General features: G+C 33.1%; 1 long non-coding RNA gene, 4 other non-coding genes and 2 pseudogenes across 5 annotated transcripts; 5 read left to right on the forward strand and 2 right to left on the reverse strand.

Moving 5' to 3' along the window:
* Window positions 1-11,633: 11,633 nt before the first annotated feature.
* LOC129239944 (U5 spliceosomal RNA) lies at window positions 11,634-11,747 on the reverse strand (annotated as a pseudogene).
* Window positions 11,748-16,341: 4,594 nt separating this feature from the next.
* On the forward strand, window positions 16,342-16,539 carry LOC129239821 (U2 spliceosomal RNA). The gene has a single exon (XR_008581948.1). It is a non-coding gene; the product is annotated as a U2 spliceosomal RNA (small nuclear RNA).
* Window positions 16,540-25,981: 9,442 nt separating this feature from the next.
* LOC129239820 (U2 spliceosomal RNA) lies at window positions 25,982-26,179 on the forward strand. The gene has a single exon (XR_008581947.1). It is a non-coding gene; the product is annotated as a U2 spliceosomal RNA (small nuclear RNA).
* Window positions 26,180-27,106: 927 nt separating this feature from the next.
* On the forward strand, window positions 27,107-27,335 carry LOC129239960 (U11 spliceosomal RNA). The gene has a single exon (XR_008581997.1). It is a non-coding gene; the product is annotated as a U11 spliceosomal RNA (small nuclear RNA).
* A 6,302-nt stretch (window positions 27,336-33,637) lies between these two features.
* Window positions 33,638-33,824, forward strand: LOC129239925 (U2 spliceosomal RNA; annotated as a pseudogene).
* Window positions 33,825-34,725: 901 nt separating this feature from the next.
* LOC129239961 (U11 spliceosomal RNA) lies at window positions 34,726-34,954 on the forward strand. Its single transcript, XR_008581998.1, has one exon. It is a non-coding gene; the product is annotated as a U11 spliceosomal RNA (small nuclear RNA).
* Window positions 34,955-46,104: 11,150 nt separating this feature from the next.
* LOC129239338 (uncharacterized) lies at window positions 46,105-47,059 on the reverse strand. Its single transcript, XR_008581833.1, has 3 exons — window positions 47,016-47,059; window positions 46,439-46,512; window positions 46,105-46,324 (listed from the first exon to the last, which is right to left on the reverse strand). It is a non-coding gene; the product is annotated as an uncharacterized LOC129239338 (long non-coding RNA).
* Between the last annotated feature and the right edge of the window lie 12,965 nt (window positions 47,060-60,024).

Consider the following 60,024-nt stretch of genomic DNA (forward strand, 5'->3'; position numbering starts at 1 on the left):
TTCAGGAGAGACGAGAAACGTTTTATGTAAAAATTATTGTAAATGAAAATATACAACATTGAAGATGGTTCTACTATATTTTTTTCAATTTTATATTATGTTTGCGAAAATAAAACAAAATTTTGATTTATGACTCTTTAACTGAAATTTTTTCGATTAACTAGTGATATCTTAAGTTGTGCCTTTTTAACTGATAAAATGTTTTAATTTTATAAGTTTCCTAACCGCCGACTGAATAGAAGAATAAGAATAATAAGTAAATTCAAAGGAGTGATGAAATGTATGATTTTATTTAAATATTTCTATTTTAAAATAAAGCTTTATTCATTTCATTAACACATAATATGTATCAAAGTAGCACAAAGTAGAAATCAAAATAGTTCACTATATTTAAAAAGAATATCTTCAAAAGTTTACGTTTTTAAATGCCATTGAAACTATTTAATAAATAAATATTTGTAATACTCGTATGACTCATAAAAGTTTTTTGGAATATGATTTTTATCCACCTTTATGTCCTTTCGCTTTATTTGTGGAAGCGATAGCCTTTCCGAATAAATGGCACATAAGCTAAAAATATTATTGGAAAAAAAATGTTTAATGTTTTTAAAAACAGCAAAATAAAGTAAAGCAATTTGTATTATGCTTTTCAATTCTTAAATTCTTACTTGATGCAACTCCAAGGCTTTAAGTTGTTTCTTAAACACACTTCCTGAAAGTCGATATCTTTATAAGATGTTTTATAAAAAAATGAATGTGGGTTTTCTTTATTGACTTGGAGAACTTTAATATCACGCCATATCACTTTCTGATTGTCTTTATTTGTAGAAAAATTGTGACCCCACTCTTCTTGCAGATCCTTTAAATCATAAAACGCTTCATATGACATTTCTCGAACTTTATATGGGGGGCCAGTCTTTTTTGCAGTTGCTATTAGACTTGTCTATTGGTCTGGCGTATAAATGGGATTACTACTTAAATGCCTTTTACTTGCTTCTCAATAACGCTGTGCACATTGTCTCCTTCATTTTGTGACCTTTAATAAGGTATTTATGCGTAATACTTTTCAGATTATACTTATGTACAGCATATGCATACATTGAAAGAATGTATTTATTTTTTTGCTGTCCACAGCAGTTATCAGAATAAAAAATTAGATCTAAGTCTTGAGAACTTTTTGCCTTTTGTACCAGATTTTCGATATATAAAAGCACACAGGTGCCGATCTCATTACTCCCACGTTTTCCTTGTACTTCAGTCCAAAAAAACATTCTACATATTTGGCACTGAGGTCACTTACAGTAAAATTGTAACAGTTAATTTTACTTTTGTAGTAAAAACAGGAGGTAAAGCCTTTTGGCAATGGTAAAACAGCCTGTAAGTCATACACAGCTACATTGCTTTTTTTCTTATCTATATCTTTTTCGGTTCTGCATAGCTCCTTTTCCTCGAGGTGTGTGTTGTAAGCTTGCACCAAATCTCTTTTTCCATTTTTATTAGCATTTAGGAAAGAGTCGCAGAGATCGCATTGATCTTTGTTAGGTTTGAAAAAAGCAATGTTGAATTCTGTGTTGAATATTCGATAAAACATAATTTTACTCCCAAACTCCAAATTTTCAGCTTCACGAGATTCTTTGTAGTCGTGGTATAGATCTGCTATACTTTTACTGCTTTCAATGAACTCGCGAGAAGTTTTAGCACGTAAATAATGCGACTCGATTCTTGGAATATTTTGAATAAATTCTCTCATACTGTTTTTGATTTCTGGGCCTACTGTAATATGATTATCATGCTTTCCACGAAGATCCAGCTCAATGACACCACGTTCGTCCTTATTTTTTATAACTGTTCGTATAACTTTTTCATTTACGTCAAGGGTTGCTATAAAAAAGGCTTACACCCTCTAATAGGCTTTGAGTTGAGCTCAAAGAAAAAAGCATTATTAAGTTTGCGAAGCCCATCTGTACAGGTGTATCTGTATTTTGGTTTAATTTCTTTCATATGCCTGGCTATAAACTCTCTCTGTCTCTGCAAGTCACTGCAACCCCTATATTTTTTAAATATTTCAAGGCGCCTCGATTCGGAAATTAGTTCATTGCATCGAAGTCGGCACTTTGCTCCGCAGGGTGGCCTTATACATCTGGCATTTACTTCTTTTTTCGACTTGGAAAGTGATGTATAAGAGACTCCAGAGTTTCTTAAAGATTTTTGTTTCTGTTGTTTCTTGTTTTGATATGTATATCTAGAACGTGTTCTCTTCCTACTTAATCTTTTTCTTCTTCTTCTTCTGAGTACTCTTCCGAGGTGCTGCTTTTTCCGGACGCACAAAATTCACTCCCTGAGTCACTAAATGCATTAGTACTACTATCATCGTCACAATGAGGCACACTACAATCAGTTTCCATTGTGCTTGTGTAATGTTCAAGATTTGGGCAAGACATTTTCATCAAAGGGATCACAACTAAAATTCAATTTTGTATTGCAAATTATTTAAGATTTTACAAAAGGCATGCAAAATAAGTAAACAAACAAAAGACTAATACCAATATCATTAACATTTAATTCTTTTTTCTACTTTAAAATAAAAAAAATTATATAATTTACGACGCTCACGATTATTTAATCAAAGAAGGCACATAAATAAATAATACAATTGAACTCACAACTAAAGAGGCACAATGCAAAATAATATACCACGAAATTTATCACTTTTTACAGTTATATAATAGGCAGAACTCAAAATCAAACTCTTTATGTGTAATAAAAGTAATCAGCTGTTCTTAAGCCCATTAACGCAACTAAAAATATTTCTCTTTAGTTGATCGTGCAAAAGCAACACACTTGACATAAAAATAGACATAACTGTATTTTTCCAGTTGAAGAAGATAGTTATGTAAACGAAATATTTGCAGCAGTTAGAAATGTGTACTCTGAATTAATTTATGCAAAAAACTCAGTTTTGGAAAATTTTGAGTTGTGACCCTTTTGTATTTAGGGTGCGATATACTTGCATGTTCTGGAGAGGCAATGTTAAGAGGCAAAATAGTTAATGTAAAACTCATTGTAATATCATACTAAAATTGAGTTTATGGAAAAAAATGGATTCAGAAAAAATTTCAGTTGTGACTCTTTTGTATTTATTGTGCGATATGGAGTTTTTTTCTATTGCTTTTACCGAGCATTCACGCTCGAGTGGAATCAAGTAGTTGGTCAGGTGTCAATCGAACTTTAAATATGGATTTGATTTTAAAAAGAAACTACATAGTTTTTGAGGCAACGTATTGATCTTTAAGATATTAGCTCTACAAAGGACCAACTGCAATGAAAAATTTACAACTCGGAAAAATTTGTTTCGTGTTTGTCACTGCTTTTTTTCAATATCTGATACGTTTTTAATATACATAAATTAAAATTTCCATACTTCATCCTAACTCTTTCAAAAGAGACGTTCTGTGAAAAATAAATTTTGAAATGTTTCAAAATTGTATCGAGCAAATTACATGGTAGCGATATTTCTTAATTAAAAAAATATTAACAAATAAAAAATTTAAAAATTTGCATGAAAAAGAAATAAACTTGAAATTCTCATATTATTAAAAAAATAAATATAAAAACAGCTTGAATAATTAAAAAAAAAAAATTAATAAATAAAAAAAAACGAAATAGATAAAAAAAAAATTTAATAAATAAAAACAAATTATTCTGGATGCTTTTTAATTCACTGAAAGATTTCTCAAAGCTACACAAAGAGATCCTAACATGTAAAACATTTCATTACCAAACCAAACAACCACCCAGCCCAATATTTTGATATTTTACAGAATAACCAAAACTCCTTATAAAACTTAAAAAATACAATTTTCAATAATTTTTTTTTACTATCTCCATATAAAGTCGCAATTTTTGACTGTAACACACACCATAATTGCTTTGGGCAGATGTAAGTGCGTATAGGCTACCTTATGTTAAAAAAGCACTGTTTCGAAAAAATATTCCAGTTTAAAGCTTTGTGCATTTTGGTAACAATATTATTTCCGCAGAAAAAACAATAAACGCCTTACATCAACGAATATATAGAATATGAATATTTTTCATATTTTACGTGGTCGGATGAACGAGTACACACGGAAATACATATATTAATAAATAACGGTAGCATTCATCCAATTTCGTATGAGAATGCAAATTGAGTATTAAATGTGTACGTACGTATGTATGTGTGTATGTATGTATGTATGTACGTATGTAGGTACATATGTCTTATATGGTATAGCTTTAACCCAGCAAACAGACCTGTCATACTTTTGAGAAAATATGATTTCCCAATTTCACGCCAAAATTTTGACCGCTAATGTTTCGCAAATTTAAAATGAGATTTAAATTCCACTTTTTAAATTTGTTTGCGATTCTCTCGAAAAAATTTTGCCTAGCATCACCCATCTCCGATAAACTCGGAGTTAGCCAATCATTTCGTCTACCTGATCAGTTCAGTGTATTTCAGGCGGAAGTCACTACCATAAAAGAGGGACTTACGGTAATAAAAACGAGAGTATTATCCACAAATGAAGTCTTCATATACTCGGACAGTTAAGCAGCAATAAAAGCGCTAGAATCTAAAACACTATAATCAAAAATAGTCATAGAATGTTTTAAACTTCTAAATGACGTATCTAAATACTACAAAGGGCACCTTATTTGGGTGCCAGGCCACAGGAATATAGCAGGGAACTGCAAGGCAGATGAACTTGCTCGAACCGGTACAACGCTTGATCTCCAACTGGATAAGACGGTGATACGAGTCTCTATCCATCAACAAGGTAAATACAAGTTGGCAAAACATCACAACATTCGAACTAAGCAGACCGACATGGCCGAAATGGAGCAGCGGTCGATCAAAAAGCGTGTTAAGAGTTAACAGAGAAGTTATAAGAAAAATGATAGGGGTATTAACTGGTAATTGCTTAATAGACAGCCACGCTAGAAGGTAAGGACTCCCGTACTTCGATTTCTGTAAAAGCTGTCTTAATACAGAAGAAGAGGAAACAGTCAGACACCTTTTATGTGAGTGTGAAAGCTTAGTCATGAGGAGGCTACGCACTCCTAATACGGCATTTTTAACTGATGTGGCGGACATAGCGCATCTAAAGCTAACGAAGCTTTGCTCGTTTATTAAAGCTACCGGATGGTTTGAAAAGGAACCCATAGGGTAAGGACCTCTCAATGGACCTAAGAAAGGTCAAAGTGTGTCGTTGCGACAGCCACCCTACCTACCTACCTACCCACCCACCCATGTCTTAAAATAAATTGAAGTGCTTTAAAAAATGTCAGCGTCCAGTAAAACTAAAAATTGGAATATAAGTAAATATTAAATTCAGCTAATTAGCGAAAAAACAAGATATAATTGAAAAACAAATAGCATACAAAATACATGCACGCCAACAAAAAAAAGAAAAAAATGCGAAAATTAGGGGCATTTTGTAGTCACTTGAAACTGACTTTTTTTTATACTAAAACTAAAATTCAATGGGCTATAAAATCGCATACCCACAAAAATTCTACAAATTCTGGCTAAAAAATTTTAAGTTTTGTTGAAATTTTGTGCTAATTTTCAAACTCGGCATTATATGATTTTTGTTGTAGTAGGAATTATATTTTCATAAAAAAATCTACAATGATGTACCCTTAGCTTTATCACTTTGAATATTTTGCAATGCCAGGTTATACTTGAATTCATTGAATTTTGTAGAAAATTTGCGCAAGTCATCCATAAAACCTTCGAATATTGCATTAAACAATTCAGAACTTTTCGCTTGCCCATTATATTGAACAGTTGGCAACAAAATGGCGACCCGATGTTTGCCCTCTAAGGTATCAACGCCTTGTATCATTGTTTTTGCGGCAAAATCTTTCGAATTACTCACACAAATACCGAACATGTTGACAATGCAGGCAAATAATATTGGTTTTTGTAGTTATATTGACTATAATTGAATCTCTGGATTAAGTTATTGTTCGTTCCCTCCCGATAGTCTGATCTACGTTACCCGAACGATCTGGACAACTAAAGGGTTTTCCAATAAGAGGTGTTATTCCCGTAAAAGATCAATGGTTTCGTTGTTTGTGTGGCACGTAGCGCCGTCTTGTTGAAAATAAACGTTGTCCAGATCAATACCATCCAATTCCGGCTATAAAAAATCGTTAATCATCTTTCGATAGCGCAATCCATTCACCGTAACTGTTGCTCCAGCTTCATTTTGCGAAAAAGTAAGGTCCAATGACTCCGCCGGACCGTTAAACGCTCCAAACAGTCACACGTTGAGGATAGAGAGGGTTTTCAACAATAACTCTTCGATTTTCTGAGCCCCAGATCCGACAATTTTGCTTGTTGACCAAGCCACCGAGGTGGAAATGGGCCTCATCACTTAAGATGATTTTTCGATGCAATTCCGGATCATTTTCATGCCTTTCAACGACTCAATCAGAAAAGACGCGACATTGTTTATGATCGGCCGGTTTGAGTTCTTGTGTTAACTGGACTTTATAAGCCTTAATACCCAAATCTTTATGCAAAATACTGTGTAATGACGTTTGTGGAATGTCTAATTCCGAAGAACAACGAGGAATTGACACACCTAAGTTTTCTTCAACACTTTCGGCTACAACAGCAATATTTCCGGCTGTTCTTGAGCGACGTGCACGAGTTTTATTCTTCACATCTCTAACTTGTCCCAACAGCTCGAATTTTTCCCCCAATTTCTTTAGGTGCTTCACGATGACCCAAAAATTTTCGAGTTTTACGAACCGTCTCTGCCAAATTTTCACCATTTTTATAGTACAATATAATAATTTCAATGCGTTGTTTAAGCGTGTATGTTTCCATTTTTATTAATGACGTAGTTTCTACTTGTCAAATATCAAAAAATGACAGCTTCACAAGTGACATCTACCGAAATAGCGGGCTATTCAAAATAACACCTATTATTGGAAAACCCTTTATATAACCGGCCAAGGACTCCAGCAGCACTCCCGTACATGTATGGGGAATGTTTTGCTGCTACAATAACAACAATACGTTCTTGTTAAATTTTCTGCTTTTATTGCCTTGTACAAAATCCGCTTTATCAATAATTTTTTCATAACTGCCAAAAAACCATTTATAATATCAAAATCTTCATTTGTTTATTATTAACTGGTAGCCGATAATATAAATAAAGAGGCCGCTAATATCAATAAAATTATTCTTCAAGCCGCACATGCTTCCATCCCCCAATCTAACCCAAATAAGTACACCCACAATGTCCCATGGTGGAACTCAAAGCTACAGGAGCTTCGCATTCAAAAAAATAAGTGCTGGAATTCCCTCAAACGAAACATTAACCAAGGCACTGTGATGAGGTACAAACGAGCTAATGCGATTTTTAAAAGGGAACTTAAACAATCCAAAAGAAAATCATTGGAAGAATTTACTTCCCAAATCAACCCCAACACTTCAACGGAAAAAATTTGGGCTAATATAAAACGACTTAGTGGTTATAAAACAAAACACGGAATTCACTGCCTGAAGAGTCTCAACGCACCCTTTTTCAACATTACGGATCGTAAACAAATATCAGATGAATTTGGCTTGCATTGGTCTAATTCATCTAGTGATAATAAATTCCCTCTTTTATTTCAAGATAAAAAGAATATATCTCTCAACATTACGTTTCCACAAACCTCCGACGCCAAAGCATTAGAAATTGAAAGAGAAATAAATTTACTCGAACTTAAATCCGCTCCGCAAAACCTCAAAGGTAAAACCCCTGGTAATGACCGAATAACGTACTCTATGATCTCTAAACTTCCTCTGTCAGTAACAAACAGATTGCTTAATTTCTACAATAGCATTCTCCAATCACATATCCCCCAATCATACAAACTTGCTATAATAACCCCTATATTAAAATCTAAATCAAACAAAATTGAAATCGATTCATACCGGCCAATTTCCTTAAATCCATGCTTATCTAAACTATTGGATAAAATTATATCAAACAGGTTATAGTGGTTTGTTCGAAGCAACAAACTTATCCATAACAATCAGGTTGGATTCAAGCGGGGAAAGTCAGTAACAGATGATCTATTATATGTAGACCATCATGTTGCAGAATCTTTATCCGCAAGAAAACATCTGTCAATAATATCACTCGACTTCGCAAAAGCATTTGATAAAATTGGAATCCACGCTATAATAGATCAACTGCTCGAGTGGAAACTCGGGCCGCGAATTTGCAACTATATAAGAAACTTTATGACCCATAGGAAAATTAAAGTCAGATTAGACAATACCCTTTCCGAAACTTACCCACTTCAAAACGGAATACCGCAAGGCTCACCCCTTTCAGTAATTATATTCCTAATAGCATACAACAAGCTTTGTACCACAATTTCCTTTTATAAAGAAGTCTCGTTCTGTGCTTACGCAGATGATTTCAATCTTTTAGTTAAACAAAAAAAGGATAAAAATGTTAGTATTAATCTAAACAATTTATTTGGAGACATTAACTCCTGGTGTAACTACTCTGGTGCTTCACTCTCGGTACAAAAATGCAAACACTTACACATATGCCGTAAAAAAACAACAACATCCAAATAAATAAGGTAGATACTCTAAGAATACTAGGAGTCACTTTTAACAACCACTATAATTGGAATTCACACATAGCACTTCTTCAACAAAACCTTTCACAGCGCCTTAATATCATCAAGTGCCTCTCTAGCTTCAAATTCAATTGCAACTCAGTAACACTTATACATGTAACGAAAGCGCTCTTGATATCAAGAATTGATTTCGGCCTCTTTCTATATGGTTTCGCACCTAAATCTGCTCTAAATAAGTTAAGAACTATTCTGAATGCGGCTATAAGAACCGCGCTAGGAGCATTTAGAACGTCCCCGATTAATAACATGCTTTTTGAAGCTAACATTCCCTCAATAGAAGCGAAAAGGGACTATATCACAAATAAATTAAATAAAGTGCTTATGAACAGCTATGATGCCCCTCTCTTCAAAATTGCTCAAACCTACAAAAAAAATAGGCCATCTAAAAGAGTCCCCTCAGCAGTTAGTAGAGCAGTCCTCAACAGCAAAAAACTTAACCTTCCGTATCTACCACTAAAACCTATTCTAACTCACATCCCCCCCTGGCGTTTACAGAAAGCAATAGTTAACACTGAGCTCCGAAAGTATAAAAAATTCGAAACACCAGCTAAAATATATCAACAAGCTTTTGCACACATACAAAATGAACTCAAGGATTACACCTTCATATACACAGACGGCTCCCAAAGCAATAATATGATCGGATTTGGCGTAACTACCGAAAATGAAAACTTAATAGTATCCAACCTAGCTGCATACAGTACAGTCTACTCTGCTGAATTAATTGCTATCATGTCGGCTGTTAGTATAATTAGAAATAAAAAAGGTAAATTTGCAATTTGCTCCGATTCACTTTCATCTCTCGATGTCATATCCAATATCGAAGACAATGATTACTATCCCAGTTCTATCCGTAGTATTTTACAAACAAAATACCCAAATATTTTACTGATATGGTCCCCGGGCCATGCCCTTATAAAGGGTAACGAATTTGCTCATAGCACAGCTAAATACGCCACCATAGCTCCTGTATTAACAACTACTAATCTAAATGTTAATGATATAGCTGAATTACTCAAGAAAAAATTCATAAAACAATATAAATCTGAGACTTGGCAAAAATGCTCAACTTGGTACAAAGCGCAAAATGTTAAAAAAGCTTGATTTAAGCAACCTCCTAAAACTCGCTAACCTTTCACTTTCTAGAATGGACCTTGTTAAACTCACGCGAGTACGTCTGGGCCATTCAAAATTAACCCATAATCACCTTATCGACAGCAATACCCCCAGAACATGTCAGTTTTGTAACTCCACCCCGATCTCCATTAATCACGTTATGTCCGAATGTTATCCCTTCAACTCACTAAGAAAAAATATATTCCATAACACCGATCCCATCCAATGCATTTCCAACCCCACAATCGACAATATTAAAAAAATTATAGCTTTCTTAAAAATATCAAAATTATATTACGAAATTTAAACAAGCATGTCGAAAAATTATATTGTATCTCCTAATTTATAATGAAATTCTAAACGACGCATAAGCACTTAGTATTAAGCATTAATTAAGCACTAATTTTACATCATAAGAAGAAGCTGAAGGCCTTAGCAGCCATAGCTTTCCTAACTAGGCTTATAATTTTAATTATAAGCTTCAGTTTGTAATAATAATAATAATAACTTATTATTATTATTAACTTCACTGGGTTCTCCATCTTAACTACTTGAAGAACTATCGACGCCTTTTTCAAAACTATCTTTTATGTCTCCCTTAACCATTGCGTACTATGCACGCGTTATTTTTCAATGGCTACAAATCTTTATATTCTTTTTTACAGTTTCCTGGTGCGGTTGGCGGTCAAAGAAGTAAAAAATCAAGTCCATACGCATTTGTTTTTACGAATCCATAAGGAGTTCGTGCCAATGGGCCAAACCGTCAATACAATTTTCTATCTTGGCGTTTGGAAGCGTTTGTTGCATCGCATTCTTCGAATTCACCCTGAATACCGCGAAGGAAAAGCTGGCGCTTATTGCATGATAATACACCATCTGATTGATCCACTCTTGTGACTGATTTTTCTCAATCACCGTATTCGCCTGATATGGCTCCCTGTGACTTCTTCCTATTCGGAAAATTTTATTTGGCCATGATTGGAAAACGTTTAGCGTCCGTTAAGGTCATCCAAAGCTGAGCAGTATTTGAAAAAAAAAATTAAAATGTTTGTTGGGATACCTTCTAGCACTGCCTTTGAGCTACATACATATGTTTATGTCATTTCATATCGCACCCTAAATACAAAAGGGTCACAACTCAAAATTTTCCAAAACTAAGTTTTTTGCATAAATTAATTCAGAGTACACATTTCTAACTGCTGCAAATATTTCGTTCACATAACTATCTTTTTTAACTGGAAAAATACAGTTATGTCTATTTTTATGTCAAGTGTGTTGCTTTTGCACGATCAACTAAAGAGAATTATTTTTAGTTGCGTTAATGGGCTCAAGAACAGCTGATTACTTTTATTACACATATAGAGTTATATTTTGAGTTCTGCCTGTATAACTGTAAAAAGTGATAAATTTCGTGATATATTATTTTGCATTGTGCCTCTTTAGTTGTGAAAAGTGAGTTCAACTAGGTTAGGAAACTTATAAAATTAAAACATTTTATCAGTTAAAAAGCCACAACTTAAGATAATATCACTAATTAATCGAAAAAATTTCAGTTAAAGAGTCATAAATCCAAATTTTGCTTTATTTTCGGAAACATAATATAAAATTGAAAAAAATATAGTAGAACCTTCTTCAATGTTGTATATTTTCATGATGGAACAATATTTTCTTTAAATATTACAATAATTTTTACATAAAACGTTTTTCCTCTCCGTATTAACACGTACATTCACCCACCAAAACAGATTCTGTTACCACAAACCAATCACTTTTACCTTAATTTTAATTTAATTTATCAATTATCGGTTCGCAACCAAAGGTCGCAAAACCCTTCAAAAATTCTTCATAGACTCATTAGAGTGCTCCTCTCCACGGAAATCTTTAGTAAAAGGCGAAAGATTTATTCGACAACTGAAGAGAAGCCAGAGTAATTTCCATAACCCAATACACAACTACTACTTTAAAACATTTTATAAACCATCTGCGAACTACAAATTTTGAATGAACACGAAAAAATAGTACTCACACTACATAATTCACATATTTTAACATGCAGATGTACATAAATAGGTGGATGAATCAGCAAACGTGAAGCATAAAACATACTCACAAGGGTGGGAATGTATGTCAAAGATGTAAAAATTGAAAACCAGGTAAAAGTCAACAAGCACTAAGGTGAAGAGCTGGCACAAGAGTTGCCGATAGCTCTCTGCCTGAGGTTTTGCTGTTGTTGTTGTCTTCTTAGCTCAATGTACTGTGAAGTGCCACTTATAAGTTAAATGAGGTTGCCAGACAATATACATAAATGCAAGAAATGCGTATTTAAGCACTTTTGCTTATGTAGCGAGATTTACTTAATATAAGGCCAAAATAAATGAAATGGGTTAAGTAAAAAGTCGCTTTATCGAATTTATATGATAACAAAATTTTTCAATAAAGTTTGAATTCTTTCCTGGATTTTCTGAAAACGTTTAATTTAACCCATTTACACCCAACTCTCTTTTTACACTATTGTTTTTCTACTCGATTTGGAAAGAACACATTTATTATACAAAATGTTCGTTCTTGCACGAATCTCAAAACAAAAAATGTTTTTCTAAACACAACATAATTTCAAAAATAATGCCATATGAAGTAAAATTTGTTGGGTAAGATTAAGTAAAGATGTATATGTATGTACATGTTTATGTACCTTCAAAAACGATGCAAAACGTGCATTTTAGAACTAACCGAGTCTATACATACATTAAAATTTCAACGTGATCCTTAGGTCGCGTGTAGCTGGCTAATAACTATTGTACAAGGTGGCACAAAATTAATCATCCAAGTTTGTTCTTAAATCATTTTTTAGTTTTGAGTAATAGTAGTTTTATTTCACCCTCCAATACTTGTCTATTTGTATACTGCACCTGCCTAGTGCACAAGTGTCAAATATGATTGGTATACGCCTTTATTTGCAACATTATAAGATTTGTATAGTGTGATTAATTTTACGCCACCTTGTATAAACAACTAGAGAAAGCAAAAAACAGTCGCTGATAACAAACTTGGTTGCAACGAAACAACGAACGGAAACTATTAATAAGTGTAATAAAACCTGGCAGATGGGCTGGACATATTTGACATATGATATCTACTCACGAAAGCATTTTGCGTTCAGTCTGTAATAAACGTGCATTTATGTTAACAAGTGGTCATGAGTAGTTGAGTATATTTTCTTTTTTCTAAATTCGATTTCAATTTTTATATATTTTGTATATTGCACTTTTTCAATTTGAATTTTTATGTGTTTTATCGATTGAAATTTCCCTGTACGCTAATTAAAATAAAATTAAAAATGAAACAAATTAACATAAAATAAATTAATTAATAAAATAACACATTTAATGTTTGAATAATAAAATAAATTTGAAAATAATATGTACTAAAAATTAATTATTTTTGTTTTATAAACACGCATGTAATATGGATTTCTTTATTACTTCTTTTGCACGGTTTTTTGGGAAAATATTTATAGTTTTTTCACCTTACAAGAAGTTGTGGAACCTATCCCCAACTTTACGATATGTCTCACATATTTTTTACACAATTTTTATTTGCCCATTTTTCTAAGGAACATATCACATAACCATGTGAAAGAAGAGTTGGGTGCATTAACATTATACTCGCTTGGGTATGCAAAAGTCATGCAATTTTTTCCATAAGTTCTAATACTTTCCAAGTTTTAGATCTTGTTTATTTTTCTAAGAGTTTTAAACTTTTATTGCTTTCCAACTTTTTTTTCTCGTAATAAAATCTTGTTTATTTTGGAAAATATTATGAAAATTAATAAATTGTGTCATACTACCCATTTAATTACTTAACTGAATCTCCATTCTTGAGTAATGGAAGAAAGCATTTTTGCATACTAACTATGCCTGTTTACATTAACCTTTTTTGGTTCATATACCTTAAGAAAACAATAAACCTAACACAACCCCTTAATTTTGTGTACAGATTAGGGTTTGCAATCCCGTGTTATATTTTCAATCCCGGGATTTCGGGATTACATTATCCAAATCCCGGGATCCCGGGATTGGTACCGGGATTAGGATTGGACTATTTATGAAAAATACTTACACATTATCATAGTTGAAAGTACAAAAAAACTGAAAACATAATTGAAAAATTGGTTTAATATTATTATTTATTGAAACAAAACAAAACAAAACTTAATTCATCATAAAAAACAAATAAATAATAGTATAATACATAATGAAATTAACATTTCTTGTGTTGTTGTAAATAAGCTTTTAGAAAACACAACTCGTCCAGCGTTTCATCGTTCAAACGGCTTCTTATTTTTGTTGCAAATTGTCCTGCCGAAGAAAATGCTCGTTCAGACTCTACACTAGTAGGTTTTATCGTCATTAAATAGGAGTATGTTCTTTCCAGGTAGTCACCACGTCTCCCTCCATTTTCAAAAAGAGACATTTCTTTTTGAATTTTTGATGACAGTGTCTCAAATCTAATAGGCTGCATTGGTGCATATCCCTCTTTAATAACTTTATCTAGTTCTTCTGCTACACTTAATGGTTTTTGTGTACAAATTGATTCAGTTATTGAATCAAATTCTCCCTCTCATTTCTCTCCGGCAGCCATATTAATTAATTTCCTAATGTTAACTTGTGCTGATTTCATTTTCCTACCCGTATTTTGTTAGGAGGAACGGGCCGGGACTGCGCCTTCTCTATGAATTTACGTTCTCTGTAATGCTGAAAACAGAATGATACCGCGCCGTGCCGTTCCTTTTTTTTTTACTGTATTTTTGTTGTGATCCAAAACAAAAAATTCTATATTACGTACATATTTCATAAAAAAAAAAATAAATTTTCTGAGAATTAAATTCTTAGAAAATTTTGATGAGAAAAAAATTTCAAAATATAATTCAGACAAAAATTATATCCCGGGATTAGTTATTTCAATCCCGGGATTTCGGGATTTGAAAAAACACCGGGATTCCGGGATTTCGGGATCCCGGGGCTGCAAACCCTAGTACAGATCTCCGTTGTTTGACACCCTCTTTTTAGTTCTCACAGGCATCTCATCTACACTCACCCCACGGCAAAGCTGCGCTGAATTTTTCATTTCGTAATCTTGTATTATTCATTCCTGATATATACTAAGATTAACATTAAAGTCGTAGTATTTACATATAATATAATATTAATTGGTACTGATGTATTATAGAAATTTGATCAAAAGCCAGTTTGGCTTCATGAGCGTGATATTGGCATTTATCTTGATTTCTTAAAGTATTCGTACCGAAAATTTAATTACATATGCAAATAAAAATAAACATATTTTCATGCCCGCTGATTCACACTCAAGTCTGGCAACGCCTTTGGCTCAATGTTGCCTATATCAGAACACTAGCGTGCTAGTAAAGTCACACCCAAGGCGAATTTATTAAGGTGACAGCATTCACCCAGCTGAATTTTTCACCGTAGGTATGGCTTATGTCAAAATGATATGCTTTGTTTGTATGTATTGGTATGTTTACATTCGTATTGGCCTCGGGTGCCGGTCAAGCATTGTTTGACAAGAACTTTATATGTGTGCGTGTCGGCTGATTGACGCTAATATCTAAAATTTTTGATTTTCATCATTCAAAAGCCGACAACAAGTATGTGTGACACGACGACACCCGACTGCACTAACACACACAAAGCTCAGTCAAGCATGCTGGATCGTCTCCCGAGGCCATATGTTTACATTTGCTTGCTGATTTTGACGTGATGGTTGCACCAAACGCAACAACGCATTTGGCCTCGGGAGACGGTCCAGCATGCTTGACTGAGCTTTGTGTGTGTTAGTGCAGTCGGGTGTCGTCGTGTCACACATACTTGTTGTCGGCTTTTGAATGATGAAAATCAAAAATTTTAGATATTAGCGTCAATCAGCCGACACGCACACATATAAAGTTCTTGTCAAACAATGTTTGACCATGCCCGAGGCCAATTCATTCATTCTGAGTTGACAGCCACATGGCCACGGCGAAAGAAGAAACAACTCAGCTAATTTACCAACACCACCTTTAATAAATTCGCCTTGGTCACACCTATGCTTACATATACGTTTGTACAACAATAGCAAGCAAATGCTTGTGTAACAGCAGGGGAAGGAGCCGGCAAACGAATACAACCGAAAAGGCAACCGCCAACAATCAACGGTTGCTATGAATGTTTTGATGTTAACATTTGGCAGCTTGTTAAACGTGCGTATGCACATAAATGTATGTATGTAGGATGTATATGTCTGATAAGTATAGAGGTAAAATGAGTCGTACGCTATGTTGCTGATATCGGGTAGTTGATTGTAAATTTATACATGCCTTCCTCCACTGTTCGCTGAATTTGAAATGCTATTGCGGTTGCTATTGACATATTCACATAATAAATTGCAGATTTTTACGCTGCTGTTGAAATTCTCACAGGGCTTATAGTTTTTTTAATTTAAGTGCTGTACCTTGAACTGTATTCAGTTATCGCTTCTCGGCCTTATGGCTAAGATCAAAGTGTAGTATCTGTTCTTATCAGCTTAACATCTGATAGATTCTCCATCGGAGAACAACAAATGTTAAACTGATTTTTGGAAATAGACGGAGTGTTTTAGGAGCTTGCTCCACCTCTCTCACGGGTTGGCCCGGTATTGCAGTACCGCCGGGATTTCGGCCCAAATAATTGAATGCATATACAGTATAATAAAGGAGAGGAACTATATAAATATACAGTAGAAGCCCTATAGTACACTTAGAAAATTTCAGCAACTTAGCGAAAAATTGCACCTTTGCGAATTTCTCCTGTAGATCGAGAGATACCTAGGGAAAAATATTTTAACAATATTCAATGCAATTAATGAGCTCAAAAGGTCGATATTCAAGAAAAATTATTAACACATATTTATTGAAGTTAATACAAAGAGATCAATGCGGAAAGACATATCGCACCCTAAATACAAAAGGGTCACAACTGAAATTTTTTCTGAATCCATTTTTTTCCATAAACTCAATTTTAGTATGATATTACAATGAGTTTTACATTAACTATTTTGCCTCTTAGCATTGGCTCTCTGAACATGCAAGTATTATATTATATATCGCACCCTAAATACAAAAGGGTCACAACTCAAAATTTTCCAAAACTGAGTTTTTGGCATAAATTCATTCAGAGTACACATTTCTAACTGCTGCAAATATTTCGTTCACAAACTATCTTCTTTAACTGAAAAAATACAGTTATGTCTATTTTTATGTCAAGTGTGTTGCTTTTGCACGATCAACTAAAGAGAATTATTTTTAGTTGCGTTAATGGGCTCAAGAACAGCTGATTACTTTTATTACACCTAAAGAGTTTTATTTTGAGTTCTGCCTCTATAACTGTAAAAAGTGATAAATCTCGTGGTATATTATTTTGCATTGTGCCTCTTTAGTTGTGAAAAGTGAGTTCAATTAGCTTAGGAAAGTTATAAAATTAAAACATTTTATCAGTTAAAAGGGCACAACTTAAGATAATATCACTAGTTAATCGAAAAAATTTCAGTTAAAGTCATAAATCAAAATTTTGTTTTATTTTCGCAAACATAATATAAAATTGAAAAAAATATAGTAGAACCTTCTTCAATGTTGTATATTTTCATGATGGAACAATATTTTCTTTAAATATTACAATAATTTTTACATAAAACGTTTTTCGTCTCTCCTGAAAATCTTAGTATTTTGAGTTGTGACCCTTTTGTATTTAGGGTGCGATATGTATACCTACATATGTATGTATGTATGATATGTAAATATGTAAAATTTATTTAAAAAAAAACCTTTCTTTGCGGTCAATAGTATTTTCTGCAGAATTTAAAAATTGCCTCTGAATGTAAAAATAACTTTATTTGCTTCTCAGTTCACTGAGCTATTGCATTAAAAAATTCACACGAGTGAAATTGCAACCGCGCTCAAAATTTATTTTATGTCGCGATGGTTATTGGATTAGAGTGTAACAGTATTATTCACGACGTTCTGGGTTCGCTTCCTAGTTAAGATGATTTATTTTTAATTTTTTCATTTATTTAAAATTTTTATTAACTTCCTTGCATTAAAAAGAAAATTTTAAATCTATAACAAAATAAAATTTATTAAAATTGAAAATTGTATAATATATTTTATTCATCTATAATTCGATACAGCAATAATTTTGCATCAGGGAATATTATTTTAAATATATATACACATATGTTTAAGTATACATATACTTATAAGGATTGTTTTTTGGTTGTGCACAAAATGTGCCCATCTCGAACTAGTCGGGGAACAGTGTGAATCGCTTATATATATGTATGTATGTATCTATCTGCCTATAAAACAATCTACCTGCTGCCTTGGCCTGTATAACTTTTTCAATTTTGCTAGAAGGGGAATTTCTTGATCATTATTTTTAGATATTTCTTGCTATAAGCAGAGAATGTTAATGCAATGAGAAGGTGCAAATGTTACTATGAGCTTTTTTTAGTACAATTGAGATTTGAAAGATTTGTAATAAGGTCATTTAGCACACTGAGTTTATAGACACCTCACTGACTTTTGCCCACACAAAAATTAGAAACACCACACATCTTTCACCTTAAACACACAACACATTTCTCACCTCGACATTAAACCAATTAAATTTTTGCTATTTTCGTATTTTTGAAATAATAAGCGAATACGTAAAATTTATTACATAATTTTTTTTTTCAATTACATTAAAAAAAACGATTTAAAAAAAAAATGTATAAAAAAAAGTTTGCGCCGGGAATTGAACTCGAGTCTAACATGTGGCGAGGAAAAATAGGCGGTGCGTTTATTTCTTCGACTGTTTACTTTCCTGCCTATAAAACAATCTACCTGCTGCCTTGGCCTGTATAACTTTTTCAATTTTGCTAGAAGGGGAATTTCTTGATCATTATTTTTAGATATTTCTTGCTATAAGCAGAGAATGTTAATGCAATGAGAAGGTGCAAATGTTACTATGAGCTTTTTTTAGTACAATTGAGATTTGAAAGATTTGTAATAAGGTCATTTAGCACACTGAGTTTATAGACACCTCACTGACTTTTGCCCACACAAAAATTAGAAACACCACACATCTTTCACCTTAAACACACAACACATTTCTCACCTCGACATTAAACCAATTAAATTTTTGCTATTTTCGTATTTTTGAAATAATAAGCGAATACGTAAAATTTATTACATAATTTTTTTTTTCAATTACATTAAAAAAAAACGATTTAAAAAAAAAATGTATAAAAAAAAGTTTGCGCCGGGAATTGAACTCGAGTCTAACATGTGGCGAGGAAAAATAGGCGGTGCGTTTATTTCTTCGACTGTTTACTTTCCTGCCTATAAAACAATCTACCTGCTGCCTTGGCCTGTAAAACTTTTTCAATTTTGCTAGAAGGGGAATTTCTTGGTCATTATTTTTAGATATTTCTTGCTATAAGATATCTAACAAGATAATATAGAATTATAGTGATTTTTAAAAATAAGTTTCAAATCTTCTCCAAAAATTCCAACTCAGAAAAAGTCTCCACCAAGGAGTTATTCATTGCATTCAATATTTTTGTATGTAATCACTAAAAAATTTAGCGCGCCAACTACGCACTACTTTTACGGGTTTTTCAAACTGTAAGTGGAAATAATTTTTGTCCCTACCTAACGTAAATCAGAATGGTCAAAGTAAATAATTGTTTAAAGAAAAAAAAACCCCTGAAATCATACTTACAACTCCGGTTTGTAAAAAAAATTCTCCTCAAGGAAAGAGTTAACTATTAACAATCACGCCTTATGATGTTAATAGTACCTCACCGAATTCCCGAATGACTTACACCAAGCAATTTTCATCCTTTTATACGAGCCACTTTGCTAACCATCCACGAAGTACAGGCACAAGAGAATTTACGCTGGCTGCATAGAAAACCAAAACCTTTGTGTGGAAAGGAAAACTGGTTTTATAAGAAATACAAGTTTGTATACATTAGATATATATGTATGTTAATCCCGAAATCCCGTCATCTCGGGATCAAAATATTATATATGGCTCATATGATTAAAAAATAAATAATTGGCGCGTACACTTCTGTTAGGTGTTTGGCCGAGCTCCTCCTCCTATTTGTGGTGTGCGTCTTGGTGTTGTTCCACAAATGGAGGGACCTACAGTTTCAAGCCGACTCCGAACGGCAGATATTTTTATGAAGAGCTTTTTCATGGCAGAAATACACTCGGAGGTTTGCCATTGCCTGCCGAGGGGCGACCGCTATTAGAAAAATGTTTTTTATTAATTTTGCTTTCGCCGAGATTCGAACCAACGACCTCTCAGTGAACTCCGAATGGTGATCACGCACCAACCCATTCGGCTACGGCGGCCGCCGTACTGAGGTGAATTAGGGTAAACTAATTATACAGTTACTTCTTTATAGCCTGTTGGAGGTCACATAATGGTGTCACAACGCCGTTTTAGAGCTACTTGGATAGTGCCAGAATGGTACTTCAACCATTTTCCCTACCTACTACTACTTTATGAGATTTTAAGGGGTGGTCAGAATTTTCAAAAAATTTGATGTTTTTTGAGTTTTTTTAAAGTATGATATCTTAAAAATATTGTGTGAAAATTTGAAGTGAATCCGACAAATACTTTTCGAGTTATTCAACAATTAACAGAGGGCGCACGGGCGCTCCGGAGCGTTCCAGCAAAATTTTAAATACGTTTTTCTCAAAACTATGTTTTTTGAACTGGTGATCATTGTAACTTAAAAAACGCTTGGTAGATTTCAATGAAATGTATACTGCTTTTAAAAACCTAAAAAACTTGTGCCTGATCGAAGGATTTTTTATCCAAAAATTTCAACTTTTTTTAAACAATTAATTGTCGATTTTTTCTCGAAAATCTGAAAAGTATTTCCTGAGGCCGCCATATTGTTAATTTTGAAAAAAAAAGCTCGATCAAGCACAGGATTATCTCTTAAGTAAACTAATTTCTCTTGTCCGATTGATTTTAGATGAATCTCCAAGGACTTGTGATGATCACTGCAAGGGACTTCTGGAGAAACGGGCTTCACACAAACAGCGTTAACTTTTACAATTATTAATTTTTTTTTTTAAAGTTTGCGTAAGTCAAGTCGAAAAATAATGTATTTATGCCATGTTTTTATATTTGGAAAATAAAGCAATTGCTAGCAAAAAAAAGTTAGAAAATCATAATTTTTTCGGGCCTCTGACTACCCCAACCCCTTAAACGATTCATCAAATAAAGTTAAGTCATTAAATTTTTAATCAGCTACTAAATATTACAATTTCCAACTGGACATTGGTAGGTCACGGTGGAAAGACTACGTTTTAAGACAGACGCAGTGCATAATAGAAACGGAAATGGAGTTTCATTAAACTTCAAATACTTTGAAAATAAATTATCTCAAATTAATTTCAATTTCACTTTTTATTGTAATTTTTAAAAATAAAAGAACTTGTTTTTGCTTACTATATTTCGTTTTCTGGTTAAAACAATAAAAATATATACAAATTTTTCTATGGGAACGGGGCCAGTTAGACGTACTTAGGTCGTAGATAAAGCAAAATCCCGAAATACTAACATGGCAATACTTGCAAATCTAATAACGAAAAACTACACCAAAAATCAAAACATTTGCAGCTGAAGTAAAAAGTAATAATAATTTCTAATTTCGAATCATGTTACTGTCCCATAAACAGCACCGAAAATTCGGGATCCCGAAATTTAGTTATTGGCACTGAACGCTAGTATTAACATTTCTAATATACTTGCATGCACAATGGGAACTCGCAGCTAAACGGAGGGTGAGAAATATATACAGTGAGTCAAAAAAGTCATGCGTGTAATCGAATTGAGTTACTTTTCAGAATTAATCGAGGCGTATATATGAAAGGTGGTGGCACTACACCATTTCCAAGAGTGCTTCAGTGACCGTCAAATGTAGTTCAGTATAGTCAATTGCTTACAGTTTTAAAAATTGTACAGTTTCTGAAATATATTTTCCGGTTTCTGCAGTTTAATTGACTATTCTGATATACATTTTACTGTGTTTGAATTACAATTGACTATTCTGAAGTGCTTTTTAAGGTGTTTGAAGTACAAATACCTATTCTGAAGTGTATTTTACAGTTTCTGAAGTAGAATTAACTATTCTCAAATGCATTTTACGATTTTTTAACTGTAATTAACTATTATGAAGTACGTTTTACGGTTTTTGCTGTACATTTGGAAAAGATGTAGAGCAACAAAAATTTTGACATACATTTCGTATTTGCACTTTGGTATTTTGAATGCCAAAATTTCACACAGAATGGGAACAAACAAACAAAGGAACAAAAAAATAAGCAGCTTGCTTTGACAATAAAAATATCAAATAGGAAGAAAAGAACAAATTAGCCGAAACATGAACACAAACTTATTGAGATTTTTTTATCAAATTTTTATTACAAAAAAAAAGGACTAAAACTTACTGTGTTAAATAAGTTGGAATGGTTAAGCGAGTATGACCTTTAATGAAAAAAATACCAATAATGGAAGAAAAAAAAAAGTAAATAGTGCAAGATTAAACGACTCAGGAGGCAATTTATGTTGCTTGGTTTTTCTGTAAGAACATGACAATGTGTATTTATTTGAACTCTTCTCAGTTCATGCATATCCTTCATTGTTATGAAACTCTATATGTTTTCTTTTATGTGAAGTTCAATTGTGCTGCTCTTCATAAAAGTCCCCCAAATTAAGTAATGTCACATCCTGTTACTATTTAAATATTTAATAATCATTTTATATGATTATTATTTTTATACCTCACTGTATGTATTTTTAAATCAGGTTGCTTAAGGTTACTTGCCACATAACGGGTATTCACGCAGTCAAAGTTGTTGGCACTGCGTAACAGCAGATACCAATCTGTTGGTACAAATTGCTTAGTCTACGTTACAAAAGGTTTGGTTTAAAAAGGACAGTTCAAACATAATGGAAAATACCTTTTCAACCACCATTGCTGCTCCTGCGATTAATGAACGTATTTCACTTTAAGGGGTCAGTCTACTTTGGAGACTCGAAAAAAAGGCTATATTCGTGATTTTTTTTTTGAGAAAACTATAAATGATAGTAATATAAAATTTGTTTGATTTATTAAATAAAGTCTTAAAATTCAGAAATAAATTTTTTTTTATTCAATTTTATAGTATTTTTAGTAAAAAAATAGCAGTGAAGCGTAACGTCTCAAACATGGGTTGGTGAGGCAGCTCCATCAGAACTCAAGAACGGCTTGTCTGAAACAAAAAAATCAAAATGTTTCAGATTCAGTAAGATACTGGCTACAAAATGACCCTCGGATATTAGGTTTTAATGAAGACAAAAAAAATGGCTGATAAAAATGGAAAATTTTTGATAGAACGGTTTTTTTTTTCGCATATTTAAAAAAAATATATAGTAAAAATTTAAAATTTCAAAACCCCCGAGCGTCAATTTGGTGCAAATTATGTCTAGAATAGGTGATCCAAATTTTATGAAAATCGGTTGATTAGTTTTTGAGATACAGTGGAGCTAGATTTTGAAAACGTTGTTTTGAGAAAAACGCGTTTAAAGTTTTTAATGCGCGCTATACGCGCAGGTAGACGAAATGATGTTCAGGTAAAAAAAAAATAGTTAGAGTGCTCGGATTTTCTTAAAATTTTTACACAATATTTCTGGATATATATACTTTCAAATTATGCAAAAAAAAAAAATTGAAAAATTTTAAAGTGACAAAGTAGACTAACCCCTTAAGGGTTGGCGTCAATTGAATTCAATTTAGGCTTCACTTGTATTTGTAGTGCTTGTAGAAGTAAAGTGTTTGAGATTAGTGGCTCACGAGTACAACACGAAATACTAACCCATATTAAGCGTGTTTTGGCATTTAGCTCATTTTAGGCCTTTATATTGCAATCTCGAAAAAGTGAACGATTAAATAATATTTAAGGATTCCTAAGTCACACTCTATATAATGACAGTATTGAACTGAATTTGTATGAATATGAAAGCCTCTTTTGTTGCTTAACTTTCTAACCGAATGCACGGAGAAGGGACTTTTGTAAAAACAATATACGAATGATTTATAAGTACTTGCTATGAAAATTATCAGAGAAAATTGAAGAGATCCGATATGATACTTGCTGGTGCTGACAGAGAATGAGTAGACATTTGCTGAATTGGAGCGACCGATTGGAGAAAAAATTGTGTTTTTAGTTTTTTTAATAAATCTATGCTCTCATTAGAATTTACAATGTATATTAGAGTGAAAAGTTGCTAAGTTCCGATTTTCAAATTTTCCAAAAAAAGAATAATTTTTCAAAGACATTATCTTCAAACATTTATTTGACAACATCTTTTATATGAAATTTCGCGTATTTTGAGATAAAACCATTCCAACGATTTCCCCAAAGTTGATGAAAGGTTTTTGTAAGCTTTATCAATTATGAGATTTTCTGAGAGTATTTTGGGCTTAGCGAAGTGACATATCAGCATCATAGCAATTACGGCTCGGAGGGAGCAAATGCTTCCTTAGTGGCATATCACTGAGTAGAAACGGCTAGAAATAAACAGATACATAGTTTGTTATTTTAGGAAACGTTCGATTTTTATTTTTCTTGCTTATTGAATTAAAATATATTATTTTTAGACAAAGTGGACTTTTCACTCTTATCTAGCGATATGGTGAAATTTTTATTGACAATCTTTGTCTTACATTAAATTACGGTTTGAAGCTTATAACGAACTTTCGATATGTTATATTTTGTCTGAGAAAAAACTCTCCACGTTCGGAATGTGAATATTAATATGTACGTATGTTTCAGATAATATTGTAAGTGGGAAAATAATTTAACATTTCATTGACATTTAGTAAAATTACACAGAAAGATGTATGTAAATCGTGCTTGTCAGGTCAAGTTAAAGTTTTTAAAGTCTATTACACTATCAGTGCCCCTCAATGAAAAGGTACGCAGATTCTGGAGCGGGAAATTCTTAGCCAATAATTTTTAATAATTTTGTGATTTCAAGTTGCGTAAGGTAAGCAAAGGGCAGACTTTTTGAAAGTCGCCAATAGTTGGTATGATATATAAGTATGTCCCAAACCTCGTATATTATGCAGAAAATATGTGACAAATATGAGAAATTTGCCTACAAAGTATTAGGGAAGCCTTTAAATGAACAATACACATAGAAAATTTAGTAATAGTAGAGCAAATATATTCCGTTTTTGTTTTTAGTGCCTAAAAACATATAAACAAATATTGACAATTTAGAGACCAAATAAATTTAAATAAATCAAATCAGTTACTCTACTGATACAAACTGCACAATATGCCTTAATTGTGACGCTTTTAGTTTTGTATAGTTTTAATTTTTTTTTAGCTTTTTAATTTTTTTTTTTTTGAAATTTGCATTTTAGGACATTTCTGATTATATGTATATTGAAAACAGTTTTTTATTAAAATTTATTATAGAAGAAAATTGAATTTTTTCCGAGGTGAATTCATACACTAAGCTAAGTAAAACGTTTCGTAATTCAATTTTGTGTTGACATCCAAATGTACACAGCGGAAGAAAAAAATAACAAATCAGCTGGGTTATTGCTACCACCTTCAATAGATTCGCCTTGATTTTTCATATAAAAATTATACATATCATCACTTGTGACAACTGTACCCAGTCGGTCGACAGTGTGTGAATCATCTTTACTTTCTGCAAGAATACCCCAACCTGCGCAGCGCACAGTAAAATCGACACAAAGCTGAGCGCAGAGCACAATCGTACAAACACACTAACATACATACATACATATATACGCTCGAATACATTTTCTTGCTGTGCTCAGCCAAGGCAGATAGTCGTTCATTGTGGCGATATGAACGCACTCATGCACACACACAGGCACGAACATGAAATCAAACAGCTTGCCGTTGCTTGATGACTTTTCTATTTTTGGTTTAGATACTGAAAGTCAGTTTAAGTGAATCGGTATAAATATTTCGTACATTCGTGTAATTCTCGAATGGCTTGTTAGAAAATATATTGACAAGGTAGTTTGTTGGCGTTGAATGGTTATCGCTTCTCGGCCTTATGGCTAAGATCAAAGTGTAGTATCTGTTCTTATCAGCTTAACATCTGATAGATCCTCCATCGGAGGACAACAAATGTTAAACTGATTTTTGGAAATGGGCGGAGTGTTTTAGGGGCTTGCTCCACCTCTGCCACGGGTTTGCCCGGTATTGCAGTACCGCCGGGATTTCGGCCCAAATTATTGAATAAATACCAGAAGAAATATGATAATACTGTTAGCTTTTTTGTATGAAGAGACAAGACAAATCTTCGTATGGATACAAGTAGGCGGAGATGGAAGAAATTTGTAGGTCTCTTTCTTGGGTCGGTTTCGGTATTTATTTTGCTTTTCATTTCTACAATATTCATTCAAGGAAGCAGGAGATAACGGCAGAAATGTGTTTGTTTTATAAATCAAAATTCTGCTAACTTTTGATGATAGCTTCTCGTCATCTGTTTTATTTATTTAATAGAATTAAGAGAGGATTTCTTGTGTGTGATTCATTGAGAAATTAACAAAAAAACATTTTGAGCGAATTGGAAAATTTCCGAGGCCGGAAAGCCTTGTTTTTTTGACATAATATTTAATATACATATATACATATTTATTTGATTTTAAATTTAAGCCAATATCTGAAAATGTGAGCCATAAATAAAAAATCGCTGGTATTTTTAACTATTCAGAAAAACTAAAATTAGCTCAATTTCATTACAAAAAGTACAAATCTTAAGTGGAATTTTAAAAAAATGGTTTTCGGTCGGCATTAATCGGCTTCAGAAAATCCAAAGTTGATTTAATTTGCTACATGATTTGATTAGATAGGCAAATATATTTCATTATATTTTAAAATTTCACAAGACAAAAAAGTCAAAAAAATAAATTTCACAAATAATAAACAATAATTTTAATATGGAAATGGTGTCAAAAAAACCGACTACTTTTTTATTGAATTTATCGTTCATTAAGGAAGAATTCTCCACACAAATAGTCAAAAATGTATAAAACTAGTAATTAATCTAATATTTTTTTAAATTCAAATTTATTTATTTACCGTTATGCCTCCGAAGCAATTCTCATCCACTTTACATATGCCGAGGTATTTCCGATTCATAGGCGTTCGCTCGTATTCAAAAAGGGTGCTCGTCTTGCACGTTAATTCCATTCAGGGTTGACAACCTTGCGTGCGGACGCATTGCAGTGTTCACGTTCAACTTCATATAAATTTTGAAGTGAGTGATTTTTGTCACTTGCCTCTGTTTTATACGAACGTATTGGGCACTCCAGTGGGGTATGGCTTTGCATATCCAGTGCATAATTTTTGTGATATGAGACATGAACTGTCAAAGTGCATTGCTTTTGCTTTCGGGCAAAATTGCGTGGCATGAGAGCGTTCAGTCTCGTCTAGGTGATAAATAAGATTTGAAAACATTCTAAATGTAATAATTAATTAATACATAATATTACGGTGTAAAATTAATTAAATCCAAGAATGATAGAAAGTCAGAGTGTGCGTGACGTCAAGTTTTCAAGACCATCATATTCGAGATCATCGAGTTCTGCTAGCTTTATATTGATCGGCCATTCCTCGGAAATTATTTTTTTCAGTATGACACCTGTAGAAGTAAAAATTACTAAGTGATGTGTAAAAAGCAATTATTACCTGTAAGCGATGGTTGCAACATTTCCAGATCTGGTGTATCATCTTCTTCAACATTTGCTGCGTTTGTTATCACACCTTCATTTCGTCCAAGTAAGTATCCCCGAAGTCGATACTTGAACTCTTGTTGGTCCGGGTGATCGTGCAAACCACCTTTGGCTCGAATGATTCCAAAGAAGTTTTCCAGCATATCCTGGTTCAAGCGGTATGACAAAACGTACTTAATATTGTAACGGCTTTGAACGCTTTCGTATAACAATTTCAGTGCATTGTTCGACCGTATGATACCTGCAAGTAAATATTCGTACGTTATTATTTCACAATATTTGTTTAGGTTGAAGTAACTATGTAAATTTTATTCATTTTAGGTATTGGCATAAATATATTAGTTTACCCCTTTGAAATGGCAGTAAAGTATCTCTTCCTATCACCCTCATGTTTTTCATCATTTTCGTCATGCCATCTAATGTCTGGACTTGCTCCTTAATTGCTAGACCGTAGGCGTAGCACCGTGTTCTTGAGTCAGCACGTGGTATCCTGACGTTCATCATATCAAACCAATCGTTAGTCTAAAAATGTTATATTTTAAATATAAAAACATGTATGTATGTAAAGCTTACAAATTTAAATAATTGAAAGCACTCATTCAAAATTGTGGCAACTTAAATGTCCCAGACTTACTGCTCTCGTAATTGCCATTGCCACGGTATGTGAAAATAATTTTGCTGCCAGTTTCACCTTTTGCCTCTGAGGTCCAATCCAGTTTAAGTGGATTGCTGAAATTTTATGAGTTATTGTCAAATCCTTGGAGGTGCATGACAATAAATCAAAAATTATTTCTCTCTTCACAGCTTTCCCTTTTAGCATGAACCCTTGGTCCAGAAAGTGGTTACGGAGTAGTTTCAGCATATGAGGAAGGTCAGCAAATACGAAGATTTGCTGGTCATCAAAAACCAACCTGCAAGAGCGTCATATGTTACAAAATGCGAAATAAACTACGCACGCTATATATTTCATTAAACTTACCACGGCTTGTATTCATTTATTCCGAGCTCGTTAAGGAGGGACCTGTTTGTGCCACCAAGATCGCACACAATCGCTGCAACGTTGTACCCGCAGTCTTTACATTTTTGCAAAATATTAAAAAGCACGTTCTTCGTCATTTTACAGTTGAAGTCGTAGAAAACCGGCTGCTTCCATTTACACATAAGTCCTAAAAAGACAATTAATATATGTATTATAATAATTTCCATATATCTTATTAAATGTTTATTGCAATATGTGTTCACCTCTAAGCATCGCTACTTGCACAAAATGGGCAGGTTTTAGTGTAGAGTCCGTAGAAGAGTCATAACAATAAGTATGCCTGACCTTAATTTCGTCGAAATTCAAAACACACACCTTTTGCACAATATCCATTTCCGTAGAGGCTTTTAATAATTTAAAAATAGGTTTAATCAAACCTCTGGATATATCAATTTTTTGTGCCCATTTCTGAAGCGTTCGAACTCCAGGTAGCGAAAAACCTTTTTTGTACAATAACCTATATGCTTTTGGACTTGCGGCATATAATGTAATGGAATTGGCGATATCTTCTTGAGCCCAGGTAGGTTTTTTGATACTAAATTTTAGATTTGCTACCTGGCCCTTCGTGAAAATGGTCTCTAACTTTTTCTCCATGTTTTTAGACACATTTTCGCATTCCTCCAAGCGCTTTTGCAGCTGCTCCATCTCGTAGATGTGCTTTTTGTTTTGCTTGTTGTAGTTTTGCTGAAGTGCTGCCAGTTTGAAGTCTTTCTTTTTGCTTTCCATCAGGAGGGATTTGTTTTCACGCTTTAATGCATCTCTACATGTAACAAAATTAAAAATTAAAACTTAGGAATATATTAATATGTTTATACCGCCCTATTGCTTTTAGAAACTTAAAAATCTGATTCCAGCTCCTCAACTTCCCGCAAACTGCTGTCGTAGTAGAAAAATTTGCTAGGTGTTGTAGCCACGGGCATTTTGGATAAATTTGCCTCCATAAGGCTATTTTCCTTATTCGCATTGTCTTAAAAAATATAGCTAGAAACATATTTCGAAACTCGTTTATAAATTTAAATTGATACCCTCGTTGGCTGCGACAGATGCACCCTGCTGAAGTAACTCGGTAACGATTTTATTATTTTCTTCACCTTTAACGTTTTCGGCATACTGGGGACCCACATCCTCTATGTAAATAGTGGGCACAGCACCACGCTTCAAAAGGCGATTTTTAGCAAATCCTAAGGCGTTTGAAAAAAACATATTGAACTCAATTATTTTAAAATCTACAGATTATATACATACATTACCCATTTCGAAATTTAGTTGGTTTTCAATGCTATCACTAGTAAAATGCTTCATACATATAAAGTTCGTTTTGGGATTGAAGGCATTTCCTCGCCGGCACTGTTTGCAGAGCGCCTCATCCTTTGGAAATATAAAAAAGCTTATATCACACGCTTTATTGAGGTTCTTACTATCACAATTTTTCACTGCACATTTAATTTTTCCTTATTTTTCACTTATACACTTTCACGAATTATCTTATTTTGGTTTGGTTAATTAACGCACATTTCAAAGAAGAAACGAATATTCATAAACATCAACAATAACCGCAATCATGGCAATGTGACCAGATCTTAAAAAAAAGTAAAGTTAACTAAAACTAAGTGAATTATTGAACTAATTTTTAAAAAATGTATATTTTACAAAATTATAAACATTACATTTTAATTAGAACATATTACAAAAATTTCATGAAGAAATAACTAAAACTCGGAGACTAAATAACAAAAAAATTCTAAAACAAGTTACGAAAATATTAATCTAGCCATATTGGTGCTAAAATCACGTCACTCATTGTCAAATTCGCTGAGAGCAAAGTAACGGAACCACGATAGGCGCCATCTCATTATTCTCTCCATCGTGAATTAAATCAATATTTTATACATCTTCTACTCAAATGACGTATGGCAAAAATAAATTTTTTGTTTTTTGGTAGGGCTGTTATAAGCTTACATGGCAAATTTCAGCGTGATATGTCACATAGTTTGTTTTCTGTGCTACTGTAAACAAGTCAAGCTCGAGTGTGTTCTTCGAATTTAACGATGGAAATTCAAGTTGAACAAAGAATTTGTTTGAAATTTTGTTATTCCAACAAAATTTCGGCTTCAGACGCCTTAAAAATGTTGCAGACAACCTATGAGGGCCGTACATCAACCCAAAAAACCACGCCAAAGTCGCTCAAAAATTAAGGTTATGCTGACTGTTTTTTTTCGATTACGAAGGTGTGGTGCACTCGAAGTTCTGTAATTCTCGAATGGCTTATTAGAAAATATATTGACAAGGTAGTTTGTTTGCGTTGAATGGTTATCGCTTCTCGGCCTTATGGCTAAGATCAAAGTGTATCAGCTTAACTCTGGTGGTGATAGTGCGGCCGGAGGGTCGAGAGATCGTGGCGCCAGTCTCATCACGCTGGGAACTAAGGGATGGATGTCTCCGAGTGACCCTTGGTGGGGGGTTTCCTGGTGATGGTCCGTTACTTCTGTCGGGAGTGACTCTACTGCTAATGAGGGAATTATCTGAGCTGACTCTGGCTCTCGCGCTAGATCTTAATGCGGTAATAGTGCTATTGCTACTACTATTGGCTGTCCTGTCAGATCCGGTACGACCACGTGCCCTCGTTTCTGTCGATAGAGCGGGCCGGTTAACGACATGATTTTTGGCATGATGAGTTCGCACATCATTGGCGGGATATGCTGTCCCCCCTCTGTAGCCAGAAACGCCACATTGGAAGACCAGTACATATTCACCCGGATGGTCAAACTTTATGTGTTTAGCAAGCCCTCCGTGCGAGGAGTAGATACAGGCCCCTCGTCCTTTCCGAGGACCCGCACACTTTGGGCATCGGAATTCTGAGGGAAGAGGAAATTCAATGACAATCTCTGTTGGTGACCCCGGCCGCTCGCCAGAATCCCCGCAGGTTCATCCGCCATTATAACTCTCAATAATACTGTTGAGTGAATTGACAAATAATTCCACAAATGGGTAAACAATCATTCAAGTGTCTAGTTGGACACTCGCAAAAAGAAAAAAAAAGAAAAGAAAAAAAAAAGACAAAAAACAAAGAAAAACAAAAGACAAAAAACACACTTTGATCACTTTGATCTTAGCAATGAGGCCGAGAAGCGAAGCCAAGAAGATCGGGCTCAGGTTTAATCCTGGAAAATGCGCCACCCTCCATCTTAGGGGCAAGGGCGGTAAGCAGCGCGCAGTACCCACTGAGTTTATCATGGACCATGAGCCAGTGAAGGCGCTCCAAGCGGGACAAGCCTACCAACATCTAGGAATACCAACTGGCTACCAAGTGAGACAAACACCCGTTGCCACCATTGAGCAGCTCATCACTGATGTTAGGACGGTGGATGACTCTCTGCTAACCCCATGGCAGAAGTTTGACGCCGTAGCCACTTTCATCTTACCAAGGCTAGATTTCGTGATGAGGGGAGCTCAGGTCCGGAAGGCGGGACTCACAGCGGCGGACAAAGCCATCAAGAGAGCAGGTAAACGCTGGCTGAACCTTCCGCAGCGCGCCAGTCCGGAGGTGGTCTTCATACCCCCGTATAGCGGTGGTGGAGGGTTGCTTCCGTTGGCGGACCTGGCAGACGTACTCACGGTAGCTCATGCGTTCAGGATATTAACCTGTGCGGATGGGTCCGTGAGCGCGTTGGCGAGGGAGACGCTGTCGGACACGGTTCAGCGGAAGCTGAAAAGACCACCAGTTCAGCAGGACATCGCTGAATACCTCTCTGGCTCATTGGAGGGGGAGTTCTTTGGGCCCAGCACCGACAATTCCTCATTTTGGTCACGTGTCAGAGTGGCAACGAGACGCCAAGCTGCGAAGCTGGAGCTGAAATGGAGACACGATGGCGGCCGGGACGAACTATCGCTGGAGTGTAAGAGCTCTAGAGGCAGAACAGTCATCATCCCCCCAGAGGCCAGGACCCAGGTGATCAACCGGCTGAGAACGGCCATACAGGAGCATTACCTCGCGACGCTCCTCGCGAAGCCAGACCAGGGAAAAGTCTACGAGTTTCATCTGGTGTAAGGGTCGCCAATCATTTTATGAGAAGCGGCAGTTACACCAGGTTTGCCGAGTGGCGTTTTGTCCACCGCGCCCGGCTCGACGTGTTCCCATTAAACGGGGCACGAAGATGGGATGAGGGGGACAAGCGCTGCCGTAGATGTAATCACGCCCTGGAATCCTTGCCGCACGTGCTGTGCCACTGCACACCTCACTCGGCAGCGAGACAACTGCGCCATGACGCTATTGTAGCAAGAGTGGCAAAAGCTGTCAAACTGCCTGGCACCATGACCATCAACCAGACAGTTGCGGGAGTCTCTGGTGGGAATCTCTCAGCACTAAGGCCGGACATTGTCATCAGGAACGAGACCACGAGGTCCGTCACCATAGTGGACATAACCATGCCATTCGAGAACCGACGGGAGAGTTTCGCAGAGGCGCGGGACGAGAAGATAAGGAAGTATACCCCGCTGGCTGTTGCGCTGCATTCACGAGGCTACAATGTGGAGGTAGAGGCGATCCTCGTTGGTGCCCTGGGCACCTGGCACCCATGCAACGAGCCGGTGCTGAGACTCTTGCGTGTTAACCAACGCTACGCGTCCATGATGCGCCGTCTAGTTGTATCTGACACCATCCACTGGTCACGGGACATATACGTGGAGCACGTCTCTGGGGTGAGACAATATTCTGCTCCTCCTGGGGAGCGCCCTGGCTAGGGTGTGCCCCTGGCGGACGGACTTCAAACCCTCCTGACCCTACGTGAATGCGATTGTAAGGATGGGCTATGGCCTCCGGTACCCCTTCTGGGTGAACGGGGGGGCAATAACGAGATTAATTCTTTCATATGAAACACCTGCAAAGAAAAAAGTCAACCTTAGCTAAGAAGCAGCATAATCTTTTATTTATATCTAGCGAACCGTCACTCTCGAAAAGAGTGCGAGAGAAGAGAGATCCTCCATCGGAGGACAACAAATGTTAAACTGATTTTTGGAAATGGGCGGAGTGTTTTAGGGGCTTGCTCCACCTCTGCCACGGGTTGGCCCGGTATTGCAGTACCGCCGGGATTTCGGCCCAAATTATTGAATAAATACCAGAAGAAATATGATAATACTCTTAGCTTTGGTATGAAGAGACAGGATAAATTTTTGTATTAGCACAAGTAGGCGAAAATGGGTGAAATTTGTGAGTTTATTTCTTCGGTCCGTTTGGGTATTTTTCTGCTTTTCATTTCTAATGCTTTTCATAAATCAAAACTCTGCTTACTTTTGATGATGATAGCTTCTCATCATCAGTTTTAGTTTTAATGTCTTTTTTATTTAATAGAATTAAGAGAATTTCTTGTGTGATTCAGCTTCTCATTAACAAAAAAAATTTTGAGCAAATTGGAAAATTTTAGAAGACGTTTCCGAGGCCGGAAAGCCTTGTTTTTTGACATATTTAATATATGTACATATATTATTTGATTTTAAATTTAAGCGAATATCTGAAAATGTGAGCCATAAATAAAAAATCGCTGGTACTTTTAACTATTCAGAAAACTTAGAATTAGCTCAATTTTATTACAAAAAGTACAAATCTTAAGTGGAATTTAAAAAAAATGGTTTTCGGTCGGCATTAATCGGCTTCAGAAAATCCAAAGTTGATTTAATTTGCTTCATGATTTGATTAGATAGGCAATTATATTTCATTATATTTTAAAATTTCACAAGACAAAAAAGTTAAAAAAATAAATTTCACAAATAATAAACAATAATTCTAATATGGAAATGGTGTCAAAAAAACCGACTATTTTTTTATTGAATTTATCGTTCATTAAGGGAGAATTCTCCACACAAATAGTTAAAAATGGATAAAACATAGTAATTAATCTAATATTTTTTTAAATTCAAATTTATTTATTTACCGTTACGCCTCCGAAGCAATTCTCATCCACTTTACATATGCCAAGGTATTTCCGATTCATAGGCGTTCGCTCGTATTCAAAAAGGGTGCTCGTCTTGCACGTTAATTCCATTCAGGGTTGACAACCTTGCGTGCGGACGCATTGCAGTGTTCACGTTCAACTTCATATAAATTTTGAAGTGAGTGATTTTTGTCACTTGCCTCTGTTTTATACGAACGTATTGGGCACTCCAGTGGGGTATGGCTTTGCATATCCAGTGCATAATTTTTGTGATATGAGACATGAACTGTCAAAGTGCATTGCTTTTGCTTTCGGGCAAAATTGCGTGGCATGAGAGCGTTCAGTCTCGTCTAGGTGATAAATAAGATTTGAAAACATTGTAAATGTAATAATTGATACATAAATATTACGTTATAAAATTAATTAAATCCAAGAATGATAGAAAGTCAGAGTGTGCGTGACGTCAAGTTTTCAAGACCATCATATTCGAGATCATCGAGTTCTGCTAGCTTTATATTGATCGGCCATTCCTCGGAAATTATTTTTTTCAGTATAACACCTGTAGAAGTAAAAATTAATAAGTGATGTGTAAAAAGCAATTATTACCTGTAAGCGATGGTTGCAACATTTCCAGATCTGGTGTATCATCTTCTTCAACATTTGCTGCGTTTGTTATCACACCTTCAATTCGTCCAAGTAAGTATCCCCGAAGTCGATACTTGAACTCTTGTTGGTCCGGGTGATCGTGCAAACCACCTTTGGCTCGAATGATTCCAAAGAAGTTTTCCAGCATATCCTGGTTCAAGCGGTATGACAAAACGTACTTAATATTGTAACGGCTTTGAACGCTTTCGTACAACAATTTCAGTGCATTGTTTGACCGTATGATACCTGCAAGTAAATATTCGTACGTTATTATTTCACAATATTTGTTTAGGTTGAAGTAACTATGTAAATTTTATTCATTTTAGGTATTGGCATAAATATATTAGTTTACCCCTTTGAAATGGCAGTAAAGTATCTCTTCCTATCACCCTCATGTTTTTCATCATTTTCGTCATGCCATCTAATGTCTGGACTTGCTCCTTAATTGCTAGACCGTAGGCGTAGCACCGTGTTCTTGAGTCAGCACGTGGTATCCTGACGTTCATCATATCAAACCAATCGTTAGTCTAAAAATGTTATATTTTAAATATAAAAACATGTATGTATGTAAAGCTTACTAATTTAAATAATTGAAAGCACTCATTCCAATTGTGGCCACTTAAATGTCCCAAACTTGCTGCTCTCGTAATTGGCATTGCCACGGTCTGTGAAAATAATTTTGCTGCCAGTTTCACCTTTTGTCTTTGAGGTCCAGATACGTTGAAGTGCTGAAATTTTATGAGTTATTGTCAAATCCTTGGAGGTGCATGACAATAAATCAAAAATTATTTCTCTCTTCACAGCTTTCCCTTTTAGCATGAACCCTTGGTCCAGAAAGTGGTTACGGAGTAGTTTCAGCATATGAGGAAGGTCAGCAAATACGAAGATTTGCTGGTCATCAAAAACCAACCTGCAAGAGCGTCATATGTTACAAAGTGTGAAATAAACTACGCAAGGTGTATATTTCATTAAACTTACCACGGCTTGTATTCATTTATTCCGAGCTCGTTAAGGAGGGACCTGCACAATCGCTGCAACGTTGTACCCGCAGTCTTTGCATTTTTGCAAAATATTAAAAAGCACGTTCTTCGTCATTTTACAGTTGAAGTCGTAGAAAACCGGCTGCTTCCATTTACACATAAGTCCTAAAAAGACAATTAATATGTATATGTATTATAATAATTTCCATATATCTTATTAAATGTTTATTGCAATATGTGTTCACCTCTAAGCATCGCTACTTGCACAAAATGGGCAGGTTCTAGTGAAGCGTCCATAGAAGAGTCATAACAATAAGTTTGCCTGACCTTCATTTCGTCGAAATTCAAAACACACACCTTTTGCACAATATCCATTTCCGTAGAGGCTTTTAATAATTTAAAAATAGGTTTAATCAAACCTCTGGATATATCAATTTTTTGTGCCCATTTCTGAAGCGTTCGAACTCCAGGTAGCGAAAAACCTTTTTTGTACAATAATCTATATGCTTTTGGACTTGCGGTATATAATGTAATGGAATTGGCGATATCTTCTTGAGCCCAGGTAAGTTTTTTGATACTAAATTTTAGATTTGCTACCTGACCCTTCGTGAAAATGGTCTCTAACTTTTTCTCCATGTTCTTAGACACATTTTCGCATTCCTCCAAGCGCTTTTGCAGCTGCTCCATATCCTAGATGTGCTTTTTGTTTTGCTTGTTGTAGTTTTGCTGAAGTGCTGCCAGTTTGAAGTCTTTCTTTTTGCTTTCCATCAGAAGGGATTTGTTTTCGCGCTTTAATGCATCTCTACATGTAACAAAATTAAAAATTAAAATTTAGGAATATATTAATATGTTTATACCGCCCTATTGCTTTTAAAAACTTACAAATCTGATTCCAGCTTCTCAACTTCCCGCAAACTGCTGTCGTAGTAGAAAAATTTGCTAGGTGTTAGCCACGGGCATTTTGGATAAAATTGTTTCCATAAAAATTCTATAAAAATATAGCTAGAAACATTTTTCGAAACTCGTTTGTAAATTTAAATTGGTACCTTCGTTGGCTGCGACAGATGCACTCTGCTGAAGTATCTCGCTAACGATTTTATTATTTTCTTCACCTTTAACGTTTTCTGTATACTGGGGACCCACATCCTCTATGTAAATAGTGGGCACAGCACCACGCTTCAAAAGGCGATTTTTAGCAAACCCTAAGGCGTTTGAAAAAACCATATTGAACTCAATTATTTTAAAATCTACACATTATATACATACATTGCCCATTTCGAAATTTAGTTGGTTTTCAATGCTATCACTAGTAAAATGCTTCATACATATAAAGCTCGTTTTGGGATTGAAGGCATTTCGTCGTCGGCAGAAATGCATCCACTGTTTGCAGAGCGCCTCATCCTTTGGAAATATAAAAAAGCTTACTTATTTCACACGCTTTATTGAGGTTCTTACTATCGCAATTTTTCACTGCACATTTCATTTTTCCTTATTTTTCACTTATACACTTTCACGAATTATCTTATTTTTGCGTAAATATTCACTAAAACGTTTGGTTAATAAACGCACATTTCAAAAAAGAAACGAATATTCATAAACATCAACAATAACCGCAATCATGGGTAATGTGAGCAGATCTTAAAAAAAAAGTAAAGTTAAATAAAACTAAGTGAATTATTGAACTAATTTTAAAAAAAATTATATTTTACAATAAACATTACATATTAATTAGAACATATTACAAAAATTTTATGAAGAAATAACTAAAACTCGGAGACTAAATAACAAAAAAATTCTAAATCAAGTTACGAAAATATTAATCTGGCCATATTGGTGCTAAAATTACGTCACTCATTGTCAAATTCGCTGAGAGCAAAGTAACGGAACTACGATAGACGCCATCTCATTATTCTATCCATCGTGAATTAAATCAATATTTTATACATACATTCTTATCTGGCGTATCAAAATTTTGTTCATCGTTAAGTATTTCTTCTGCCATCGCATAATCGATGGGACCTACATTTTAATCATTTATTTATACTTTTTTCTTTTTTCAACATTTTCACTTACGGTGTTTTTGTCAAAATACCGAAATCAGGTGACACTTCTTGCAAATTAAATTGTCCAAAATCAGCAATATGGCCTTCCACTGGAATCAGTGGCATATAATTCGTCTTACTTGTGCAAAGGTGTGCAGGTTTTGGGTTGACTTTTGCCAATAATCTTACGGTTTTGCCCGTATGGGCAGTATTCACCTGGGCAAAATGGTCTGCATATATCTAGTCTTTCCATCGTAGTCCCATTCGGCACGATTTTATCCACTGTTGCCGTTTCGGTTCCTCAGCAGGAACTGCAAAAAAGGTCCTTTACCCTTCTTAACTTGTTTTGCACATAATTTACATTTTTTAATTTTGATTTATACTATTTATACAAAATTTAGTTGAAATTTTAATTCAAATTTAAAACTGTTAACGCTCAATCACAAATGTAAACATACGAATACAAACAAAACATGTAATTTTGACGTTGTTCATATCTACGGCGAAAAATTCAGGTGGCTTCACAGTGTACGTGCATTAATTAATAATAAATATCGCGCATTTGTGATACAAAAGACTCACAACTCGAAAAATTCCAAATGTTCAGGAGAGGCGAAAAAATGCACAATTGATTGCAATTCATAGTCAAATTGAGTTCCCTATAAAGAAGCAGCGGACCTTCTTGAAGACGACTTTTTTTATATAATTTTTTATAATATAAAGGTACTTTTTTTAATGAAATACTTTTTTTAATATAACTTTTTATTATTATACATTATTATAATTTTTTTTAATTTAATATTTTGAAATTATTATCAATGTCAAATGTCATTATTATTTTTTTAATTAATATTTTTTTTAATACAATACTTTTTTTTAATATATTTTTTTATTATTATAATTTTTTTTTTAATATAATATTTTTTTTAAAGTAATATTTTTTTTTAATATAAATTTTTTTTTAATATAAAATGTTTATTAAACATGTTTGTTTTTTCTAATTTGGAAGAAATTTTTGTGGCGAGTATCATTACCTTGAACGTATATGGGGAAACTTTTGGGATGAATTTGTAAATCTCAGATTTATTTTTGTCTTTAAACTAGTAAAGTTCCTTTAAATAAATTTTTTCGTAAGGATTTTGTAGAAGAATGTTAGAATGGAACGCCTTCAACATTCCGCTATTTTTTTTGGTTGGAGTTTAGCAATCAGCTAATTGGATATGACACCAAAAATAAAAGGACGAAATATAAAATAATTTTGTTTTACTTAACTTGTTTTTAATATCTCTAACATTTTTAGATTTATAGGATTTATAGAAAAATAACGAAATAGAAAAATAAAAAAAGTATTTATTTTTAGAAAAATGTGCAAAAAATTCGCTTCTCCATTGTTTTTGGTTTTTGTTTTTAGGGATTACACACAGTTAGAATATTCAAAAAATCGATTTTTTTTTATTTAATTTGTTTTTTTCTTAATGTAGATATATTTGAGGATACACACAGAAAATTTAATATCGTTCCGATGAATATTTTCGAAGTTACACGCAAATTTGACAATGCGTTTCAGAGAGCTTGAAAGTGCTTTTCATACTTTAAACGCGTTTTCCTCAAAATGGTGACTAACATTACTCCAAAACGGTTAAGCTGATTAGTCTAAAATTTTAACACAAGCTTCTTAAATATATTTTTTAGAAGAAGATTTTTTCTCATAAATCCGATAAATATTTTTTTTACCAACAACTTAAGGTCGAAATTTGCGTCAAAAATCGATTTTTTTTTAGAAACCGCCATTTAGCGAGATCTGTTTGTTTTTTTAATTTCAGAAGATCCAGTTCAGAGATATAGTGAGCAAAGGAAACGTCTTTTTGAGAGGAGCTCCCGGGGATCAGCTGTAGCTCATTTCCAAATAAATAGTTTTACTAATGCTAAGTCTTAGAAAACAGTTAAAAGATAACATAATATGTGTACTAATTTTCAGATCAATAAATTGAAAAGTTTTCTCAGGAAAAATGTTGGAAAATGTGCTTTTTTCGGCCTTTTAACTGTATATAACCCCTTAAGAATTCTTTTTAAATCTTTCTGCGGAAAACTTTTTTTTTCTTAATTTCTTCTGAGTAACTTTAATATTCGGTTTTTTATTATAGTATGCTCCAAAATTGGAATTATTCTAAAAAAATTCTAAAATCTGAAAAAAATCATTTTTCAAGTAGATAGGGTTTTACATACTTATTTCAATTCAATAAATTGGGGATGAGTAAAAAATTTAATTGCCCTAAAAAAATAGGACAAGAAAACACAAAAAGTCAACAATTCAAATTAATTACACGAAAATGTTTGAAATTAACTAAATTAATATCACAGGCCTGCAAAATCTCGCTTTTTTACAGTTTCTAAAACCACTATGGGTGTTTCCTGAAGGTTTTTTTATCCTGAAAACAAATACGACCTTGAAAATGCTCCAGCACGTCAGGATTTTTGGCAATTTGAGGTTAAATAGTCAAAAAATGCAGATTTTGGCCATTTTTTTAATTTTTTTTTGAGCAAGGTAAAGTTTTTTTTTAATTTTCCACAACGGCATCGCAAAGTACTACTCTTCTGCTTTAAAATCAATTTTTAAAAATATTTTTGCGAATTCAATTCACATACATATGTATTTATATTTGCATATGCCATCTTCCTGTGTGCCTGGTAATGAAGCGTTTTGTATACAGAATTTTTTGATTTGTTTGTTGCTATTTACACTGCTAAATTGTGGGTATCGTTCACCTGTGATGTTGTGAGCTTTGTAGTAATTTTATATTCTACGCCGTGCACTTGCTACTTCCAGTCTATACGTGTGATGATTTTATTCGCTCGCACTAACAGAAACTTCTCATATACTGCTGTGCTGCTCTAATTGACATTCAAGTTGTGAATGATGTAGGTAACATGTAGTGAACCATGATTCAATTATTAAAGGTTTGCTCACTTGTGACATTAGAATTTTGACACTCCCTTACAAAAGGTCGCATTTAAGAAGGGCGAAGAAAGTGGAAAAATTAAATACCTTTTTTTAAAAATGGTAGCAAAAATGTTTTGCTTTACTTTACTTACTTTTTAATGGTACAAACGAAAATTGCCGGGAATGATATTAAAAAAAAAGGTTATTAAGTAAAACCCAGATTGATATTTTGTGAATTAATTTTTAAATTGAAAACCTCTCACGAAGTTGGGAAGTTTTGCCAATATGACGCTATTATATTACCTAAGCATTATGGCCCTTTCCTTTCATAGGAGAAGCAAACTCATCATAAATGTAGTTGACTAACAACAAGCAGTGAACATACTCACGTAAGTGTGGCGTTTTGACCCCCAAGTCGAGATTATTTTTACATTCCTAACTACTGAAAAACTATTCCGGGCATGAAACACCAAATGATAGAAAATGTTGTTTTTATTAGCGGAGGCTCCTCGACAGGCAATGGCACCCCTCCGAGTGCACTTCTGCAATGAAAAAAACTCCTCATAATCTCTCTTCATAACCACTCTCCATCTGCCATCAGGAGGCTGTGATTAATTACATATTGCTAAATGGACTCTTATTGGTAACTTATGTATCTTTAGTGTAACCTAGTACTCCCCCAACCTGTATTTGAAAGGCATCGGATTCAAATTGTCAAAACGTCCATCTTTCACGTTCATTGCCCCAAAAATATGCTCTAGGATATCCTGATTTAAGCTGTATGTTAGGATGTTTTCCATATCGTTTTGGTTACGGACATACCGAGCAAGTTCTTATACACCCTTTTGAAAACGAAATGTTTTTCCTACAAATTTTACTTTTCTTCCACTTTTGCTAAAAAATTCTAGAGTTAGTAACCCAGTATCTTGCTAAGGGAGCCGATTTGCCAAGAGGGAATGAGAAAGCTGCTTACTGAGCAAACCTTTTATTATTGAATCATAGTAGTGAACAAAACCTTCTGAACTCATGAATGTTATTGTTAACATGTAGTGAACAGAATTTCATGAACTAGTGAATTTCGTTGTTAACATGTAGTGAACAGAATCTTTTGGGCTGGTGAATGTTATTGTTAACATGTAGTGAACAGAATCTTTTGGGCTGGTGAATGTTATTGTGAACATGTAGTTAACAGAATTTCATAAACTAGTGAATTTCATTGTTAAAATGTAGTGAACAGAATCTTTTGGGCTGGTGAATGTTATTGCTAACATGTAGTTAACAGAATTTCATAAACTAGTGAATTTCGTTGTTAACATGTAGCTAACAGAATCTCATGAATAAGTGAATTTCGTTGTTAACACATAGTTAACAGAATCTCTTCAACAGGGTAATAATACAGGGTAGGTAATACTTACGGATCCTATATACAATAATCCTTCAAAATTACTGATACAAATGGTTATTTATTGAATATTATTTATTTAATGAATAATTTTAATATTTATTTAGTTAATTTTTAGTTTCTAAAGAAAATTAATACAATATATAATAATTTTTTTAGTATGTTCTATTTATGTACAGCTATTTATATTAATTTACTATTTACATTATAAAATTACGTTAAGTTTTAGTTATTTATTGTAATATTTACATTGTAAATTAGGTTTGGTGTTGGACAAATTTTAGTTTTAGTTATTTATATACATTAATTACTTTAGTTATTAGAAAAGTTTATGTTTTAGTTTTTATGTACATAAATTAGTATAATATTTACATTCTTAAATTAGGTTTTGGTGTTAGAAAATGAACATGAATTAAAGTAATTTGACATTATAAAATTAGGTTTGGTGTTAGACAAATTTTAGTTTTAGTTATTTATATACATTAATAAGTTAAGTTATTAGAAAAGTTTACGTTTTAGTTTTTATGTACATAAATTAGTATAATATTTACATTCTTAAATTAGGTTTTGGTGTTAGAAAATGAACATGAATTAAAGTAATTTGACATTATAAAATTAGGTTTGGTGTTAGTTAAATTAGCTTTAGAAATATTTTAGTTTTAGTTAATATTTTGAATATTAATTTTTTGTTTTTGCTTCCTAACGACTTGCTTATGTCGGTTGTGGCTCATTAAAACCGCTTTCCGAATTTCTGCGATGACTTCGCTTTTCGGGGTGCTATTAAATGTATCTGTTGGATATACATAAAAAACATGTTATATATATAAAAAAAAGTATAAACGAAAAAATGTAAATACCGAAAATAAGTTCCAGACTTTTGAGGCCCAAAAGCGCCGATTTATTGGCTTTCCCCTCAAAATTGTAATGGAACATCAGGGCATCGGAGTAAACGCGCTTCATCACCCCTTTGATGCATCCTTTTGCACCCCTCAGCTTCAGCAAAATATTTAGCTAGAAAAGATAAAATTAAGTTATTTATTTTATTAAACATTTTTTGAGCTTATTTGATATTGTATACATCCATATGTATGCTTCTGAAATAAATATTCTAAGTTAAAATACATTTTCCAGTTTCTACAAATAGCCATACTTTTGAACACCCTATTGTACGTAATTTTATGTAAATCATAGTTGTTTCAGTGGAAATAGGTATCTCAAAATTTGTGAAATCTCTTATTTTGGCAAATTTTAAAAACGCTATACGGAGAATTCTTAGATGTTACAATTTTAATTTTACAATTTAACTCAAGCAACCATGATCACATTTGTATATTGTATAGTAGAAATAATAGTTACCATTGCTTCGGAGTATGGCTTGGTATTCAAGAGCTCCTCCAGAGTAATAATCGCATCCTGCGATGTTATTGGGAGCATACTCTGAATCTTGATATACTCAGGACTCAGAGCATCTCCCGTGATGCGCCCAAAACTCTGGTGAACTCTTGTCATCGCCACTTTCACCTCCCTCATCAGCTGCCCCTGGACCTGACATTCCGCTCTTTCTGGCATCTAAATAATAAAATGCTTATAAAGTTATAATTCAATAAGATACTTGTATAACCTTCTTTTCGAAGTCCTTGAAACTTCTTTCCACCTTACTTTCTAGGTCCTCCATTGTACTTAAAAAAAAGAACGAAATAAATTATGTAGAATGGGGACAAGAATAAGCTTATTTCTATCGTTTATACAAAAATATTTATAACTTATATCACTACGACTAATTAGGATTTCATTACTTAATATTTCACCTGTACAAATACCTAGCCCTGACATAGATTCTACTGGCTCGACAAAATAATTTTCTAAATTAGAAATAAGGAGCGATTTAAAACTGTTGGTTTCCTTATCTAATCCAACAATTTTAATGGGCCCCTTATTACATTGAAAATAACTATCTTTATCTTTGTTAAAATCTATTATAAAAAGGTCGTTTTTAGAAAGTTTGCTAGAATCTGACATTTTTAATCTTTCCCATATTCCGAAAAACATTTGCTGCAAAATTTTATTAGGTTTATTATTTTTTTTAAATGCTGCATTTAGTTCTCAAATTTGTACGCGGAAATTTGTCTAAAGGACCAAATTCTGTAACACAATCCGAAAGGTGTAACAACCCGTGAACATTATAACTTATTAGATGATCGCCATAAATATTTCCGAACAAATCAAAAAATTCCTTTAACAATTCATTGGCGACATTCGATTCTACGTTAAAAGATTTCTCACAAGAGAGAAATCGAATTCCGGCGTGTAGTAAAAGAAAATGATAATATAAATCTTCATTAATGCAGTCTTTCAAAAAAAATATCCCGGTATATAATAAAAACTGCCGGAATTCAGTAGACTTCCAATTACTTATCTGGTCAAGGCCTCGGCTAAGCCGGCTAAACTCAGACGGTACGAATCTGTTAAGAAGCAAAAGCTTCTCATTCATTTTCGTAACGTTACCTTTCTTGATAAGTAACTGGAGCAACTTTTTTGTTACACCCAAATCTACTAAATGCATAGGTTCAAGAGGAAATTGTGAAACCATGCCAAAGTTAAAAGATTCTAGCAAACTTTCTGCTTGCTTAAATTCTAAACTATGATAACTTAAATCTATTCTATTTTAAATGAGCTATCTGATCTTAAATTTCCAACTTGCTTCGGGAAGCTTACCCTTCTTTGTGTATAGACGACCTCGATCGTGCATTTGGAACAGGAGTTCTTTGCCGTATGCGAATTAACTCCTGTAACAAATGCACGAGCGGGGGCGTCACACTAAATAGTCTTATATTAAACGGCTTACATACTAGATTGCTACCTACCTTAACCCCGTTCTTCCTCAAAAAACTTACTTCCTCACAAAAGTCCCTCAAAAAATCATTAACGCTACCTGGCTTACTCATCCCTGAAAAACACGCTATCGTAAATGGGCCTAACTTAGAACCTACGACATATCCTAAAATCGGCCAAAGACACCTATAACTACTCTTAAATAACTTTAACCCATCTACCCCAATATCAATATTTACTACCTCACAATTTTCCAATACATTAAATTCTGCACCCCATAAATAAAACTGAATACCTATATATAAAAACTCACCTCCTGGAATTAATTTAATATTAACTTTTTGCCTACTTGTACCTAAAAGAGACCTAGCTGACAGTGGCAAACCTTCTACACCCATAAGTTTTAGAGTCCTAAGCAAATCGTCTACGCTATTTTGAGGAATATTATTACTAACCGCCCAGGTTGACAAAAGGAACGCATTTTCTAAATTACTATCCCTATCCTCTGAATAACTATCTACCTCAACATCTTCTACATCTAAATCTTCAAAAAATACACTGTCATCTCCGCTATCTATGTATGTATATCATATTCTAAATTTTGCAAAGCTACTCTACTTGTTGATGGAAAATCATCGTCGTCTAATCTGTTGGGAAAGTTTTCATTTGCTTCTACGTTAACATTTTCATTTAATTTGCGAAATTTCGCTATATTTTCCTCATAATTTTTTTTTCTTTTCCCAATAAATTAGACAACGTTCTTTTACTCATTTTTCTAACTACGATACTTAACAAATACGTCCGCTGCGTGTACGTGTGTGTGTATTAATGTGTTCTATAAGAAAAATTAAACACAAATTTCAATAATTAGAAAAAATACATACATATGTGAAAGATATAATATCAGACTAAAAATAAAATAATAATTGAAAAATTACAAAATACTTACTGAATCTGCCCTGGTAGCTGTGCTGGATGCTGGTAAATGTTGCACGTCTCCCTTTTAATTAAATCGCTTACGAGCTACAAGTTAAGGATAAAAAAGATTTATTAGTTTAATAATATAGATTATTTATGTAAACATATGTATGTAGATATACACAACTTTTCACAAATTGCTTATATGTATATGCATATTTCTTATACATAAATGGAAAAGTGTATGCACGTTCGTGTATATAAATATTTACATACATATATGTATATCACAATTTTATTCTTATCCTACAAACGTGCATACATTTTTTTCCATTTTCTTACACTGCGCAGGCGAATGCTATTAACCAAACCACAAATAGAAATTTATAATGCAAACAATTGGCTTCTTTAACTATGGCATATGCACATCTTTCTGGTTTGGATTAATCGCACTGATCCTGTGACACGTTTCTTGGCCACACAATCATATCAATTCACTGCACAGTGTATAAACAAAAGCTATGACCAACCGCACTGGTCATGCCTTTCCATATCTTCATTTTCACTTCCCATATCTTCCATTTCACATTCACTGATTTAATACTTACCGAGTCAGATGCAGATCCCTTTTAAATTTCTTGATTGTATCGCCGTTTATATTGCTGTACCTATATAGTATAAAAAAGATGTTATTAATACAAAATGGAAAAGATTAAATTAGAGGTTTTATACATATTTCATGCACCAACCGTGCATATTTACATACAGTGTATGGAATGCAAAGTATGTATGTACATGCATAAGAATTTTACTTCGCAGTATATATGTACATACATATATTGCATATTTAATTCATATACACTACGCAGCGGACTAAGGGAATATTAAAATAGTTAAATAATTTTCTTTAGACATATTGAAAAGATTTGTTGCCCATAGCTATGAGAACACATATGTATGTATTTCAGGTTAGGATCCCCGCACTGATCATGTATGGGCAACAAATTGCTTTTCAACCCTTATTTCTCACAAAACACACTGCGCAGTGTATGTATGGATGCAAAAGCGATGACCACCGGCACTGGTCATGCTTTTGCACATTTTATAAGCGAAAAAGAATTTGTTTACATTGAGTAAACTTACCAAAAGAAAGATGCCCGCTTTGTTTCCTTCTTTTAATTGAAATTGAATTGGTTTTGATGCACCTCTTGAAGTTGTGAATACGTTTTTCTGAAAATAAAAATACATTTTATTAGTTTAAATATATATATAATTGGAAAATTTAATAAAAATTGTTCAACTTACCTTTTCGCTTGCAGATTTTCACAGAATTAAACGCGATTCATTTTTGTATTTGACATTTGCAACTTGTTTTTTGCTGTCACTTACACACTCACTATAGTTAAGTTGAATAAGTGTTCACGAAAATTATGAGATAAATATATTATAACCCATCAAAAATGACAACAGAATTAAATGTGACTATTATTGGAAAAAATTGAGTGAATGTGTTGGTAAATTGGAAAAACTGGTGAACGTTGGTTTGCAGGGGTGTTGGTAAAATTGGAAAAACTGGTGAACGTTGGTTTGCAGGGTATGTATGTATATGAATATTCAAAAGAAATTTGTTTTGCATTTGTGAGGCAGGAATTTGATCATTAGGTTATTTACATGAAATACCTATAAGGCGATGCTCGTGAGGTAGGTCATGTTGCTTCAGTGCACACATATGTATGCGTGCAACACTATATTTAATAAAGATGCAATTGAACTTAGTTGTCCCATAAATGCAAATACGTTTCTTTGAAGTTTTCCTTTATTTATTTTAAAATTTTATACTATCTAGAAAATGCATACATACAAATGTATGTATATTATTATTCCCTGTAATAAAATGTAAATTGAAAAAAATTTGGTTTGCCAAAGGAACAAATAAATGCATATTCAAATGTAAATACATATGTCGATATACCAAAACACTTTATGCTATGAATTAATTTCGACTCAAAAAATTAGTAAAAATTTTCATCAAATTTGTTTAGTTTTAAATTTACTAAAACGCACATACCAAAATGTGAGAGGTAAATTAAATCAAAATATTAAAGTTACTTTGATTTGAAATGTTGGCGCATATAATAAATATTCAACCATTTTTTTTTCTTCATCACCTTTGTTTGAAAATACAAATCGAATAAATTTTCGTTTATCAAGGGAACATAAAAATGCACAAGCAAATACTTTGCAAAATGCCGTCGGCTATTCGTCAATTTGATTTCCTACAGAAGGCAAAAACTGTGCAGGGCCAATATGCTAAAGGAGAAATCGCTTTAAACATCTCTGTTAAAAGTTTCACCACACCTCGGCGGCGGTTAGACTTCATTTTTGACAATTCACACTATTCGTAGCTCGTGAGAATTCTCTATATTTAACGTTCTCTGCAGTTTAGTTAGAAAAAACTGGCGTCTGTCGCACACCTCGCTCCAACTCTTCCCGCAAGTTTTCTATAGGGTTAAGATCGGGTGAATTTTGCATTTTCTTGGATGAGAGCAAATCTAATTTCTTTGGTAGTGACGGGAAAGTCACGGTTTGACGGAAGCTCAATAAAGGGCTGAAACCGCAGCATCTGAAACCGATGATAAAAAACGACGGTGGGCATGTGATGGTTTGGGGGTGTATTTCATCCAAAAGAACCGGTAATTTTAAGTTTAATTTAATTTAAAATTATTTTCGAAGTAAAAGAATAAATAAATACAAAATTAAAAAAAATTATTTCCATGGGAAAAGTTTGTAATTTTTTCTAATAAATGAAAAAAAAAATAATACAAAATTTAATAGGATAAGAAATTGAAAAATTTTGAACTCGTATCAGTTCGAACATCGTTAAATATGCATTTCAATACTTTTAAATAATCTAAATAATCAAGTAACCTTTGAGTTTGAAATTTTTCATTTCAAATTTATTCCGTTCCTTTGATTTTTTTTCTGTACAAACTCACGGTTAGATTTGAGCAAATAAATAAAACTGGCTCTAGTAGGCTTTGAAATTTTAAATCTTCAATAATTTCCACACATACACGCGTACATACATACCTATATAAATTGTATGCTATTTTGAACTGTTCTTAGTTGCCGCGCATTGCTAGAAGGGTGCGGACATATTTTTTTTTTGTTTTTTTTGAAAGTGCGAAATGCATCTAATTTAAATTGCTGGCGGAAGCCTAATATCCAATGGTTTGCTGACTCCGAATAGCTAAATTTTTTCTGCCGAGACATTGGCTATCCTTCAAGCGACAGAGCATGCAACAAATAATAAGGGAAAATTCTTAATATGTACAGCTTGCCAGTCTGTCTAGCGATAAAAAATATCTTTAATGATAATCAATTAGTTTCTCGAATCAGGGATAAATTAAAAAAAAAATAACAAAATAAAGATTCTATGGATCCCTAGCCACATAGGCATCCCTCGAAATGTAAAAGCTGATGCAGCAGCCAAAAATATGTACATATTCCAAACCCACCATCACTTTCGACACATTCCCCTCGAATGACATCCTTAAAACTATCAACCTCCATTCTGCCCACTTGAAAAAGATTGAATGCTCTCAATTTAATCATCTATACACCCTTATAAATCCTGATTGTAAAAAATCGCTATTCCCAACTCCCTTTCCAAACACCAGATCACAACTTTCATACGTCTGAGACTCGGTCATACTAAACTAACACACGAACATCTTCTCCTCGGCTCTCCTTCCCGGATTTGTCACTTTTGTGGAGAGTATCTCTCAATCGAACACATCCTAGACCTGTGTCCAACACTAACCACCAAACGGACTACTGCATTCGGAACTTTGGTGCCATCCACTCTATTAAATAGTGTTACTTTGGACAATGTGATTAAAAAATATATCAGACCATATTTAAATTGTACAGTTAGAAATAATTCATTTTGTAATCGTCATTAAGCACTCAAGCATATTTTTTGAAGCTTTAGAAAAATGCCAAGCATTTCAAGTAAATTTATTCTTTTTAGATGAAATGGAAGGATTCTTGTAAAACAAAGTTCATAAAATTTAGTAATTTTCTTGAAAAAGTTTTTATTTTACAACTTTCTTTTAAATTCTATAAATTTATTTCTTCCATATTTCGTTTAATCATTTTTCTGGAAACTAAGAAAAAACATTTCTTTTTGGAAACTAAAAAGTTTTGGAAGCGCTAAAGTTGCTAAACATTTTTCTTCGTTCCACTACTTTTTTTTATCCTTTATCAATAAAATGAAGGAACCCATCTAAAAAAATTAAAAAAATTTAGTAGTTTTCATGAAAAATGTTTTTATTTTACATCTCTCTTTTAAATTCATCAAATTGATTTCTTCCATATTTCGTTTAAGGTAATGGTACTCGCCCCCAAAATCCCTCTCATCATTTTTCTGGAAATTAAAAAAACATTTTTTTTTCAACTAAAAAGTGTTGGACACGCTTCCATCTAAAGTTGCTAAACATTTTTTCCTTTCAATCATTTTTTTATACTTTTTAAATAAAATAGAAGAATTCTTGAAAAAAAATCAGAAAATTTAGTAATTTTCTTGAAACAAATTTTTTCAAACCTTTTTTTTAACTCATCAAATTAATTCCTTCCATATTTCGTTTAAGGTATTGGTACTCGCTCCCAAAATCCCTCTCATATTTTTCATGAAACTAAAACAGAAAACAATTTTTTTTTTTAAACTAAAAGGTGTTTGAAACGATTCCATCTAAAGTTGTTAAACATTTTTCTCCTTTCATCTGCTTTTTATACTTTTTAAATAAAATGGAGGAATTCTTTAAAACAAAAATTCAGAAAATTTAGTGGTTTTCTTGAAAAAAAGTTTTTATTTTGAACCTTTCTTTAAAATTCCGCAAATTGATTCCTTCCATATTTCATTTAAGGTAATGGTACTCGTCCCCAAAAATTCCTCCCATATTTTTCTGGAAACACATGCTTTTGGAAACTAGAAATGTTTTGAAACGCTCAAAAATGTTTTCCTTTAAACTGCTTTTTATACTTTTTAAATAAATCAGAGGAATTGCTGTAATAAATCCTTCAGAAAATTTAGCAGTTTTCTTGAAAAAAAAAAATTATTTTGAACCTTTACGCTTACTCATTTTATTGAGTGTTTGACCAAGCTTCTCTTGTTGTTTTTCCACAAACGGAGAAACCTACAGTTTTACACCACTTCCGGTAGATGGTGTTTCATGAGGAGCTTTTTTATTACTGAAATACCCTCGGAGGTTTTCCATTGTCTACCGACAATGCCGCTATTAGAAAAAACTTTTCTATCAATTGGTATTTCAAGCTTGTGCTCTTCAGAACGGTAGTCATGCACCAACGCATTGGGATATGGTGGTCGGATTCTTAGTTAGTAAATAAGCTTGAAGGAGCACCCTAGCGACGAGATCATTGAAGTATTCTTTGCTATCTTCTTCTTGGCTAAGAAGTCAGCTTCCTTTATTACTCATTTTTTGATAGCCTATGCAAAATTACCTAAAGGCATCTTCTTGCATCTTTCCAATCTTATCTGTTTTAAGCAGCGGAGTTGAAAGATGGTTAGTGTCCTGGAAAAAGCTTTAATATGGACTTTATTAGGAACTTATTGTGACACGGATCTGGACAGAATTCGGGAAATATTTTTGAGGAAGCTTTTTGGAGAATAAGTAATTAGAAATTTTAAGCAAGTTGAGAAAATTTTTTTTTAAATATAAAAATTGTAATTCAAAAACAAAAATTTAAACATAAAAAGTTTTATGAAAAAACATATTTGAAAAAATTCAAATTAAAAATAAATTGACAAAAAAAAATTATATGAAAAAACTAAACTTTTTTTCCATCGTTTTAAAATAAAAAAATTTATTTAAAAAACAAAAATTTAAATAAAAAAAAACTATGGAAAAAAATATTTAAAAAAATGTACAAAAAAAATTGTATGCAAAAATTTAAAACTTTTTTTCAAAGTTTTAAACATAAAAAAATGGGGAAAAATTGTTTAAAAATTTTTTTAAAAAATGTATTACAAAAAAATTTTTATTAAAAACAAATATTTATATACAAAAACAAAATGTATGAAAAATTTTTGAAAACCTCAGTTTTTTTCCATAATTTTAAACATAAAAAAAAAAGAAAATAAAAAAAATTTAAATAAGAAAAATTTGTATGAAAAAAATCTTATGAAAAAAAGGGGAGCGTGTCATTATTCTGTATTACAAAATTCTGGTTGACAAAATTCTGTAAATTGCAAACAAATTCTGCTTTTTAAAATTCTGCTTTTCTAAAATTCTGCTTTATTCAAGTTTTGGGATTTTCGTCATACAAGAAGTAACAAAATAAACATTTATTCCATAAATATACATATGTACATATATGTTTAACCGATAACAATATTTTAGCCAATTACAATATTTTTGGAATTCTTTTTAAATATGTAGTGTGACTTAATTCATTTCTTTTCTTAATAATTCTTCCCAGCTGTTCGTTTTTTTTAGAAGAATTCTACGCAAAATTACTGTGGATTGCGTAGCCGGAGTTAGACTGATGAGGGTTATTTTTTTGAAGCGCGGCCGAAGGCCGCCCACGCGAAAAGAAGTTCTACGCAAAAATACCGTGTATTCTATCGAAACTGAAGAAAAAATTATTATTATTATTATTATTTTTTATTTAATATCTCGAATAATAATAAAAAATAATAATAATAATAAATTAAATAATTACATTACCTCTTTAACATTGTTAACATTATAATATATTTTAATACAGAATTTTGTAATACAGATTTTTGAAAGCAGAATTTTAGAAAGCAGAATTTTGTTTTTAGAATTTTGTACATACAGAATTTCGACACCAACCCGAAAAAAGTTCTACAAAACACAACTTTGTTTTCATAGTTTTAAACATAACCAAAAATTTTATTATTAAAAATTGTATAAAAAAATTTATTAAAAAACAAAAATTTACGTAAAACAAAATTTTATAAAAAAAATATTGAAAAAAGTAATATTAAAAAAATGTTATGAACAAAAATATTCTAAAAAACTCAAATTGTTATTCCATAGTTTTAAAGTTTAAAAAATATTTTAATTAAAAAAAAAAACTTAAAAAATTCATAAAAAAATCATTAACAAAATTTTAATTAAAAAACAAAAATTTAAATAAAAGAAAAATTATGAAAATAAATATTGAAAAAGATTTACATAAATCTTAAAGAAAACAAATATATTCTAAGAAATTCAAATTTTTTCCACACTTTTAAACATAAAAAAATAAATTAAAAAAAAGTTAAATAAGAAAAAATTTTATGAAAAAAAACAATTATGAAAAAATAATTCTGAAAAACTTTTTTCCATAGTTTTACACATAACCAAAAATTTTATTAATAAAAATTGTATAAAAAAATTTATTAAAAAACAAAAATTTAAATTAAGAAAATATGTATGAAAAAGAAATATTTAAGAAAATTTACATAAAAAAATTATGGAAAAAAGTAAAAAACTCAAATTTTTTCATATTTTAAAATTAAAAAAAATTTTAATTAAAAAAAAAAATTATAAAAACAAAAATTAAAAAAAAAAAAATTTAATCAAAAAACAAAAATTTAAATTAAAAAAAAAAATGTATAAAAAAACTATTTAAAAAAGAAATTTACATAAAAAAATGTTTATAAAAACAAATTCTAAAAAATTTAAACCCATAGTTTTAAACATAAAAAATTTATTAAAAAAAATTATTTAAAACAAAAATTTAAATAAAAAAAAAAATGTGGAAAGTAGTTAAAAAAATTAATTTTATAAAAAATGTACATAAAATAAAATGTATGCAAAAAATATTCTACAAAACTTAATTTTTTTCATAGCAAAATTCGGAAAAATTAAATAAAAATTAATTAAAAAAAGTTAGAAGCTTTTTAAATTGTAAGATTATATACTATGTATGTTAAGCGAAACCCTAATTCTCCACTATCTTTATCCGTTATCGCTTTCCAATATTATACTGTAACCTTATGCTACTTTATTATTACATTCAATAAATCGTCAACCGTCTAAAGTAGTGACGGGAAAACTCAGCACGTTTGCACTGTGCAGCAGCGTCTGCTTCTGCGTGCTAAAAGTGCTAGGTGAAGGGGGATAACAAAGCACAGGGAAGAAACAGAAAAATTGAGCGAGTTGTGTCTGTGTTTGTAGCACAAAGTTAAACAAAGTTAAATAAAATATAATATTTAATATAAAACATTTGGTTCAGCATGACCTCAAATAAAAGAGCATTGTTAAATTTTAATCCGAAGTGGAGTGTAACTTTTTTATGCAAATACATATGTAGACGGAGAATCACAATGCCTTGTATGTGAAAAACGTGTGGTGTGTAAGGTTTTTAACATAAAGAGACATTATGAGCTGCATAGGAGTGAATATGATGAATATGTAGGAGAAGAAAGGAAAAGTATATACAAATCCTTAAGTTTAAACGAAGAGCCCGATTCGATAGCGGTAAGTCATTTGCCAAATTACAGAAGGTTGGAAAAATTCAAATTATTAAAATTTTTTTAATTTCTTAGGAAAGCGAAGATTACGTTGTAGATGCAAAGCGTGCAACTTATGAAATCGCGTTAAACCTTGTTCGTGAGAATCGTGCATTTTCGGATGGCGAATTGGTGAAGTCTTGTATATTAAAAGCAGTAGGAATTTTGCCCCCTTATCTCGTAGAACTATAAGCAGACGAGTAGATGAAATGGCGGAAATTACAGGATCGCAGTTAAAAGAGCGTATAAAATCATTTACAGCGATTTCATTGGCAATTGACAAAAGTACAGATATATCCGACATAGCCCAATTAGCGATTTTTATCCGAGGAGTTGATGCGCACCTAAATATATGTGAAGAACTTTTGAACATTATTCCAATGAAAGGGACGACTAAAGGTGAAGATTTATTTCAATGTATTAATGAATGTACTGAACGCATGGGTGTATCATGGCGAAAAGTGGTTTGCGTTGCCACCGATGATGCGAAATCTATGAGCGGATGCAAACAAATTTCTTTAATAATTTTTGTGTACTTTGTCATACTGTGCGCATTGCCATATGCGTGTGATTTGGATTTGAGAGCAACTAAGTACTCACCAGGAATACCCACTCTGCTAAGATAATTTCCCCAATGTTTTTTGAAAAAATCCTCTATTTTTTTAATGGAAACATGTTTTCCCACCAATGTCCTTTTTAAAAACATAAAATGTATAACATGCATTGTTTAATAAAACATGGCTGGTTGAGATTACTATTCGCTGTTGTGACCAGAATTCTTAAAAAAAATGCACTAATATAAAAACATACGATATACATATGTACATACTTATATGTACACGAAGACAATTTTTTCATTCAGAAAAAAGTACAAATTTTTCTTCACATAGTTTAGCGACTATGAAACTTTGACATGCGAATGTTCAAACTTCTTGATTACAAAAATTATAAAAGTAAATAAAATAGAAATTTGCAAAGATGATGTTAATATTCAAAGAAGCGTTTCCAATTAAAAGAAAACCAAAAGCATTTTATTATTTAATATGAACGATCAACACTTCGAAATCCCCTAAAATGGAATGAAGTCCACTCATCTGGTAACTTTGCTATTGGCAAAGCTTCACTCTCTTTTTTACAAACACATATGCGTTGCTCAGTAGTGATTAATATACGTACACGCTTATTGCTTACCCTTCTGATGTAAATTTGTCACCCCCTCATCTAGCCCTTTGCTAGCAACAAGTTAAACATCGTGTCTTTTACTTCGACAAACATAGCTTAACAGCTAACATAAATAATAAAGAATCTTAAATGAATGCATTGTTTAAGCGTGGATTTGCACGTGTCTACTTCTTCCAATTGAAATACACACCTATCTACAGTGAAGGACTTAAGTCTACCTACAGCAGCATAATTTCTTATTTCCCAGAAGGTACAAAATAATTGAAAAACTGTTGATGTAGTTTTTTTCGAAACTCATATTTATTCATAAATTTACAAAACTTCGATTATTTCATTTGCTTTTCCAATCCTTCTTTACTATGTTTTTTAATATATTAAAATATTTTTTTAAATATTCCACCACAAATTAAAAATTTTGATATCCATTGTGACAAATATTTCTAAATATATTTTTTTAATTTCCTAAGGTGCTGCAAAATTAATCACCCTGTCGGAAGGTATGTATATAATTTTTCCGAATGACGTCGTACGCCAATGAGATTTGACATTTGTGAACTAGACAGCTGCAGTATACAAATAGAACAGCTCTTCATTGCTTCGAAGGTCAAAACAAAGATTTCCATCACTTAAAATAATTTTTTTTATTTATTGATTTTTTATTAGTGAATTTTTATTTAGTAAAATAGTTACAGAAAAACAAAATTGGTTTATTAATTTTGCGCCATTTTGTATTTTTAATAGCTCGTAACATTGTTTTTTAATACTGAGCAAAATTTTTTGAGTGTAGCATAAAATAAAAAATACTTCTAGCATACTTTTAGGCATCAAATGCACAGATAAATTTGTAAAACTTAATATCTTTAAATCAGTAAACCGAGACACCGCTAACGTAAACTTTTGATATTCACCACTTCTTCTTCTTCTTTCTTAGCCTGACCGTCCTGGATGCACCACTGCTTACACCACTTCAAAGGTTTAAAAATTGACAGACTTTTTTCAGGCAACAAGAAAAGTATGAAAAATATAATTTGAAAAAAAAAACATTAGGCCTAGAAGTCTGACCTTTCTTATGAAGTACTGCGCAATGAAATCTGTAGCAGATTTTTTGTTTTTTAATTTTACGTTGCTTGTGTTTTCGCTTCGCTGCATTGGCGTTTGCGTTCGTTTGTTTCTTTGTTTTGTGTTAGGGGATTACTTAGCCTTCAAGATTTTAATTATAAAGCTTTACTCGTTTTTGTGTGTGTGTGTGCCATTTTTTTCACTCAGATATTTATGACATTATTTGCAAATTAAGTTTACCTATGTTTATTGCTATTGTTGGTCGTAAAATTTTAATTTAACGCGCATTGTTTGGCAGGAACAAATGAGATTTGTAGAAAAAGGTGCGCTTGTGAAACTTTGCAAATGGGATTTTAGGCGCATCGTATTCGCTTTGTTTAAACTTAAAATTTATGGGGCAGCTGTGCGAAAAACACCGTTGGACATACTTATTCTGACACTTAACGTGCTAACAAAGGATGGCGCGCATAAATAGGCAACGTTAATAAAGGTGAATAGCCTACAAGTATGCAGCAGAGGGGATGGTTTTACCATTTCTTTTTAATTTTGTTGTTGTTCTATGTGCACAAGAAGTTTATTTTTTCATAAGTGCGCTACTCATAGCGCTTAAATTTACTTTGGCGGTTAAATTTGCTTCGGTGGTTAAGGCCCTCCCCTCATTTGAAATGGTGGTTTGTGGGTGTTTCTTTAAAAGCGTGTAAAACGGAAACGAAAAAAGAAGTTTTAGTTTTGTGTACAGTATTTTATTTTTTGATTTATTGTTAAAAAATAAAAATTGGTTTTTTGGCCATATGAGGTTCGTTCAAAAAGTTGTCAGCCTTCAAAAAATGGTCTTCCAATCAAAGGTATGTCGCGGGCGAAACGGATTCCGGGACTCATAGGTGTCTGAAATCAAAAAACAGACAAAAAGGTTCTTGTTCAGCATAAATATCGTTATCGTGTGAGCTATGATTAAAAAAAAAAGAAAAAAAATTTGACAAACTGGCGTACGTTCAAAGATGAAGAACCATTTTTTGATCCTTCTTTTTGACTTTAAAGCTCCGAAAAAAATACTTAAAATTTTGTTTTCCAAACGATGATAGTTCACACGGTAATGCTAATTCTACGTCATTTAAATTTTATTTCATCAAAAACGGTTCAGTCCAAAAAAACGTTGCATAATTTTGAGCGCCGGCAATTATCACAAACTTGGAGGGCAGCATAAGAATAAAAAAATTAGCGCTAAGTTATTTACACTGCTTATAATAATACAATGCCTAAAAGTATGCTACAGTATGTGAATATAAGTGTTTAATACACTCTAGCCATGAAATAATAGGACTATGAATAAGTTCCTTGCGGTTTTACAACAGATGGCGTAACTTGATTATTATTCCATCGATCCACATTTCCAAACATTCATTGGAGAGCTACTGTCGTAAGGCACAAACGTCAGTATAAGTTTTTTATTTGAAGCGTAAACAACAATATTTTTACCACACTTGAAAATGTCGAATTTCGTGCCAAATAATGTGTTTTTGCGGGGAATTTTTTAATATGAAGAAAAAAGCAGCCGAAAGTCATCGTATCTTGGTGGAAGTTTATGGTGAGCATGCTCTAGCTGAGCGAACGTGCCAGAAGTGGTTTGCACGCTTTAAAAGTGGTGATTTTGGCTTGGAAGACGAAGAACGCGAGGGTGCGCCGCCAAAGTTCATGGATACCGAATTGGAGGAATTGCTCGATCAAGATCCGGCTCAAACGCAAGAAGAGGTTGCAAAAACTTTGGGAGTTGATCAATCAACCATTTCCAAACGTTTAAAAGCCATGGGAATGATCCGAAAGGTAGGCCATTGGGTGCCGTATGAATTGAAGCCAAGAGACGTTGAACGCCGTTTTATGGCATGCGAACAACTGCTTCAACGGCACAAAAGAAAGGGTTTTTTGCATCGAATTGTGACTGGCGATGAAAAGTGGGTCCATTACGACAATCCAAAACGTCGGGCAACGTATGGATACCCTGGCCATGCTTCAACATCGACGTCGGCGCAGAATATTCATGGCCTGAAGGTTATGCTGTGTATCTGGTGGGACCAGCTGGGTGTTGTGTATTATGAGCTACTGAAACCGAATGAAACGATTACGGGGGATGTCTACCGACGACAATTGATGCGTTTGAGCCGAGCACTGCGAGAAAAACGGCCGCAATACGCCGATAGACACGACAAAGTTATTTTGCAACATGACAATGCTCGGTCACATGTTGCACAAGTGGTCAAAACATACTTAGAAACGCTCAAATGGGATGTCCTACCCCACCCGCCGTATAGTCCAGACCTTGCGCCATCCGATTACTATCTCTTCCGATCGATGCAACATGGCCTGGCTGACCAGCACTTCCGTAATTACGATGAAGTCAAAAAATGGATCGATTCGTGGATTGCGGCAAAACCGACCGAATTTTTCACAAAGGGAATCCGTGAATTGCCAGAAAGATGGGAAAAAGTAGTAGCAAGCGATGGACAATACTTTGAATATTAAATTTGTAACCATTTTACGTCAATAAAGTTTCAAATTTCGAAAAAAAACCGCACGAACTTAACCATAGTCCTATTATGAATATTGAAGCTTATAGTGCTGGTAAATAGCACAAATTTTAATTACAAAATGCCAGAAGTGTATCCCAAAAAATGAAGTTGAAGCATATTTTAGTGCACTTATTCCACTTCAATTGCCGCTGAAAGGTAATCTGATGCCTGAGTCTATTTCACATGCATTTGTATTGATAAATTATATAAATTAGTGTACTCGATAGTCTATACGAAGCTCCTTTCAATTTGTTAGAGCTGAAAAAC

The sequence above is a fragment of the Anastrepha obliqua genome, chromosome 2 (genome assembly GCF_027943255.1).
Source record: "Anastrepha obliqua isolate idAnaObli1 chromosome 2, idAnaObli1_1.0, whole genome shotgun sequence".
In the NCBI taxonomy this organism is placed as follows: Eukaryota; Metazoa; Arthropoda; class Insecta; order Diptera; family Tephritidae; genus Anastrepha; species Anastrepha obliqua.